The following is a 72,089-nucleotide window of genomic DNA, read 5'->3' as shown; positions in this document are numbered from 1 at the left end:
TGGGCAATTTAGCACCTGGAACCAGGTCAATGGCACAATCAAATGGGCGGTGTGGTGGTAAAACCTCAGCCTCTTTTTTGGAGAAAACGTCAGTATAATCTATCAGGCACTCCGGAATGCCTTCTAGACCCACGGATGACACAGACACAGAAACAAGACATTTCTCAGAGCAATAGGGACCCCATTTAACAATATCCCGAGATTCCCAATTAATCACAGGATTATGCAGCTGTAACCAGGGGAACCCCAACACCAGTCCCGCAGGCAGGTTGTTCATTACAAAACATGAAATACGTTCCTGGTGTAAGGAACTCACTTTAAGGAGAAACTCTTCAGTACAAAACACAATGTCATTCTTAACCAGTGGTGTTTTGTCAATAGCAACAAGGTGAATCGGAGTCTCCAACCTAACTGTCCCTAACTTACACCTGGCCACCAAGTCAGAGTCAATAAAGTTCAATGATGAACCGCAATCCACGTAGGCAGAAGTGGATGTGGAGAAACTCCCACAACAAAGTTCCACTTGAAATGACATTTTAGAAAATGCAGAAAAGGGTACCTGAGAGCCTGCCTGGGTGACCTCCACGATAATCACCCGGGCTCAGTCGCTTGTTGGTTAGTGGCCGGGAGGGGCAATACTTTTTCCAATGTCCAGACTCGCCACTGTGAACACAGCATTTTCTCATGTGCCGTTGTCTCCTTTCTTCCTCCTTAAGGTTGATGGTTCCCATCTCCTTGATTTTCAATGAAGAACTGGCTCCCCTTCCTTGGGAGAATAATGATGTCTAGGTTTGTATCACTCCTCTTGCCCGTAACCTGCGATCCATTCGGACGGCCTGTGTCATAGCTTCCTCCAGGGCATCAGGTGGGGGGTGGAGAGCCAAGGCGTCTTTCAGATACTCAGACAGGCCTCTACGGAACAACCTCGTTCCAGCAGACCTCAGCAGCCCAGCGTCTGAACTCTGAGCAAAACCACTCGGCTGAGTGCTTCTCCTGGCAAACATTCATCAGCATGTCCTCAGCCATACGCACCCGATCAGGCTCATCATAAATATGCCCCAGGGCCTCAAAAAATGCATCCACAGTCATACGCTCAGGGGCCTTGGTAGGAAGGGAGAAAGCCCAAGCTTGGGGGGCTCCCCTTAACAGAGACATAATGACCCCCACTCTCTGACTTTCATCCCCAGAAGAGTGTGGTCTTAAGGAAAAAAAAAGCTTACAGCCCTCCTTGAAAACTCTGAAGTCATTTTTATCTCCAGAAAAGGTATCTGGTAACTTCACTGGAGACTCAGGGGAAATTAATGTAACATCCCGAGCCCCCAATGAAAAAACTCCCTGCACAGTGTCGGCGATCCGCTGCTGAGACTGAGCCAGAAATCTTTGTTCTCCAAAGAGTTTCTGAGACATCTGCGTCAGATGCTTAACCTGTTCAGAAAGAGTGTGCATAGGATCCATCACACACACAGGTGAATGGGAGCAGAGAAAAAAAAAATGGTATCGGTCAGTTATAATGTCAGAGACACCGCACTGCACTTGCTCATAGAGCCAGTGCGCGTGTCCTGAGTACAGAAGCAGTGCTAAAAGATACCTGTGGAGAAGGGCAGCAGAGGTGACCATGCGTGCTTCAAGCTAATAGTGTCAGGGTCCAGTCAGCGCTGGAAAGTAAAGAGGCACGGGACCTGCGGACACTGAAAATGAGCAAGCTTGCACAGGACCTATGGTCATGTGACTGCAAGGGGGCGGGGCTTAGCGTCCTGTTTTCAGATAGGACAGGACACCATACAACAACTCAGAGTCAGGCAAAACAGAGGTCACAGCAGTACGGGCAAACGAGGTACAGGAGGGACAAACAGACGGGTAGTCAGACAAAGCCAAAGGTCATACACAAGAGGGCAACGTGGTACCAAGGGGACAAGCAGAGAGATGTCGAGTCACAAGCAGAGAGTCATACACGAGAGGTAGCGCAGTACAAGAGGGTCAGGCAGAACTCGTAACAGGGACAGAACCAGATCACAACCTAACAAGCAAGCAAGATATCAGGCACAAGGCACACGTATACAAGAGGTCACTTAACTCAGCCGAGGGCAGGAGAATAACTGACACCGGACCCAGGTCCAGTGAGCACTAAATAGCCTCCTGCTGCCAGAGAGAGGCAGCACAATTAACCCATAGTCTAACCAGGACGGGTCAAAGCGAAATCCCATCCTGGATCATGACAGTAACATTTGCCAATTTATTTACAGACGAGGAGCCAAAAGATATCAGTACTGAACTTTTCATGTACAAGCTTATCATGGAAAAGGGTGTGCAGGACACTTTCCCAAAGATTGAGATAGCTCTAAGGATATATCTAATTTTGATGTTAAACTGCAGTGGTGAGCGTTCCTTCTCAAAACTCAAATTAGTTGAAAACAGATTAAGGACATCCATGAAGCAGGAACGACTTGTAAATTTGGCTATCATGAGCATCGAGTCAGATATACTGCATGAATTGGACTTTAGTGACATCATTAGTGATTTTGCAGCACAAAAATCAAGGAAAGTGCCTGGATTGTAAAAAATGAATGATTTTACCTGAATTACTCTGCGTAAATGATTTTTGTAAATAAACTTGCCTTCGTTTATTTTGTGTTTTTGCATTACATATTGCAGCACCTTGAAAAATGGGCCACCCTCCAAAATGGGCCCCGGGCCACCCACCTCTTAAATTCGGCCCTGGTCACATCACACTGGCAACTCCCCCATGTATTTAAAACAAGCTCTGGGGGCAGATTTATCTCCAGGCACCATCCACCCCAAAGCCTGGAAGAGGGCACTTATATAAAGTGATAAAATATGATTTCTCAGCAACAACACAGCTGATATGAAGCACACAAGGAGGATTGTTTCCAGCTTTCTATAGCCTGTATACCCATACTAATAGTTTAGAGAAGTCAAATGTGATAACAGATTCCCTTTAAGGACAGGAAGCAGGAACGTCCTTCTGAGCCTTAAATACCTCACGTGCAGAACATGGCAGAAATTACCAATCCCTCTTGCAGAATAGGAATCGAGTCCTCAGTATTACCTACCCCAGGAAAACTTTGAGACAAGCCATCAGTGTTTTTAATCCCAGGACCATAAGTGATATAGTATTTACCGTATATACTCGTGTATAAGCTGAAATTTTCAGCACTTTTTTTTGTGCTGAAAATGCCCCTGTTGGCTTATACATGAGTCATTGATGGCAGGGGAGGGGAGATGGGGGAGCAGAAGACATTATACTCACCCTTCTGGTGTCATCGCTGCATATCAGTCTCTGCATCTCAGTCCAGGAACCGGCATCTCTCTTCCTGTCTTCCTTCCAGTGCTGAGCGGTCACGTGGTACCGCTCATTAAAGTAATGAATATGCACGAGTCTCCACTCCCATAGGCGAGCACTAGGTGGGTGAGTAAGACTGGGGGAGGGTGAGCCATGCGATATTCACCTGTCCCCGTTCCACTGCCATGCTGTGCTGTCTTCTGCATCCTCTGGCTGTGACGTTCAGGTCAGAGGGCGCACGCCCTCTGCCTGAACAGTCAATGCAGAGAGCCGGATGACACAGCGGCGCATGGTGGTGAAACGAGGACAGGTGAATATCGCAAGTGTCGGAGGCCTGAGCCAGTGGCAACACTGGCACCTGGCCCCCATAGGGCATCAGTGTCCCTGCCTGCTCAGGACACCGGCACCTGGCCTCCAGCGACGAGAGGTGAGTATGTAATTTTTTTCATTGCAACAGAAGCAGCAGCATTATATGGGGCATATTTTAATATGGAGCATCTTATGGGGCCATCAACCTCTATGGAGCATTATATGGGGCACATTTTAATATGGAGCATCTCATGGGGCCATCAACCTTTATGGAGTATTACATGAAACATATTTTAATATGGAGCAACTTATGGAGCCATCAACCTTTATGGAGCATTATATGGGGCATATTTTAATAAGGAGCATCTTATGGGGTCATCAACCTTTATGGAGCATTATATGGGGCGCATTTTAATATGGAGCATCTTATGGGGCCATCAACCTTTATGGAGCATTATATGAGGCATATTTTAATACGGAGCATCTTATGGGGCCATCATTAACCTTTTTTCAGCATTATATGGGGCATATTTTTGTATGGAGCATCTTATGGGGCCCATCATGAACTTTATGGAGCATCTTATGGTGCCCATCAGGAACTTTGTGGAGCATTATATGGGGCTCCTGATCCAATGTGGTATTCAGAAACATTTAACCTACTGATGTCTAAATTAATTTTACTTTTGTTGGTATCTATTTTTATTTTTGAAATTTACCAGTAGCTGCTGCATTTCCCACCCTAGGCTTATACTTGAGTCGATAAGTTTTTCCAGTTTCAGTTTTTTGTGGCAAAATTAGGAGCTTCGACTTATACTCGAGTATATACGGTAAACCTAGTAAAAATAAAGATCACCTAGCTTGCCTTGGAGTGAGACATTTCACAGACTCTAAATAAAACAATTTTTTATGATCAGTAATTACCATGACAGGGTGAGTTACCTCCTCCAGAAAATGATACCACTCTTCAAAGGCCAATTTAATGGCCAAAAGTTCTCTGCTACCTATGTCATAATTTATGTCTGCTGGGGACAATTTCTTAGAGAAAAATGAGCGAGAGTGCCATATCCGAGGAGATAGGAAGAAAAAAATGGTTAGCACTCAACTATTTGCGAAACGGTGCTAGTGAAAGGAACCCGAGGTCCCATAAGCATAAGTTCATAGAAAATCACTGCACACGTAAAAGAAAAATAATGCTTCAGGTGAGTATTTATTGCTGATAGGTGAAGCGACAATTTAAACGACGTTTCGTCCAATCATTGGCCTTTATCATATAGTCGGCTTTTCAAAAAAGCATAATGGGAAAGCCAGGTAAGTAGTGTTACCACAATAAAATATGACATAGAACCTATTGGGTCCAGTTTAGAGTCAATGCCCAGTGTATGCAATGGATTCAGGAGGAGCCGGTCTCCAGAGAGTATGGGCTTGATTCATTCGTAGCACAGTGGAGGCTCTATGTCATATTTTATTGCGGTGATACTACTTACCTGGTTTTCCCATGATGTTTTTTTGAAAAGGCGACTATATGATAAAGGCCAATGATTGGCCGAAGCGTCGTTTAAATTGTCGTTTCACCTATCAGCAATAAATACTCACCTGAAGCATTATTTTTCTTGTACGTGTACAGTGGTTTTCTCTGAACTTAGTCCCAGGAGATGACCCCAGTGATAATACAGTGCCAACCCCCACCTCAGAAGCGTCCACCTCCACAGTAAACTGCTGTGAAACACCAGACTGAATGAGTACTAGGGCTGAGGAAAAATTTTTTTTAGAGACTTAAATGCTTGATGGGCAGGGTTAAACCAGAGAAATCTGTACCCTTTTTGGTCATGTCCATGAGTAGATTGACAATGGACGAGAAGTTCTAGATAAACTTCCGATAATAATTAACAAACCCCAGAAAGTGTTGTAGGGCTTTAAGATTTTCCAAAAGGTCCCATTTCAATAGGTGAACCTTCTCAAGATCCAATCGGAGACCCAAAACAGACACCAGATAACCCAGGAATTGCACCTCCTGAACGGCGAACACACATTTCCCAGGATTTTGGCAGAAATGGTAGAGAGGTGGAGTTAAGACAGTTAGTGTTACAGATATCACTACATTTTACTATTTCCATAGATTGCCAATCTACAATGGTGTTATGCATAACTAACCACAGTAGACCCAGTGGAATAGGAGTAGGAAGACTGTCATGCACATAACAAGAAATGCATTCTTTGTGAAGGACACCAATGTGAGGGCCCCAATTAGGCGCCACCTGTGTGAAACACCCCTCACCAAGAGGTGCAGATTTAATAAAAAATATGCCAGAATACTACAAAACAAGCCATGAGTCCGGGTAAACCACGCATCTTCCATATTGCCCCACTCCTCAGTATCCAAAAGAATAGACACTCACCTTTAGTACCAACAACTACTTCTGCAAGTAAAACAAATTGAAAGGTACACATGGAGGAAATACGCCTAGGTTGTAATCCTCCACACAACCTATGGTGAGAAGTTTTCCACCAGTTTCTTTAACCCCTTCACCCCCAAGGGTGGTTTGCACGTTCATGACCGGGCCAATTTTTACAATTCTGACCACTGTACCTTTATGAGGTCTTAACTCTGGAACGCTTCCATGGATCCCGGTGATTCTGACATTGTTTTCTCGTGACATATTGTACTTCATGTTAGTGGTAAAATTTCATTCAAATAACTTGCGTTTATTTGTGAAAAAAACGGAAATTTGGTGAAAATTTTGCAATTTTCCAACTTTGAATTTTTATGCCCTTAAATCACAGAGATATGGCATCCAAAAAACTTGATAACTAACATTTCCCACATGTTTACTTTACATCAGCACAATTTTGGAACCAAAATTTTTTTTTGTTAGGAAGTTATAAGGGTTAAAATTTGACCAGCGATTTCTCATTTTTACAACACCATTTTATTTTTACGGACCACATCACATTTGAAGCCACTTTGAGGGGTCTATATGATAGAAAATACCCAAAAGTGACACCATTCTAAAAACTGCACCCCTTAAGGTGCTCAAAACCACATTCAAAAAGTTTATTAACCCTTTAGGTGCGTCACAGGAATTTTTTTGAATATTTAAAAAAATGAACATCTAACTTTTTTTCACAAAAAAAGTACTTCAGGTTCAATTTTTTTTTATTTTACCAAGGGTAACAGGAGAAATTGGACTGCAAAAATTATTGTGCAATTTGTCCTGAGTACGCTGATACCTGATATGTGGGGGGGAATGACTGTTTCGGCGCATGGCAGAGCTCAGAATGGAAGGAGCGCAGTTTGACTTTTTCAATGCAAAATTGTCTGGAATTCAGATCGGACGCCATGTCACGTTTGGAGAGTCCCTGATGTACCTAAACAGTGGAAACCCCCTACAAGTGACCCCATTTTGGAAACTAGACCCCCCAAGGAACTTATCTAGATATGTGGTGAGAACTTTGAACCCACAAGGGCTTTACAGAAGTTTATAACGTACAGCGGTACAATTAAAAAATCATATTTTTTCCACAAAAATGATCTTTTCACCCCAATTTTTAATTTCCCAAGGGTAACAGGACCCTAAAAGTTATTGTGCAATTTGTCCTGCGTACGCTGATACCCCACATGTGGGGGTAAACCACTATTTGGGCGCATGGCAGAGCTCGGAAGGGAAGCAGCACCATTTGACGTTTTTGGCTGGAATTGAGATCGGACATCATGTCGCGATTGGAAAACCCCTGATGTACCAAAACAGTGGAAACCCCCACAAATGACACCATTTTGGAAACTAGACCCCCTAAGGAACTTATCTAGATGTGTGGTGAGAACTTTGAACCCCCAAGGGCTTCACAGAAGTTTATAACATAAAGCCGTACAATTAAAAAATCATATTTTTTCCACAAAAATGATCTTTTCACCCTCAATTCTTATTTTTCCAAGGGTAAGAGGACCCTAAAAGTTATTGTGCAATTTGTCCTAAGTACGCTGATACCCAACATGTGGGGGTAAACCACTATTTGGGCGCATGGCAGAACTCGGAAGGGAAGCAGCGCCTTTTGACGTTTTTGGCTGGAATTGAGATCGGACACCATGTTGCGATTGGAAAACCCCTGATGTACCTAAACAGTGGAAACCCCCCACAAATGACACCATTTTGTAAACTAGACCCCCCAAGGAACTTATCTAGATGTGTGGTGAGCACTTTGAACCCCCCAGTGCTTCACAGAAGTTTATAACGCCCGGGCGTGAAAATAAAAAATTCGTATTTTTTCCACAAACATGATCTTTTAGTCACCATTTTTTTATTTTCCCAAGGGTACCAGGAGAAATTGGACCCCAAAAGTTGTTGTCCAATTTGTCCTGAGTATGCTGATACCCCATATGTGGGAGAAAACTACTGTATGGGCACACGTCGGGGCTCGGAAGGGAAATAGTGACGTTTTGGAATGCAGACTTTGATGGAATGGTCTGCGGGTGTCATGTTGCCTTTGGAGAGCCCCTAATGTACCTAAACAGTGGAAACCCCCCACAAATGACCCCATTTTGAAAACTAGACCCCCTAAGGAACTTATCTAGATGTGAGGTGAGCACTTTGAACTCCCAAGGGCTTCACAGAAGTTTATAATGCCCGGGCATGAAAATAAAAAAATCGCATTTTTTCCACAAAGATGATCAATTAATCCCCAATTTTTTATTTTCCCAAGGGTAACAGGAGAAATTGAACCCCAAAAGTTGTTGTCCAATTTGTCCTGAGTACGCTGACGCCCCATATGTGGGAGAAAACTACTGTATGGACATACGTCGGGGCTCGGAAGGGAAGTAGTGATGTTTTGGAATGCAGACTTTGAGGGAATGTTCTGCGGGTGTCATGTTGCATTTGGAGAGCCCCTAATGTACCTAAACAGTGGAAACCCCCCACAAGTGACCCCATTTTGGAAACAAGACCCCCTAAGGAACTTATCTAGATGTGTGGTGAGCACTTTGAACCCCCAAGGGTTTCACAGAAGTTTATAATGCCCGGGCATGAAAATAAAAAAATCGTATTTTTTCCACAAACATGATCAATTAGTCCCCAATTTTTCCATTTTCCCAAGGGTAACAGGAGAAATTGGACCCCAAAAGTTGTTGTCCAACTTGTCATGAGTACGCTGACACCCCATATGTGGGAGAAAACCACTGCATGGACACACGTCGGGGCTCGGAAGGGAAGTAGTGACGTTTTGGAATGCAGACTTTGATGGAATGGTCTGCGGTAGAGTTGAGCGATTTTTGGTTTTTTAGGGTCGCGTTTCGTTTCGTGAAACCCGACTTTTCCAAAAGTCGGGTCGAGCAAGATCGTCCGATTATAGAGAAAAGTTGGGGTCGTCCCGAAACACGAAACCCAATGTAAGTCAATGGGGAATAAAAGTCGGCAGTGAGAGGAGGACAGGAAACACACCTACAGTGCCCATTTGAATGCCAAAAGCATCAATTCTTCTTACTTAAGCTTGTCAACCTTAATTAACTTCATAATACAAGTTACGCACTGAAAAATGGGGGTTATTTGGCTAAAGTTGTGGGGGGGGGAGGGCTGGCTGCAGGTTTTCATGTGCCCTGGGCAAAAGAGCGCCCCTTTAACACATACCACAACTCATCATGCTCCGATACGGCAGATAAATAGCGGTATAGTACAATGAAAAATACCTCACATTTTACATCTCATGACGAGGCCCATCTATTTCTCCATACAGAATCATTGGTCCCATATAATGTTTGAAACAGTATATGATGAGCTCCACATAATGCTACAGTATATGTTGGTCCCCATGGATGAAGCTCCACTGTCTTATGGGCCCAAATAATGCTCCAAACATAATGGGCCCCATTTCTAATGCTCTAGTGTATAATGGGCCCTGTAAATGCTGCTCCAGTGTCTGATGTCCTCCTTTGGAATGTTCCAGTGTATGGTGGGCCCCATCTATCATTCTCCAGAGTATAGTGCTCCCCAAAAATTGCTGTCCCAACATTGAAAACAATGAAATAAGTCTCCTCGCTAGGGAATCCCTGTACTAGTCTGGACAGGTGCTGTAGCTTGCTTAACAGCTCGCCAGCCGTTCTCACGCCCAGTATGGATTGCACGTGATTGCACAAAGGTTAGAAAGGGTACCGTATCCCTGGATAACATGTATGGATAGCGTACACATTCAAAATATATGTCTCAGGAGGCAGGCTCAGACGGTGTCAGGCCCAGTATGGATTGCACGTGATTGCACAAAGGTTAGAAAGGGTACCGTATCCCTGGATAACATGTATGGATAGCGTACACATTCAAAATATATGTCTCAGGAGGCAGGCTCAGACGGTGTCAGGCACAGTATGGATTGCACGTGATTGCACAAAGGTTAGAAAGGGTACCGTATCCCCGGATAACATGTATGGATAGCGTACACATTCAAAATATATGTCTCAGGAGGCAGGCTCAGACGGTGTTAGGCCCAGTATGGATTGCACGTGATTGCACAAAGGTTAGAAAGGGTACCGTATCCCCGGATAACATGTATGGATAGCGTACACATTCAAAATATATGTCTCAGGAGGCAGGCTCAGACGGTGTTAGGCCCAGTATGGATTGCACGTGATTGCACAAAGGTTAGAAAGGGTACCGTATCCCCGGATAACATGTATGGATAGCGTACACATTCAAAATATATGTCTCAGGAGGCAGGCTCAGACGGTGTTAGGCCCAGTATGGATTGCACGTGATTGCACAAAGGTTAGAAAGGGTACCGTATCCCTGGATAACATGTATGGATAGCGTACACATTCAAAATATATGTCTCAGGAGGCAGGCTCAGACGGTGTCAGGCCCAGTATGGATAGCACATGATTGCACAAAGGTTAGAAAGGGTACCGTATCCCTGGATAACATGTATGGATAGCGTACACATTCAAAATATATGTCTCAGGAGGCAGGCTCAGACGGTGTTAGGCCCAGTATGGATTGCACGTGATTGCACAAAGGTTAGAAAGGGTACCGTATCCCTGGATAACATGTATGGATAGCGTACACATTCAAAATATATGTCTCAGGAGGCAGGCTCAGACGGTGTCAGGCCCAGTATGGATTGCACGTGTTTGCACAAAGGTTAGAAAGGGTACCGTATCCCTGGATAACATGTATGGATAGCGTACACATTCAAAATATATGTCTCAGGAGGCAGGCTCAGACGGTGTCAGGCACAGTATGGATTTGACGGCCCAGATTACACAGCGGAGGAGCAGGGAGAGGTAAAGATTGCAAATGCTGGGGCCCTGCCCAAGCAAGGGGGGCCCACTCGTGGGCGTCGGTACTGGCACTGGGCCCCTCATAGTACAGCGGTGTGTCTGACGGCGGGTGTGCACCACCACCGTCAGAGACACTTGATTGCACTATGAGGGACCCTGTGCCAGTGCCCGCGCCCAAGAGTCGGCCTACCCACCTGTCCAGGGCAACGGCACTCGCACGGTGTCGTGCGGTAGGTGGTGACCCCGGCCATGGGGGGGGAGGCAGCACAGTTAGGGAGTTTTAGAAAGTGGCATATGTTGATGTTGGACATTCAGCTGATGCAAAAGGCGAAATAGGTGAAGTACCAGGAAGAGGTGGACCAAAGCAAGCCATTTTTCTGTCACCCTATGTGTCATCAGGGGAAGGTGGGACAAAATCCTTGGAAACCCATGCGTGGTTCATTTTAATGAAGGTTAGATCATCCACATTTTGGGTTGACAGACGGTTCCTTTTTTCTGTCAGGATTGATCCAGCTGCACTGAAGACTCTTTCCGATAGCACACTTGCAGCTGGGCTAGCGAGCTCCTGTAAGGCATATTGGGCCAATTCAGGCCAGGTGTCCAGTTTAGCGGCCCAATAGTCAAAGGGGAATGACCTGTGTGGGAGAACATCGATATGGGAGGAAAAGTAGTTTGTAACCATAGTTGACAACTGCTGTCTCCTGTCACTTTCCATCGATGCAGTATTACCAGTTGTGTGAGCGGTATTTGAAAAATCAGTCCACAACATTGTCATGAAACCCCTGTCTCCAACGCCACTTCTGCTGTGTGCACCACGAACATCTCTGCCAAGCTGCCCCCGGCCCGTACGGCTCGTGTGAGAACCATCACCGCTGCTGTGTGCTGGGAATGCCTCAAGCAACCGATTTACCAGAGTTGCTTGTTTATTAGCCAATATTAGGTCAAGGTTCTCCTGTGGCATGATGTTTTGTAATTTGCCTTTATAGCGTGGATCCAGGATGCTGGCCAACCAGTAGTCGTCATCGTTCATCATTTTGGCAATGCGGGGGTCCCTTTTTAGGATCCGCAAGGCATAATCTGACATGTGGGCCAATGTTCCCGGTGTCAATGATGCACTGCGAGTGCTGGGTGGAGGAGCACTTTCTGGCAAATCCACATCCCTCCAGTCACGCACAAACCCTGTACCAGACCTTGCCACGCCAACATTTTCACTTGCCCCACGAGATGCATCCTCCTCCCCTAAGTAATCATCCCCATCATCCTCCTCCTCCTCCTCTTCTTCCTCCACCTCGTCCAGGATAGGTCCCTGAGCAGACAATGGCTGAATGTCATCAAGGATTCCCTCCTCCTCTTCCTCCTCATCAACATTGGCTGCAGACGCCTGCTCCTTAAGGTGCGTCAAAGTTTGCATGAGCAGAGGCATAAGTGGGATGCTCATGCTTAGGATGGCGTCGTCTGCGCTTACCAGCCGTGTGCATTCCTCAAAACACTGAAGGACTTTACAAAGGTCTTTCAGCTTCGACCACTTCACGCCTGTCAACTCCATGTCTGCTCTCAAAGTGCCTGGCCGTGTATCCTCCCACAAATCCATTATGGCCTGCCTCTGCTCGCACAGCCGCTCCACCATGTGCAGGGTGGAGTTCCACCTTGTTGCAATGTCGATAATGAGGCGGTGGTTGGGAAGGTGGAGCAATGGCTGCAGCTTCTGCATACGAACGGAGTGTACAGGCGACCGGCGGATGTGCGCGCACAGTCTTCGCACCTTCTGGAGCAGGGCTGTTAACTCCGGATAATTTTTGAGGAAGCACTGCACCACTATGTTCAAGGTGTGAGCCAAGCAAGGTATGTGGCTGAGTTTTGAAAGGGCTATGGCTGCCACAAAATTACGGCCGTTATCACTAACTACCTTGCCTGCCTCAAGATGTACACTGCCCAGCCATGACTCAGTTTGTCGCTTCAAGTACTCGGCCAGGACCTCGGCGGTGTGTCTGTCGCCCAAACACATCATCTGCAACACAGCCTGCTGACGCTTTCCACTAGCTGCTCGATAGGGGGACACATCGTGTGCAACAGTGGCAGCTGCAGATGGAGTGCTCGTACGACTGCGCTCTGTGGACGAGCTTTCGCTTCTGGAGGAGGAGGAGGAGAAGGAGGAGGAGGGTCGAACGCCTACAGCCAACTGTTTCCTATACCGTGGGCTAGGCAGCACTGTCCCACCACCGCTGTCCCCTGTGGACCCTGCATCCACCACATTAACCCAGTGCGCAGTGATGGACACGTAACGGCCCTGGCCATGCCGACTGGACCATGCATCAGTTGTGAGGTGCACCTTTCCGCTCACTGACTGCTTGAGTGCATGGACAATGCGGTCTTTCACATGATGGTGGAGGGCTGGGATGGCTTTGCGAGAGAAGAAGTGGTGACTGGGTAGGTCATAGCGTGGTACTGCATAGGCCATGAGTTCGCGGAAAGCTGTGCTTTCCACCAACCGAAAGGGCATCATCTCAAACGAGATTAGTTTGGCAATGTGGGCGTTCAAACCCAGTGTACGCGGATGAGAGACTGAGTACTTTCTTGACCTACTCATAGTGTCTGGGAGGGTGAGCTGGACTTGAGAGCTGCATATGGTGGAAGTAGCGGTGGACAGGGCGGACTGAGAGAGGGTTGATGATGGTGATGGAGTTGGTGTTCTTTCTGATAGCCTAGAATCAGTCTTTCGTTGATATAACAGTGGGATTCCCTGACTGCTGTGGTCTTGCAACGACACCTCAACATTTGCTGCTGTGCTAACCGGTGTGCTTACAGTGGGGGAAACAATGTAGCGTTGCTGACTACCTTCGTTGTGATCAGTTGCACATGTGGCACTTGAGGTTTGTTGTTGTGTCCACGCTTGCAAGTGCATGCTGGTTAAATGTCTAAGCATGCAACTGGTATTCAAATTTTTCAGATTTTTCCCTCGGCTAAAGGTCTTTGCGCACTTCTTACAGATAACCTTGGCCTGATCATGAGGATTTTGTTCAAAAAAGTGCCACACTGCACTCTTCCTACTTTGGCAGACATTTTGCGGCCTAGCACGCTGTGATCTTTTGACCCTCTGGACAAGCTGTCCAGCAACTCTTTTGATGTTTGGAACCTGTCTTTGGAGTGCTCCGGGCCTGCCAGATAACAGCTGTTGCGATGTCGATGTCTGCTGTGGATGCTCCTCATCTGAGCTATTGGAAGCAGCACCCTCTTCCCCCAATGGATGCCAATCTGGGTCAACAACTGGGTCATCCATCACCTCCTCTTCTATGTCATGTGCACCTTTCTCTGTGTCACCGTGTATGGTGGTATAGTGTGCGGGAAGGGGCACCTGAGTCTCATCAGGGTCAAAATCTGGCTCTGTACACTGCGAGGACAATGTAGTGCTCTGAGTGAATGTACCAGCAGAATCATCCATCAGCGGCTGTGCATCAGTGCACTCCATGTCAGATTCATCTTGGCCTGGGTAATTCACCATTTGACTTGATAATCCAGGCATGGTATGTGAAAACAGCTCCATGGAGTAATCAGTAGTATGGCCTGCGTCATCCTTCAATCTTGGTTGGGGTGAAGGACACAAGGAAAGGTGTGGTTCATGAACATGAGCCTCCAATGACGACTCAGTGCTTTTACTTTTTACAACTGAAGAAGAGGAGGCGATAGAGCTGGAGGCTGAGTCAGCAATGTAAGACAAAACTTTTTCCTGATGCTCTGCCTTTAAAAGCGGTTTGCCAACTCCTAGAAAACTAAGCGTTCGAGGCCTTATGTAGCCAGACGATGACGCAGGGTCAGCACCTCCTGCATTTGGTCCTATTTTGCTCTTGCCACTACCATCAGATCCACCACCAACACCATCATTACCAGCTGCCAACCCCCACCCAATTCCACGGCCTCTTCCACCAGCCTTCCTCATTTTTGGTAGAAATGTAGACAAAATCCAACAAACTATATAGTAATGTAAAACAAGGTACAAGGTGTCTATAGGACAGGGGAGATTTTGAATTTCTGCACACACTTGTGGACAGTGGACACTTTTGGATTGTGTGAGGCCCACTGATATCTGAGCGCTATGTGACAGGCTCGATGGCACAGCTGCCTGTGACCAAAGTGACGAGAGGATAATGGAGATTTTGAATCTCTGCGCACACTTTTGGACACTGGACACTTGTGGATTGTGTGAGGCCCACTGATATCTGAGCGCTATGTGACACGCTCGATGGCACAGCTGCCTGTGACCAAAGTGACGAGAGGATAATGGAGATTTTGATCTCTGCGCACACTTTTGGACACTGGACACTTGTGGATTGTGTGAGGCCCACTGATATCTGAGCGCTATGTGACACGCTCGATGGCACAGCTGCCTGTGACCAAAGTGACGAGAGAATAATGGAGATTTTGAATCTCTGCGCACACTTTTGGACACTGGACACTTGTGGATTGTGTGAGGCCCACTGATATCTGAGCGCTATGTGACACGCTCGATGGCACAGCTGCCTGTGACCAAAGTGACGAGAGGATAATGGAGATTTTGAATCTCTGCGCACACTTTTGGACACTGGACACTTGTGGATTGTGTGAGGCCCACTGATATCTAAGCGCTATGTGACACGCTCGATGGCACAGCTGCCTGTGACCAAAGTGACGAGAGGATAATGGAGATTTTGAATCTCTGCGCACACTTTTGGACACTGGACACTTGTGGATTGTGTGAGGCCCACTGATATCTGAGCGCTATGTGACACGCTCGATGGTACAGCTGCCTGTGACCAAAGTGACGAGAGGATAATGGAGATTTTGAATCTCTGCACACACTTTTGGACACTGGACACTTGTGGATTGTGTGAGGCCCACTGATATCTGAGCGCTATGTGACATGCTCGATGGCACAGCTGCCTGTGACCAAAGTGACGAGAGGATAATGGAGATTTTGAATCTCTGCGCACACTTTTGGACACTGGACACTTGTGGATTGTGTGAGGCCCACTGATATCTGAGCGCTATGTGACAGGCTCGATGGCACAGCTGTGACCAAAGTGACGAGAGGATAATGGAGATTTTGAATCTCTGCGCACACTTTTGGACACTGGACACTTGTGGATTGTGTGAGGCCCACTGATATCTGAGCGCTATGTGACAGGCTCGATGGCACAGCTGTGACCAAAGTGACGAGAGGATAATGGAGATTTTGAATCTCTGCGCACACTTTTGGACACTGGACACTTGTGGATTGTGTGAGGCCCACTGATATCTGAGCGCTATGTGACACGCTCGATGGCACAGCTGCCTGTGACCAAAGTGACGAGAGGATAATGGAGATTTTGAATCTCTGCGCACACTTTTGGACACTGGACACTTGTGGATTGTGTGAGGCCCACTGATATCTGAGCGCTATGTGACACGCTCGATGGCACAGCTGCCTGTGACCAAAGTGACGAGAGGATAATGGAGATTTTGAATCTCTGCGCACACTTTTGGACACTGGACACTTGTCGATTGTGTGAGGCCCACTGATATCTGAGCGCTATGTGACAGGCTCGATGGCACAGCTGTGACAAAAGTGACTAGAGGATAAGGGAGATTGGATTGCTTTTAAAAAAGCAGTTTGCGGAGCAGTGGGTAAACAGCAATGCCAGCGTGTCAGGAAGCCTTAAAAGGCAGCCCAACAACCAACACCACTGATACACCACAATATAGCCTCCCCTTGCACTGCACACACAGTGACTTGTGTGTTGTGCAGGCCAAATCGCTAGCAGCAGAAGCAGTTTTTTTGTCTTCTTCCCTGCCTAACGCTCTCCCTACAGAATCAGCAGCAACCTCTCCCTATACTAAGATCGGCAGAAGTAAGATGGCGGTCGGCGTGCACGCCCTTTAATACCCACTGTGACGCCCACCAAAGCAAGCCAATCACTTGCATGCCCTTCTGAAAGATGGTGGTGACCCGTGCCTAGGTCATCACGTTGCCCACAGTGTCCGTGGATCCTGATTGGCTGAAAAAGAGCGCAAAACAAACTTTTGAAACGCGACTTTGGCGCGTAAGTCGCTGACCTCGTGGCCGACCTCATCCTAGGGTTGGGTTTCGTTTCATGAAACCCGACTTTGCCAAAAGTCGGCGACTTTTGAATTTTTTCGACCCGTTTCGCTCAACTCTAGTCTGCGGGTGTCATGTGCATTTGGAGAGCCCCTGATGTACCTAAACTATTGAAACTCCCCACAAGTGACCCCATTTTGGACACTAGACCCCCCACGGAACTTATCTAGATGTGTGGTGAGCACTTTGAACCCCCAAGTGCTTCACAGAATTTTATAACGCTCGGACGTGAAAATAAAAAAATCATTTTTTTCCTCAAAAATGATATTTTTGCCCCCAATTTTTTATTTTCCTAAGGGTAACAGGAGAAATTGGACCCCAAAAATTGTTTTGCAATTTGTCCTGAGTAGGCTGATACCCTACATGTGGGTGTAAAACACTGTTTGTGCGCATGTCAGAGCTTGGAAGGGAAGGAGCACCATTTGACTTTTTCAACTCAGAATTGGCTGGAATTGAAATCAGACGCCATGTTGAATTTGGAGAGCCCCTGATGTGCCCAAACAGTGGAAACCCCCAATTCTAACTCCAACCCGAACCCCAACACACCCCTAACCCTAATCTCAGCCCTAACCCTAACCCTAGCCCTAACCCTAGCCCTAACCCTAGCCCTAGCCCTAACCCTGACCCTACCCTAACCCTAACCGTAATGGAAAAAGGGAAATAAATACATTTTTTTTATTGTATTGTTTTTCCCTAACTAAGGGGGTGATAACGGGGGGTTTGATTTACTATTTATGGCGGTTTTTATGTTTGGCGGCTGTCGCACGCTAAAAGGCGCTTTTTATTGTAAAAATAGTTTTTGCATCACCACATATTGAGAGCTATGTTTTTTCCGTATTTTGACCCACCGAGTCATGTGAGGTCTTATTTTTTGCGGGACGAGTTGGCATTTTTATTGGTACCATTTTTGGGCACATGACATTTTTTGATCACTTTTTATTCCGATTTTTGGGACGCAGAATGAACAAAAACCAGCGTTTCATGAATTTCTTTTGGGGGGGTGCTTTTACACCGTTCCACGTGCAGTAAAATTGATAAAGCGGTTTTATTCTTCGGGTCAGTACGGATACAGCGATACCTCATTTACGTCGTTTTTTTATGTTTTGTCGGTTTTATGCAATGAAAACTATTTTATATAAAAAATAATTATTTTTGCATCGCTTTATTCTGCGAGCTATAACTTTTTTATTTTTTCGCTGATGATGCTGTGTAGCAGCTCGTTTTTTGCGGGACAAGATGACGTTTTCAGCAGTACCATGGATAGTTATATGCGTCTTTTTGATCGCGCGTTATTACACTTTTTGTTTGGCGGTATGATAATAAATCATTATTTTTTGCTTCGTTTTTTATTTTTATTTTTTAAGGGGTTCGCTAAAGGGGTTAACTAATGGGACACTTTTATAGGGCGGGTCGTTATGGACGCGGCGATACCTAATATGTGTACTTTATTTTTATTTTTTTTTACTTTATTAAATAGTCCCAGGTGGGACATCACTGTTCTGTGACAGATCGCTGATCTGTCACATCAGAGATCACTGTGACAGATCAGCGATCTGTCACAGGCAGTGCACAAGGCTTCCTCATGCCTGCGCTTTGCAGGCACTGAGGAAGTCAGCTTCCTGCAGGCCCTCGAAGGCCCCCGTCGCCATCTTGGATTCGGGGGCCTGCAGGAAAGGAGCCCCCGGCAGCAGCGCTGCACATTGCGCTGCCGTGGGGGGCTCAGGGAAGCACGGAGGGAGCCCCCTCCCTGCCGATGCTTCCCTTTAACCCCCGGTACACCGCGATCATGTTTGATTGCGGTGTGCAAGGGGTTAACGTGTCGGGGGCGGTCCGTGACCGCCCCTGACACATTGTGCCGGGTGTCAGCTGTGATAATCAACTGACACCCGGCCGCGATCAGCGGCACTCACCACGTGGGCGCCGCTGATTGCGGTAGACGTACTATCCCGTCCATGGGCATAGGGGCCCGGGTCCCATGGACGGGATAGTACGTCTGATGTCAGGAAGGGGTTAATTTAAGTGCGGAGGGACAGACCCCAATGAATTGACCTGTCTAACCACAAAATAAACAAACCCCCATTATGCATCGGACCGCAGGAAGTTCGACCCGAACTGAGGTCCTCCCCAACTGCATAGGGTTATCAGGGCAAACAAGGGAGCTCTCCCCCTAGGGATTGCAGTTGGGGGAGGGGGTCATCATAGGTCTATCTTTGAGGCATCTGTCAAGCTGGATGACTAAGGCCCTAGCAGCCTCCAAGGACTCAGGAGTTTCATACAGGACCAGCGTGACCTTTAGCCATTCTGACGGGTCTTGACAAACCTGGCTTCTGAGGGCCAGATCATTCCAGCTGGTGTCAGCAGTGGCTCATCTCTGGAACTTAGAACAAACCTTCTCTGCTGGCCAATCCCCCTGCTGAAGCTTGCATAGCCTAGACTCAGCGAGTGAGACCCGGTCAGTGTCATCATAGATGAGGCCTCTAAAAATTAATCTACCTACCGCAGAGACTGGGAGTTAGCTGGTAAAGAGAAGGCCAAGGATTAAGGATCCCCCTGAAGTAGGGAGACAACAATCCCCACCAGTTGTTCCCCAGAGGAATGAGGACGTAGCCTGAAGTACAGTTTACAGGCGTCTCTGAAAACCATTAATTTATCCCGCCTCTCAATGAACTGATCTGAGAGGGACACTTTGGGTTCAGGCTGGGTCTGGATGGCAGTTGAGTCCCCCAGATGCACAGTTTGCTGCTGATGCTGTACAACTATAGACTACAGATCTTTCCCCTCCAAAGACAGAGTCTGCATTTCTTTAGCTAGTACAGCAACTGGATCCATGTTAGGATCAGAAAATATGGGCGAGCAATAATGTCAGGCTGTGATTGTAGGAATGCCATGGGAAAAAGGGATCCTACACTGTCACTAATTTAGGGAATCCCTAGTTTATCCTAACCCCCAGGTTACTCCTGAAGGTGGAGATGCCCGGTTCTTGTATCTCTTTGTGCTGCTACGAAATCCTACAAAGCTCCCACCATTCCCCCAGGGAGGAAAGGGGCAGGAGTAAAAGGAGTAACACAGGCTGAGACAGACAGGGGAAAACAAAGGCACATTTAAACAACAGGTACTCCGGGTAAAAAGGTTTATATAATGGAAGGGTGTGATTCCAATATGCAGCACAGCCAATAGATCACAAGGAACTCTAAACCATTTCCAAGCCACAAGAAACCAGTTAATTTATGAATGAGCATGAGGATTTTAAGAGGACTTGTGTTCAGCTAATCAAAGTGGTCTTTTAATCTCAGATGTAACACAGGTGCCAGAAGAATTTGGCACGTTCATGACAACTGTGCCCAATATGCTTAAGTCCTGGCTCTGCTTAATCATCAATGATCTGAAAGGCTAATACACCAACAGTGCAGTCTTATCTGACAGCTTGACCTCTTCCCTTCAGACTTTTGGCTTTGATGACAAACAGTAGGAAATAGTGAAAAATCTGGGAATTCAAATTGAAAATGATGTCCAAGTCTTTGACAATAGGACTCAATCCAACACTCAATACATAGACACATTTCACAACTCCACTAGACTGCCCCCAGATTACCAAACTCCTAAGCCATAACTCCTATCACCTCTCCATTTGTAACTCAAACCTTAATTTTGGAACCTTGACATATCTTTAGGAGGCATCACCCCATCCACCCTGTGCACAAATATCCTGTTGGAACATCTCTTAAATTGTGTGTTCTTGTCACAGTCATTCATTTGTAAACCTGCCTGAAGAAGGAGCCAATAACAGTATCACGCTTTGAATACTTTTGCCTTTTTGGGTAATTACATAGATTTTTTCTGGCTAACACAATACCACAATATCATTTTTACTGTGCATCACGACAAGCAAAAGAAACTAATTTTCTACTACCACTACCACCTGTGACATCTACATGACATTCTGCTGGCAGTAGCACTGTCAAGTGACCAACTATAACAGAAGATGCTCAACCACCTGCCCAACTACCCAACCACTAGAGAGAAGATGCTGGAAGGGTTTCATAGGAAGAACTGGGGACAGTGGAGGACCACGACATACTGGGAGTTTTAGTACCACAGTAGAATGTCACCACATGTTTTTTATTATAAGACTGGCCATTTGATTTGTCTAGTTTGAGGTCAGCTAATTTAAGGTATGGTCTGGAATCTGATAATTTGGGGGTCTTATCTGGCTGGCATCTGATAACTTCGGAAAAAGGCTGTCAAATGTCTGTGTCAAATCATTGGTGGCCATTAGATCAAGCATGTGCATACCATAGAGGCAATCTTTGTGCTCTCTAGAAAAATAGTTTCCAGCCCAATTTGCCTTTTTTAAATGGTTTAAATTAGTAATGAGAATATTTGGAGAGATCCCTTCTCCAATGGTTCTACGAGAAATGGGGATACCAATGAACTGACCAACCATAGAAAGAGATGGGTGTACACAGGCAAAACTGTGTGTGCCCCTGTGCCTGGTGATCATTTGTTTCTTGGTTTGGTAGTATAAATGAGCACCACAATGGGTGCTGGTTAATATTACTACTACTATTGTTAATACTAATACTACTCTTTGTTATGAGCTCCCTTTCTTCTTTGTATATCATGGCTGTGAATTTTAAAATACAAGCTTTGTAAACTACATAAAATCAAAACTGATCTGGAATTTTGTAGAGCAGAGTTTTTGACTAGTGTGCTATACACAAGTAAAAAAAAATAGATGCAGTCAATTGTCCCAAATGTATTTTTTATATATGCAGTTTGGGACTTTTTGCAAATTTTTTGGTAAATTGTGAGTTTTTTGTTCTGCTTTTACTCCAAAATTGATCAATAAGTTGGGTGGGCTGGTATCTCTGTATCTTTGCCTGTAGTAGATCTAAGCCTACATTTGTCTCAATTGTGCTGCAAGTAAAACCTATCTCTCATATGTCTCTTTTGACAAAATGTAGCCAACCAGTTTAATTTAGTCATCAGAATTAGCTTTTCCACTCAAAGGAAATAGAAATAATACATCTCCATCTTTGATATCTTGGATATCGGTCAGACGCCTCTCTCACTGCCAAACCAGATCTCACACTTTGCACTGACGAGGGGCAGTATCCCGAAACACAGTCTCTGCAAATTGAGATTCTGGCTTGGCTTTTATCCAAAGTCATGTAACAAGGCTCATTAAAGGGTCGACATTGACCTTTAGGATTGCTACTTCCAATAGGTGGCACTAGAGTTCTAGTCCTCTTCCTCTCTGATGAGACAATTTGCATAATTATCATATTTCCCAGAGGAGCATTGCGGCTTTAAGTCTCCTCATTTCGACATGCTTAGCATGTCATTCTTCGCAAGGAGAAATGATACTTGTTGGATATCGGTCAGATACCTCTCTCACAGCCAAACCAGATCTCACACTTTGCACTGACGAGGGGCAGTACCCCGAAACACAGTGTCTGCAAATTGAGATTCTGGCTTGGCTTTTATCCTAAGTCATGTAACAAGGCTCGTTAAAGGGTTGACATTGACTTTTAGCATTGCTACTTCCAATAGGTGGCACTAGAGTTCTAGTCCTCTTCCTCTCTAAAGAGACGTTTGCATAATTAGCATCTTTGATATATTCTGTTCAACTATGTAAGTTCTGTATTTCCATAAGTAGACACCAAATAGCTAAAGAAACCTGGGATGTGTAGTGTGGTGTACTTATTACAAAATAGTAAGAATAATGCATGATGAAAAACAAAGGAAGTTCCAGCACCAACAGTGCTGGCAGAATACTGATGAAAAGGAATCTTCTGCTGAAACTTAGTGAATTACAAGATTAGTTGGTCCACCAAAAACAGTGAGTAGGGCAGCAAGAACATGTTTTTCTACACGTTTTCTGTAAAACAACGGGTACGCTTTAAACGTATATATTTGCAGAGATATATTTGGCCTATTTAGATTTTGTAAACAAAATGGTGTTAAAGGCTATTACGTGCGCTTTAAAACAAAAATGTAATTCAAATAAACTACATCAATTACTAAAGGTTTTCCAAATAAATCAACTTCTTACATTCCTGTTAAGGGAAATTTTCCATTAAATGTTGGATTTCCTCATAAATACATTAAACCTATTATAATTTATATTCCTTCAAGAGTAATGCAGTGTCGACAGGTTTATCTCATTAGGGTTGATGTAAATGTACATCACATCATTTGCCTAGCAGAGCTGCTTCAAGTACAATGGATGGCTAGTCTGTTTAATTAATGTAACCAGGGTTGATTTATATTAACTTGAACTCTGTGTGTATTAAGGAATTTAATGTCTTCTTGTCCTGAAGGAGTATGATGATAGTCCATATTGGAGACACAAAGTAGCATTAGCTTCAAGAGATTTGATTATAGTTCCTTAAAGGAAATGTATTATATTTTTTTTACTAATTAAATCAGATACTGATATGTAATTACATTGTAATATTTTTATTCTATGATGCCATCTTGCCTGAACTTCTCTTAACAACATTCAGAGATATGCTTAACAGCAGCCACAAGAACCACAAGTAATACCGATTGTAATTTGAGCTTTATAGGAGAGTAGAGTTGAGCGACTTTTGGTTTTTTAGGGTCGCGTTTCGTTTCGTGAAACCCGACTTTTCCAAAAGTCGGGTCGAGCAAGATCGTCCGATTATAGGGAAAAGTCGGGGTCGTCCCGAAACACGAAACCCAATGTAAGTCAATGGGGAATAAAAGTCGGCAGTGAGAGGAGGACAGGAAACACACCTACAGTGCCCATTTGAATGCCAAAAGCATCAATTCTTCTTTCTTAAGCTTGTCAACCTTAATTAACTTCATAATACAAGTTACGCACTGAAAAATGGGGGTTATTTGGCTACAAACTGTGGGGGGGGAGGGCTGGCTCCAGGTTTTCATGTGCCCTGGGTGAAAGAGCGCCCCTTTAACACATACCACAACTCATCATGCTCCGATACGGCAGAGAAATAGCGGTATAGTCCAATGAAAAATACCTCACTTTTTACATCTCATGACGAGGCCCATCTATTCCTCCATACAGAATCATTGGTCCCATATAATGTTTGAAACAGTATATGATGAGCTCCACATAATGCTACAGTATATGTTGGTCCCCATGGATGAAGCTCCACTGTCTTATGGGTCCAAATAATGCTCCAAACATAATGGGCCCCATTTCTAATGCTCTAGTGTATAATGGGCCCTGTAAATGCTGCTCCAGTGTCTGATGTCCACCTTTGGAATGTTCCAGTGTATGGTGGGCCCAATCTATCATTCTCCAGAGTATAGTGCTCCCCAAAAATTGCTGTCCCAACATTGAAAACAATCAAATAAGTCTCCTCGCTAGGGAATCCCTGTACTTGTCTGGACAGGTGCTGTAGCTTGCTTAACAGCTCGCCAGCCGTTCTCACGCCCAGTATGGATTACACGTGATTGCACAAAGGTTAGAAAGGGTACCGTATCCCCGGATAACATGTATGGATAGCGTACACATTCAAAATATATGTCTCAGGAGGCAGGCTCAGATGGTGTTAGGCCCAGTATGGATTGCACGTGATTGCACAAAGGTTAGAAAGGGTACCGTATCCCTGGATAACATGTATGGATAGCGTACACATTCAAAATATATGTCTATGCAGCATGAGGCAGGCTCAGACGGTGTTAGGCCCAGTATGGATTGCACGTGATTGCACAAAGGTTAGAAAGGGTACCGTATCCCTGGATAACATGTATGGATAGCGTACACATTCAAAATATATGTCTCAGGAGGCAGGCTCAGACGGTGTTAGGCCCAGTATGGATTGCACGTGATTGCACAAAGGTTAGAAAGGGTACCGTATCCCCGGATAACATGTATGGATAGCTTACACATTCAAAATATATGTCTATACAGCATGAGGCAGGCTCAGACGGTGTTAGGCCCAGTATGGATTGCACGTGATTGCACAAAGGTTAGAAAGGGTACCGTATAACTGGATAACATGTATGGATAGCGTACACATTCAAAATATATGTCTCAGGAGGCAGGCTCAGACGGTGTTAGGCCCAGTATGGATTGCACGTGATTGCACAAAGGTGAGAAAGGGTACCGTATCCCTGGATAACATGTATGGATAGCGTACACATTCAAAATATATGTCTATACAGCATGAGGCAGGCTCAGACGGTGCTAGGCCCAGTATGGATTGCACGTGATTGCACAAAGGTTAGAAAGGGTACCGTATCCCTGGATAACATGTATGGATAGCGTACACATTCAAAATATATGTCTATACAGCATGAGGCAGGCTCAGACGTTGTTAGGCCCAGTATGGATTGCACGTGATTGCACAAAGGTTAGAAAGGGTACCGTATCCCTGGATAACATGTATGGATAGCGTACACATTCAAAATATATGTCTCAGGAGGCAGGCTCAGACGGTGTTAGGCCCAGTATGGATTGCACGTGATTGCACAAAGGTTAGAAAGGGTACCGTATCCCCGGATAACATGTATGGATAGCGTACACATTCAAAATATATGTCTATACAGCATGAGGCAGGCTCAGACGGTGTTAGGCCCACTATGGATTGCACGTGATTGCACAAAGGTTAGAAAGGGTACCGTATCCCTGGATAACATGTATGGATAGCGTACACATTCAAAATATATGTCTCAGGAGGCAGGCTCAGACGGTGTTAGGCCCAGTATGGATTGCACGTGATTGCACAAAGGTTAGAAAGGGTACCGTATCCCTGGATAACATGTATGGATAGCGTACACATTCAAAATATAAGCCTATACAGCATGAGGCAGGCTCAGACGGTGTTAGGCCCAGTATGGATTGCACGTGATTGCACAAAGGTTAGAAAGGGTACCGTATCCCTGGATAACATGTATGGATAGCGTACACATTCAAAATATATGTCTATACAGCATGAGGCAGGCTCAGACGGTGTTAGGCCCAGTATGGATTGCACGTGATTGCACAAAGGTTAGAAAGGGTACCGTATCCCTGGATAACATGTATGGATAGCGTACACATTCAAAATATATGTCTCAGGAGGCAGGCTCAGACGGTGTTAGGCCCAGTATGGATTGCACGTGATTGCACAAAGGTTAGAAAGGGTACCGTATCCCCGGATAACATGTATGGATAGCGTACACATTCAAAATATATGTCTATACAGCATGAGGCAGGCTCAGACGGTGTTAGGCCCAGTATGGATTGCACGTGATTGCACAAAGGTTAGAAAGGGTACCGTATCCCTGGATAACATGTATGGATAGCGTACACATTCAAAATATATGTCTCAGGAGGCAGGCTCAGACGGTGTTAGGCCCAGTATGGATTGCACGTGATTGCACAAAGGTTAGAAAGGGTACCGTATCCCTGGATAACATGTATGGATAGCGTACACATTCAAAATATATGTCTCAGGAGGCAGGCTCAGACGGTGTTAGGCCCAGTATGGATTGCACGTGATTGCACAAAGGTTAGAAAGGGTACCGTATCCCTGGATAACATATATGGATAGCGTACACATTCAAAATATATGTCTCAGGAGGCAGGCTCAGACGGTGTTAGGCCCAGTATGGATTGCACGTGATTGCACAAAGGTTAGAAAGGGTACCGTATCCCCGGATAACATGTATGGATAGCGTACACATTCAAAATATATGTCTCAGGAGGCAGGCTCAGACGGTGTTAGGCCCAGTATGGATTGCACGTGATTGCACAAAGGTTAGAAAGGGTACCGTATCCTCGGATAACATGTATGGATAGCGTACACATTCAAAATATATGTCTCAGGAGGCAGGCTCAGACGGTGTTAGGCCCAGTATGGATTGCACGTGATTGCACAAAGGTTAGAAAGGGTACCGTATCCCTGGATAACATGTATGGATAGCGTACACATTCAAAATATATGTCTATACAGCATGAGGCAGGCTCAGACGGTGTTAGGCCCAGTATGGATTGCACGTGATTGCACAAAGGTTAGAAAGGGTACCGTATCCCCGGATAACATGTATGGATAGCGTACACATTCAAAATATATGTCTCAGGAGGCAGGCTCAGACGGTGTTAGGCCCAGTATGGATTGCACGTGATTGCACAAAGGTTAGAAAGGGTACCGTATCCCCGGATAACATGTATGGATAGCGTACACATTCAAAATATATGTCTATACAGCATGAGGCAGGCTCAGACGGTGTTAGGCCCAGTATGGATTGCACGTGATTGCACAAAGGTTAGAAAGGGTACCGTATCCCTGGATAACATGTATGGATAGCGTACACATTCAAAATATATGTCTCAGGAGGCAGGCTCAGACGGTGTTAGGCCCAGTATGGATTGCACGTGATTGCACAAAGGTTAGAAAGGGTACCGTATCCCTGGATAACATGTATGGATAGCGTACACATTCAAAATATATGTCTCAGGAGGCAGGCTCAGACGGTGTTAGGCCCAGTATGGATTGCACGTGATTGCACAAAGGTTAGAAAGGGTACCGTATCCCTGGATAACATATATGGATAGCGTACACATTCAAAATATATGTCTCAGGAGGCAGGCTCAGACGGTGTTAGGCCCAGTATGGATTTCACGTGATTGCACAAAGGTTAGAAAGGGTACCGTATCCCCGGATAACATGTATGGATAGCGTACACATTCAAAATATATGTCTCAGGAGGCAGGCTCAGACGGTGTTAGGCCCAGTATGGATTGCACGTGATTGCACAAAGGTTAGAAAGGGTACCGTATCCCCGGATAACATGTATGGATAGCGTACACATTCAAAATATATGTCTCAGGAGGCAGGCTCAGACGGTGTTAGGCCCAGTATGGATTGCACGTGATTGCACAAAGGTTAGAAAGGGTACCGTATCCCTGGATAACATGTATGGATAGCGTACACATTCAAAATATATGTCTATACAGCATGAGGCAGGCTCAGACGGTGTTAGGCCCAGTATGGATTGCATGTGATTGCACAAAGGTTAGAAAGGGTACCGTATCCCCGGATAACATGTATGGATAGCGTACACATTCAAAATATATGTCTATACAGCATGAGGCAGGCTCAGACGGTGTTAGGCCCAGTATGGATTGCACGTGATTGCACAAAGGTTAGAAAGGGTACCGTATCCCTGGATAACATGTATGGATAGCGTACACATTCAAAATATATGTCTCAGGAGGCAGGCTCAGACGGTATTAGGCACAGTATGGATTTGACGGCCCAGATTACACAGCGGAGGAGCAGGGAGAGGTAAAGATTGCAAATGCTGGGGCCCTGCCCAAGCAAGGGGGGCCCACTCGTGGGCGTCGGTACTGGCACTGGGCCCCTCATAGTACAGCGGTGTGTCTGACGGCGGGTGTGCACCACCACCGTCAGAGACACTTGATTGCACTATGAGGGACCCTGTGCCAGTGCCCGCGCCCAAGAGTCAGCCTACCCACCTGTCCAGGGCAACGGCACTCGCACGGTGTCGTGCGGTAGGTGGTGACCCCGGCCATGGGGGGGGAGGCAGCACAGTTAGGGAGTTTTAGAAAGTGGCATATGTTGATGTTGGACATTCAGCTGATGCAAAAGGCGAAATAGGTGAAGTACCAGGAAGAGGTGGACCAAAGCAAGCCATTTTTCTGTCACCCTATGTGTCATCAGGGGAAGGTGGGACAAAATCCTTGGAAACCCATGCATGGTTCATTTTAATGAAGGTTAGATCATCCACATTTTGGGTTGACAGACGGGTCCTTTTTTCTGTCAGGATTGATCCAGCTGCACTGAAGACTCTTTCCGATAGCACACTTGCAGCTAGACAAGCGAGCTCCTGTAAGGCATATTGGGCCAATTCAGGCCAGGTGTCCAGTTTAGCGGCCCAATAGTCAAAGGGGAATGACCTGTGTGGGAGAACATCGATAAGGGAGGAAAAGTAGTTTGTAACCATAGTTGACAACTGCTGTCTCCTGTCACTTTCCATCGATGCAGTATTACCAGTTGTGTGAGCGGTATTTGAAAAATCAGTCCACAACATTGTCATGAAACTCCTGTCTCCAACGCCACTTCTGCTGTGTGCACCACGAACACCTCTGCCAAGCTGCCCCCGGCCCGTAACGGCTCGTGTGAGAACCATCACCGCTGCTGTGTGCTGGGAATGCCTCAAGCAACCGATTTACCAGAGTTGCTTGTTTATTAGCCAATATTAGGTAAAGGTTCTCCTGTGGCATGATGTTTTGTAATTTGCCTTTATAGCGTGGATCCAGGATGCTGGCCAACCAGTAGTCGTCATCGTTCATCATTTTGGCAATGCGGGGGTCCCTTTTTAGGATCCGCAAGGCATAATCTGACATGTGGGCCAATGTTCCCGGTGTCAATGATGCACTGCGAGTGCTGGGTGGAGGAGCACTTTCTGGCAAATCCACATCCCTCCAGTCACGCACAAACCCTGTACCAGACCTTGCCACGCCAACATTTTCACTTGCCCCACGAGATGCATCCTCCTCCCCTAAGTAATCATCCCCATCATCTTCCTCCTCCTCCTCTTCTTCCTCCACCTCGTCCAGGAGAGGTCCCTGAGCAGACAATGGCTGAATGTCATCAAGGATTCCCTCCTCCTCTTCCTCCTCATCAACATTGGCTGCAGACGCCTGCTCCTTAAGGTGCGTCAAAGTTTGCATGAGCAGAGGCATAAGTGGGATGCTCATGCTTAGGATGGCGTCGTCTGCGCTTACCAGCCGTGTGCATTCCTCAAAACACTGAAGGACTTTACAAAGGTCTTTCAGCTTCGACCACTGCACACCTGTCAACTCCATGTCTGCTCTCAAAGTGCCTGGCCGTGTATCCTCCCACAAATGCATTATGGCCTGCCTCTGCTCGCACAGCCGCTCCACCATGTGCAGGGTGGAGTTCCACCTTGTTGCAATGTCGATAATGAGGCGGTGGTTGGGAAGGTGGAGCAATCGCTGCAGCTTCTGCATACGAACGGAGTGTACAGGCGACCGGCGGATGTGCACGCACAGTCTTCACACCTTCTGGAGCAGGGCTGTTAACTCCGGATAATTTTTGAGGAAGCACTGCACCACCAGGTTCAAGGTGTGAGCCAAGCAAGGTATGTGGCTGAGTTTTGAAAGGGCTATGGCTGCCACAAAATTACGGCCGTTATCACTAACTACCTTGCCTGCCTCAAGATGTACACTGCCCAGCCATGACTCAGTTTGTCGCTTCAAGTACTCGGCCAGCACCTCGGCGGTGTGTCTGTCGCCCAAACACATCATCTGCAACACAGCCTGCTGACGCTTTCCACTAGCTGCTCGATAGGGGGACACATCGTGTGCAACAGTGGCAGCTGCAGATGGAGTGCTCGTACGACTGCGCTCTGTGGACTAGCTTTCGCTTCTGGAGGAGGAGGAGGGTCGAACGCCTACAGCCAACTGTTTCCTATACCGTGGGCTAGGCAGCACTGTTCCACCACCGCTGTCCCCTGTGGACCCTGCATCCACCACATTAACCCAGTGCGCAGTGATGGACACGTAACGGCCCTGGCCATGCCGACTGGACCATGCATCAGTTGTGAGGTGCACCTTTCCGCTCACTGACTGCTTGAGTGCATGGACAATGCGGTCTTTCACATGATGGTGGAGGGCTGGGATGGCTTTGCGAGAGAAGAAGTGGCGACTGGGTAGGTCATAGCGTGGTACTGCATAGGCCATGAGTTCGCGGAAAGCTGTGCTTTCCACCAACCGAAAGGGCATCATCTCAAACGAGATTAGTTTGGCAATGTGGGCGTTCAAACCCAGTGTACGCGGATGAGAGACTGAGTACTTTCTTGACCTACTCATAGTGTCTGGGAGGGTGAGCTGGACGTGAGAGCTGCATATGGTGGAAGTAGCGGTGGACAGGGTGGACTGAGAGAGGGTTGATGATGGTGATGGAGTTGGTGTTCTTTCTGATGGCCTAGAATCAGTCTTTCGTTGATATAACAGTGGGATTCCCTAACTGCTGTGGTCTTGCAACGACACCTCAACATTTGCTGCTGTGCTAACCGGTGTGCTTACAGTGGGGGAAACAATGTAGCGTTGCTGACTACCTTCGTTGTGATCAGTTGCACATGTGGCACTTGAGGTTTGGTGTTGTGTCCACGCTTGCAAGTGCATGCTGGTTAAATGTCTAAGCATGCAACTGGTATTCAAATTTTTCAGATTTTTCCCTCGGCTAAAGGTCTTTGCGCACTTCTTACAGATAACCTTGGCCTGATCATGAGGATTTTGTTCAAAACAGTGCCACACTGCACTCTTCCTACTTTGGCAGACATTTTGCGGCCTAGCACGCTGTGATCTATTGACCCTCTGGACAAGCTGTCCAGCAACTCTTTTGATGTTTGGAACCTGTCTTTGGAGTGCTCCGGGCCTGCCAGATAACAGCTGTTGCGATGTCGATGTCTGCTGTGGATGCTCCTCATCTGAGCTATTGGAAGCAGCACCCTCTTCCCCCAATGGATGCCAATCTGGGTCAACAACTGGGTCATCCATCACCTCCTCTTCTATGTCATGTGCACCTTCCTCTGTGTCACCGTGTATGGTGGTATAGTTTGCGGGAAGGGGCACCTGAGTCTCATCAGGGTCAGAATCTGGCTCTGTACACTGCGAGGACAATGTAGTGCTCTGAGTGAATGTACCAGCAGAATCATCCATCAGCGGCTGTGCATCAGTGCACTCCATGTCAGATTCATCTTGGCCTGGGTAATTCGCCATTTGACTTGATAATCCAGGCATGGTATGTGAAAACAGCTCCATGGAGTAATCAGTAGTATGGCCTGTGTCATCCTTCAATCTTGGTTGGGGTGAAGGACACAAGGAAAGGTGTGGTTCATGAACATGAGCCTCCAATGATGACTCAGTGCTTTTACTTTTTGCAACTGAAGAAGAGGAGGCGATAGAGCTGGAGGCTGAGTCAGCAATGTAAGACAAAACTTTTTCCTGATGCTCTGGCTTTAAAAGCGGTTTGCCAACTCCTAGAAAACTAAGCGTTCGAGGCCTTATGTAGCCAGACGATGACGCAGGGTCAGCACCTCCTGCATTCGGTCCTATTTTGCTCTTGACACTACCATCAGATCCACCACCAACACCATCATTACCAGCTGCCAACCCCCGCCCAATTCCACCAGCCTTCCTCATTTTTGGTAGAAATGTAGACAAAATCCAACAAACTATATAGTAATGTAAAACAAGGTACAAGGTGTCTATAGGACAGGGGAGATTTTGAATTTCTGCACACACTTTTGGACACTGGACACTTTTGGATTGTGTGAGGCCCACTGATATCTGAGCGCTATGTGACAGGCTCGATGGCACTGCTGTGACAAAAGTGACTAGAGGATAAGGGAGATTTTGAATATCTGCACACACTTTTGGACAGTGGACACTTTTGGATTGTGTGAGGCCCACTGATATCTGAGCGCTATGTGACAGGCTCGATGGCACTGCTGTGACAAAAGTGACTAGAGGATAAGGGAGATTTTGAATATCTGCACACACTTTTGGACACTGGACACTTTTGGATTGTGTGAGGCCCATGATATCTGAGCGCTATGTGACAGGCTCGATGGCACTGCTGTGACAAAAGTGACTAGAGGATAAGGGAGATTTTGAATATCTGCACAGACTTTTGGACACTGGACACTTTTGGATTGTGTGAGGCCCACTGATATCTGAGCGCTATGTGACAGGCTCGATGGCACTGCTGTGACAAAAGTGACTAGAGGATAAGGGAGATTTTGAATATCTGCACACACTTTTGGACACTGGACACTTTTGGATTGTGTGAGGCCCACTGATATCTAAGCGCTATGTGACAGGCTCGATGGCACTGCTGTGACAAAAGTGACTAGAGGATAAGGGAGATTTTGAATATCTGCACACACTTTTGGACACTGGACACTTTTGGATTGTGTGAGGCCCACTGATATCTGAGCGCTATGTGACAGGCTCGATGGCACTGCTGTGACAAAAGTGACTAGAGGATAAGGGAGATTTTGAATATCTGCACACACTTTTGGACACTGGACACTTTTGGATCGTGTGAGGCCCACTGATATCTGAGCGCTATGTGACAGGCTCGATGGCACTGCTGTGACAAAAGTGACTAGAGGATAAGGGAGATTTTGAATTTCTGCACACACTTGTGGACAGTGGACACTTTTGGATTGTGTGAGGCCCACTGATATCTGAGCGCTATGTGACAGGCTCGATGGCACAGCTGTGACAAAAGTGACTAGAGGATAAGGGAGATTTTGAATTTCTGCACACACTTGTGGACAGTGGACACTTTTGGATTGTGTGAGGCCCACTGATATCTGAGCGCTATGTGACAGGCTCGATGGCACTGCTGTGACAAAAGTGACTAGAGGATAAGGGAGATTTTGAATATCTGCACACACTTTTGGACACTGGACACTTTTGGATTGTGTGAGGCCCACTGATATCTGAGCGCTATGTGACAGGCTCGATGGCACTGCTGTGACAAAAGTAACTAGAGGATAAGGGAGATTTTGAATTTCTGCACACAATTGTGGACAGTGGACACTTTTGGATTGTGTGAGGCCCACTGATATCTGAGCGCTATGTGACAGGCTCGATGGCACAGCTGTGACCAAAGTGACGAGAGGATAAGGGAGATTTTGAATTTCTGCACACACTTGTGGACAGTGGACACTTTTGGATTGTGTGAGGCCCACTGATATCTGAGCGCTATGTGACAGGCTCGATGGCACTGCTGTGACAAAAGTGACTAGAGGATAAGGGAGATTTTGAATATCTGCACACACTTTTGGGCAGCGGACACTTTTGGATTGTGTGAGGCCCACTGATATCTGAGCGCTATGTGACAGGCTCGATGGCACTGCTGTGACAAAAGTGACTAGAGGATAAGGGAGATTTTGAATATCTGCACACACTTTTGGACACTGGACACTTTTGGATTGTGTGAGGCCCACTGATATCTAAGCGCTATGTGACAGGCTCGATGGCACTGCTGTGACAAAAGTGACTAGAGGATAAGGGAGATTTTGAATATCTGCACACACTTTTGGACACTGGACACTTTTGGATTGTGTGAGGCCCACTGATATCTGAGCGCTATGTGACAGGCTCGATGGCACTGCTGTGACAAAAGTGACTAGAGGATAAGGGAGATTTTGAATATCTGCACACACTTTTGGACACTGGACACTTTTGGATCGTGTGAGGCCCACTGATATCTGAGCGCTATGTGACAGGCTCGATGGCACTGCTGTGACAAAAGTGACTAGAGGATAAGGGAGATTTTGAATTTCTGCACACACTTGTGGACAGTGGACACTTTTGGATTGTGTGAGGCCCACTGATATCTGAGCGCTATGTGACAGGCTCGATGGCACAGCTGTGACAAAAGTGACTAGAGGATAAGGGAGATTTTGAATTTCTGCACACACTTGTGGACAGTGGACACTTTTGGATTGTGTGAGGCCCACTGATATCTGAGCGCTATGTGACAGGCTCGATGGCACTGCTGTGACAAAAGTGACTAGAGGATAAGGGAGATTTTGAATATCTGCACACACTTTTGGACACTGGACACTTTTGGATTGTGTGAGGCCCACTGATATCTGAGCGCTATGTGACAGGCTCGATGTCACTGCTGTGACAAAAGTAACTAGAGGATAAGGGAGATTTTGAATTTCTGCACACAATTGTGGACAGTGGACACTTTTGGATTGTGTGAGGCCCACTGATATCTGAGCGCTATGTGACAGGCTCGATGGCACAGCTGTGACCAAAGTGACGAGAGGATAAGGGAGATTTTGAATTTCTGCACACACTTGTGGACAGTGGACACTTTTGGATTGTGTGAGGCCCACTGATATCTGAGCGCTATGTGACAGGCTCGATGGCACTGCTGTGACAAAAGTGACTAGAGGATAAGGGAGATTTTGAATATCTGCACACACTTTTGGGCAGCGGACACTTTTGGATTGTGTGAGGCCCACTGATATCTGAGCGCTATGTGACAGGCTCGATGGCACTGCTGTGACAAATGTGACTAGTGGATAACGGAGATATTGAATATCTGCACACACTTTTGGACACTGGACACTTTTGGATTGTGTGAGGCCCACTGATATCTGAGCGCTATGTGACAGGCTCGATGGCACTGCTGTGACAAAAGTGACTAGAGGATAAGGGAGATTTTGAATATCTGCACACACTTTTGGACACTGGACACTTTTGGATTGTGTGAGGCCCACTGATATCTGAGCGCTATGTGACAGGCTCGATGGCACTGCTGTGACAAAAGTGACTAGAGGATAAGGGAGATTTTGAATTTCTGCACACACTTTTGGACACTGGACACTTTTGGATTGTGTGAGGCCCACTGATATCTGAGCGCTATGTGACAGGCTCGATGGCACTGCTGTGACAAAAGTGACTAGAGGATAAGGGAGATTTTGAATTTCTGCACACACTTTTGGACACTGGACACTTTTGGATTGTGTGAGGCCCACTGATATCTGAGCGCTATGTGACAGGCTCGATGGCACTGCTGTGACAAAAGTGACTAGAGGATAAGGGAGATTTTGAATATCTGCACACACTTTTGGACACTGGACACTTTTGGATTGTGTGAGGCCCACTGATATCTGAGCGCTATGTGACAGGCTCGATGGCACTGCTGTGACAAAAGTGACTAGAGGATAAGGGAGATTTTGAATATCTGCACACACTTTTGGACGCTGGACACTTTTGGATTTTGTGAGGCCCACTGATATCTGAGCGCTATGTGACAGGCTCGATGGCACTGCTGTGACAAAAGTGACTAGAGGATAAGGGAGATTTTGAATTTCTGCACACACTTGTGGACAGTGGACACTTTTGGATTGTGTGAGGCCCACTGATATCTGAGCGCTATGTGACAGGCTCGATGGCACAGCTGTGACCAAAGTGACGAGAGGATAAGGGAGATTTTGAATTTCTGCACACACTTGTGGACAGTGGACACTTTTGGATTGTGTGAGGCCCACTGATATCTGAGCGCTATGTGACAGGCTCGATGGCACTGCTGTGACAAAAGTGATTAGAGGATAAGGGAGATTTTGAATATCTGCACACACTTTTGGACACTGGACACTTTTGGATTGTGTGAGGACCACTGATATCTGAGTGCTATGTGACAGGCTCGATGGCACTGCTGTGACAAAAGTGACTAGAGGATAAGGGAGATTTTGAATATCTGCACACACTTTTGGACACTGGACACTTTTGGATTGTGTGAGGCCCACTGATATCTGAGCGCTATGTGACAGGCTCGATGGCACTGCTGTGACAAAAGTGACTAGAGGATAAGGGAGATTTTGAATATCTGCACACACTTTTGGACACTGGACACTTTTGGATTGTGTGACGCCCACTGATATCTGAGCGCTATGTGACAGGCTCGATGGCACTGCTGTGACAAAAGTGACTAGAGGATAAGGGAGATTTTGAATATCTGCACACACTTTTGGACACTGGACACTTTTGGATTGTGTGAGGCCCACTGATATCTGAGCGCTATGTGACAGGCTCGATGGCACTGCTGTGACAAAAGTGACTAGAGGATAAGGGAGATTTTGAATATCTGCACACACTTTTGGACACTGGACACTTTTGGATTGTGTGAGGCCCACTGATATCTGAGCGCTATGTGACAGGCTCGATGGCACTGCTGTGACAAAAGTGACTAGAGGATAAGGGAGATTTTGAATATCTGCACACACTTGTGGACACTGGACACTTTTGGATTGTGTGAGGCCCACTGATATCTGAGCGCTATGTGACAGGCTCGATGGCACAGCTGTGACAAAAGTGACTAGAGGATAAGGGAGATTTTGAATATCTGCACACACTTTTGGACACTGGACACTTTTGGATTGTGTGAGGCCTACTGATATCTGAGCGCTATGTGACAGGCTCGATGGCACTGCTGTGACAAAAGTGACTAGAGGATAAGGGAGATTTTGAATTTTTGCACATACTTGTGGACAGTGGACACTTTTGGATTGTGTGAGGCCCACTGATATCTGAGCGCTATGTGACAGGCTCGATGGCACAGCTGTGACAAAAGTGACTAGAGGATAAGGGAGATTTTGAATTTCTGCACACACTTGTGGACAGTGGACACTTTTGGATTGTGTGAGGCCCACTGATATCTGAGCGCTATGTGACAGGCTCGATGGCACAGCTGTGACAAAAGTGACTAGAGGATAAGGGAGATTTTGAATCTCTGCACACACTTTTGGACACTGGACACTTTTGGATTGTGTGAGGCCCAATGAATATCTGAGCGCTATGTGACAGGCTCGATGGCACAGCTGTGACAAAAGTGACTAGAGGATAAGGGAGATTGGATTGCTTTTAAAAAAGCAGTTTGCGGAGCAGTGGGTAAACAGCAATGCCAGCCTGTCAGGAAGCCTTAGAAGGCAGCCCAACAACCAACACCACTGATACACCACTATATAGCCTCCCCTTGCACTGCACACACAGTGACTGGTGTGTTGTGCAGGCCAAATTGCTAGCAGCAGAAGCAGTTTTTTTTTCTTCTCAGCAGGACAAAAAAAAAAAATTGGGATTGCTTTTAAAAAAGCAGTTTGCGGAGCAGTGGGTAAACAGCAATGCCAGCCTGTCAGGAAGCCTTAAAAGGCAGCCCAACAACCAACACCACTGATACACCACTATATAGCCTCCCCTTGCACTGCACACACAGTGACTGGTGTGTTGTGCAGGCCAAATCGCTAGCAGCAGAAGCAGTTTTTTTGTCTTCTTCCCTGCCTAACGCTCTCCCTACAGAATCAGCAGCAACCTCTCCCTATACTAAGATCGGCAGAAGTAAGATGGCGGTCGGTGTGCACGCCCTTTTATACCCCCTGTGACGCCCACCAAAGCAAGCCAATCACTTGCATGCCCTTCTGAAAGATGGTGGTGACCCGTGCCTATGTCATCACGTTGCCCACAGTGTCCGTGGATCCTGATTGGCTGAAAAAGAGCGCAAAACAAACTTTTGAAACGCGACTTTGGCGCGTAAGTCGCCGACCTCGTGGCCGACCTCATCCTAGGGTCGGGTTTCGTTTCATGAAACCCGACTTTGCCAAAAATCGGCGACTTTTGAATTTTTTCGACCCGTTTCGCTCAACTCTATAGGAGAGTTTTCTTGGCATGATTTATGATCAGAGATCAAAGACCTGTGATGCTGAGTCACTTCTTTCCAAGTCATGAAAGGAGGAATTCAAGAAGTCTGAGGTCAAATGCCAGGAGGGTATGTCAAAGACAAAGGGATAAGACAAGTAATAATAATCAGAGGCAAAGTCTGGAGTCAGGTAACTAAAATCAGACTGCGTCAAAGGCAAACTAGTAGTCAAAAGGCAACTCCAAGGTCCAGCAACAAAGATTAGAGTTTCAGAACACAGAGCACATAGCTAACACACCATTGAGGAAGGCTACAACTGGCAATGATCTGACCATTTCCAGCCAGCTAAATAGCCAGGTAATCACCCTGAAGGGGTGACATCTGAAGGAAACCCCACTGGCCCACCTAGATTGTACAGCTGGGCTGTCTTTCAAAATATTGACAGCCCAGAATGCTCCTGTTTCAGATTGCACGACTGGACTGTCACTCACATTTATTGACAGCCCGGCATGCTCTTGATCCTATAGGGCCACTGAGCTGTAGCTTAAAGGTCCTTAGAACACCGTGAGTCATGGAATTGTGACAAGATCATTGTGCGGAAGGTGAGCTGTGTCCATCACCTAATGGGAATGGTTGACCCTGTGTTATCTATATATAAATTATATCTCCCACTTTTGTTCTGTCTGTGATGTTAATGAGATAACTGCTGAATATTAATCTCTATAGAACAGGGAGGGTCAGACACAGGTTAAATGCTGGTTTTAGATGGGATGATAGTTGGGTAAAAAGCATTCGTAGGGACTCTCATTCCGTATTACTAGGTCATTTAAACAATAATAATAATAATTTTTATTTATATAGCGCCAACATATTCCGCAGCACTTTACAATTAAGCGGGGACATGTACAGACAATAAATTCAATACAAGTTAAGACAATTTAAACAGTGACATTAGGAGTGAGGTCCCTGCTCGCAAGCTTACAATCTACAAGGAAATGGGGGGACACAGTAGGTGAAAAGTGCTTGTTATTTCAGGTCTGGCAATTATAATAAATAGGGATTTTCATATAAAGCTTCATGATTGGGTCATCAGCCCATGTGTTTAAGTGCAATAGTCAAGTATCAGGTGCAGTTATCGTGTGCATGGAGGGTGTGGAGACAGATGAATAGTAGGGTGCAGATTCAGAATAATAGTTGGAAAGAGGGAACAGGGCAAAGTCGGTTTACTCAGTAGTTGATGTGGTAGGCTTGTTTGAAGAGGTGGGTTTTCAAAGCGCGCTTGAATAGGTCGGGGCTAGGTATCAGTCTGATCGTCTGGGGAAGTGCATTCCAGAGAGCTGGTGCAGCACGAGAGAAGTCTTGGAGATGGAGGTGCGAAGTTCGGATTACTGGGGATGTTAGTCTTAGGTCATTTGTAGAATGGAGGGCACGTGTAGGGCGATAGACAGAAATGAGAGAGGTGATATAATGCAGTGCAGAACTGTGGAGAGCTTTGTGGGTGAGAGAGATGAGTTTATATTGGACCCTGTAGCGAATAGGTAGCCAGTGTAAAGACTGGCACAAGATGGAGACATCGGTGAAGCGGCTGGACAGAAATATGACCCTGGCTGCCGCATTCAAGATGGATTGGAGAGGAGAAAGTTTGGTAAGAGGGAGACCGATCAGAAGAGAGTTGCAGTAGTCCAGACGAGAATGAATAAGAGCAACAGTAAGAGTCTTAGCAGTTTCAAAGGTGAGAAAAGGTCGGATTCTGGAGATGTCTTTAAGATGCAGGTGACAAGAGTGAGTGAGTGATCGGATATAGGGAGTAAAGAAAAGTTTGGTGTCGAATATGACCCCAAGACAGCGGGCATGCTGCTTGGGAGTTATGGTTGAACCCTCCAGGGTTATTTCGATGTTAGGTAGAGTGAGGTTAGTAGAGAGGAGAAACACAAGAAGTTCAGTTTTGTAGAGATTTAGTTTCAGATAGAGGGAGGACATGATGTTAGAGACAGCAGACAGACAATCCTTGGTATTTTGAATTAGGGTAGGGGTGATGTCAGGGGAAGAAGTGTATAATTGGGTGTCATCAGCATAGATGATACTGGAACCCAAATCTGCTGATTGTTTGTCCAAAAGGGGCAGTGTATAGAGAGAAGAGGAGGGGGCCTAGGACTGAGCCCTGCAGGACCCCGATAGTAAGGGGATGAGGAGAGGAAGAGGAGCCGGCAAAAGATACAGTTAAAGAGCTGTCAGAGAGGTAGAAGGAGAACCAGGAAAGGGCTGTGTCCTTGAGGCCTATAGAGCGGAGCATAGTGAGGAGGAGCTGGTGATCCACAGTGTCAAATGCAGCAGAGAGATCCAGGAGAATCAGCAGGGAGCAATGACCTTTCGATTTAGCTATTATCAGATCATTAGAGACTTTAGTGAAGGCAGTTTCAGTGGAGTGTAAATAGCGGAAACCAGATTGTAAGGGGTCGAGAAGAGAGTTATCCGAGAGATAGCAGATTAGACAGGAGTGGAGTGGACCAAGTGTTCCAGGAGTTTAGAGATGAAGGAAAGGTTAGAGACAGGTCTGTAATTAGCAGTGTAGTTCTGGTCCAGGGATGGCTTTTTAAGTAAAAGGGTTATGATGGCATGTTTAAATGAGGATGGAAATATACCTGAAGAAAGAGAGAGGTTAAATATTTTAGTCAGGTGAGTGGTGACCACTGGTGAGAGAGACTGCAGGTTGTAGGCCGAGCAGAAGCGAGGCGCTTGGAACTTCTTCTTCTGAATCAGGCTCAAAGATGTCTAGTGAGCTTGAGGTGCGGCAGGGAAGGGGATCCAGGCACTGAGGAGATTGAGCTGAGATATCCTGATGGATGTGGTTGATTTTTTTCTAGGAAATAAGTGGCCAGATCCTCACCGCTGAGGTTGGTGATGGGGGCCTGTACTTTAGGTTTCAGGAGGGAGTTTAAGGTTTCAAAAAGTCATTTTGGATTGTTTGGCCAGATGAAGGGCAGAGTTATAGGTTTTGAGCATGAACTTATAGTGGATGAAGTCTTCTGCTAAGAGAGATTTTCTCCACTGCTGCTCTGCACACCTTGAGCAGTGCTGAAGAAAGCGTATTTGCATTGTGTGCCAGGGCTGCCATTGTCTATGTCGGGTCTTTCTGCGTGTAGAAGGTGCTGCTTCATCTAGGACATTCTTCAGTGTATTATTGAATTGTGACAATGCTAAGTCTGGACAGGAGAGGGAGGAGATGGGGGCTAAAGATGTGTGGAGATTGTCCATAAGCTGCTGGGTATTAATGGTACGTGTATTCTGATAAGTGTGGTAAGTGGGGGTGTCCCTGGTGAGGAGACAATTCTTGACAGAGAAGGAAAGAAAGTTGTGGTCCAAGAGCGGGAGAGGGAAGTTTGTAAAGTCGTGCAGCGAGCCGGGACGGGAGAAAACCAGGTCCAGGTCTAGAGTATTCCCGTCCTCATGTGTATGAGAATTAGTAAACTGTGAGAGGCCGAATGAAGAAGTTAGAGAAAGAAGATGAGAGGCAGATTGGGAGAGGGGATCATTGATGGGGATGTTAAAGTCTCCCATGATGAGGGTGGGAATGTAACAGGATAGAAAGTGAGTAAGCCAGGTGGCGAAGTGGTCTAGAAACTGGGGGGGAGGAGCCTGGAGGGCGATAAACAACCGCCACTCATAAGGAGAAGGGCTTAAAGAGTCTGACGGCGTGGACTTCAAAGGAAGGAAATGTAAGCGAGGGAACCGGGGGGATGACCTGGAAAGCACATTGTGATGAAAGGAGCAAACCAACATCTCCACCCTGTCTGTTCTCAGGTCTGGCGGTATGTGAAAATTTCAGCCCACCAAACGAGAGAGCGGCAGCAGCGGTGGTGTCTGAATGCTGGATCCAGGTTTCTGTAATAGCCAGAAGGTTAAGGGAATTAGAAATGAAAAAATCATGAATGTAAGTTAGTTTGTTACACACAGACCGTGCATTCCAGAGAGCACATTGGAAACAAGCTCATTCAAGGCTTAAAAAGGAGGTTCCTTGGTTGCAATGAGTTTTATCCAGCTTAAAAAGAATTGCTCATGACAGCACATTAGTACATGTAAACAATTGAGGTCATCAAGTCTTTTGTTTCGAATTTGCCAGATTCAGCAATTTTCTCGCAGCAATTAGATTTGCAGTAAATTAGTTTTCCCATGAATCGCAATACTGTAAAGCCTCTAACTGCCCAGAAAATATACCTAAACTACTTGTTCTAGTCTTGGTGCAGACACAGATGGGGAAGCGGAGAATGGTCTCATGGTTAAATGTATGGTGTGAAGGCATCTGCTTAGCAAAAGTTTTGCCAAGCAGGGAACACAGCTTATCCTAGTAATATACCAATTTTAACTCCCTTTTGGAAGCCTGAAATAATTCCCTAATTTAACTTTTATATTAACACGATATCCAAGCTCATCACCAGTCCATATTACTGATCCTTTTAATACCCACCACTGTGCCTCTTGCGAAGTAAAATGCATCCTTTGTACTCTTTAGATGGAAAAATTGTGCCCTAGAAAATTGTAATGCCCTATGCAAATGCCCTAGAAAACAGTGCCCACATTTTGCCCCTAGAATGTAATAATGACTCCAGTGTGCCCAATTGACAGTCATAATACCTGGTGTGCCCTATAGCATTAATGCTTGTTAAGTGCCCACTTACCATTTATTAATGTCCCAAGTCCCCCATATATAATTCCCTCTAAACAGCATGATGCTCACCACAGCTCCCACATATACGGCATATGGGGCCCACAGCTCCCTATACACAGCAGGATGGGTACAACAGCAGCCTTCTCCCTCTATATACCAGCATTAAGCACTCCCCACACACTGTATGACAGCCCCCAGTAGCCCTACCACTGTATACTAGCCCCAATACTCTATCTACTGTATGATGGCCCCTAGTAGTCCCGTCGCTCTGTAAGATAGCCCCCAGTAGTGCCCTCACATTGTAAGATGGCCCCCAGTAGTCCCTCAACACTGTGTATGTGGCCTTCAGTAATCTCCACACACTGTATACATGGCTCCCAGTAATCTCCTCACACTGTATGCTTGGTCCCCAGTAGTCCCTTCACACTGTATGAGTGGCCCCCAGTAGTCCACCATGCTGTATGCATGGCCCCCAGTGGACCACCCACACTTTATGGATGGCCTCCAATAGTCCCACAAACTGTATGCATGACCCCAGATAGCCCTCCACACTGTATGTAGGGCCCACAGTAGCCCAACCACATTGCACGTATTGCCCCCAGTAGCCCACCCACAGTGCAAGCATGGCCTCCAGTAGCCACTCACAATATGCATGGCCCCCAGTATTCCAGTAGCTCCCACACTGTATGTAGGGCATCTAGTGGTCTTCCCCACACTGCATTCATGGCCTCCAGTAGACCCCTCACTTTGTATGCATGGTCCCACAGTAGCCCTTCCACATTGCATGCATGGCCTCCAGTAGCGCCCCACACTGTATGCACAGCCCCTAGTAGCTCCCACATTGTATGCATTGCCCCACATTACACTTCCCACATTGTATGCATAACCCCACAGTAGCCCTCCAACATGGTATGCATTGCCCCCAGTGGTTCCCCCCCATTGTATACATGGCCCCACAGTAGCCCTCCTGCATTTTATGCATGGCCTCGAGTATCCCTCTTTATTGTATGCATGGCCCACAGTAACTCACCCCATATTGTATGCATGGGCCCACAGTAGCCCTCCCACACTGTATGAATGGCACTTCGTATTCCAGTAGCCCCTTCACACTGTGTGCATGGCCAATAGTAGCCTCCTCACACTGCATGCAGGGTACCCAGTAGCCCTCCATATTGTATGCATGGCCCCAGTTGCCCCCATATCATATGTATGTTCTCCAGTATTCCAGTAGACCTCCACGCTGTATGCATGACCCCCAGTTGTGCCCCCCAAATGTATGCAGAGCCTCAGAAGTCCATCCACAAATACTATTCAGGAGGAGTCCGCAGGCAGACACAACCAAGGCATGGGTGAAGCAGCGAGGTAATGTCATCACGCTGGGCACGCAGAGTTCCGGCATGATAATCTCATCATCTTGACCCCTCATCTATGCATCTCCCTACTTGTCTTTAGACCACAGGCTTACGCAAGCTGATACAGTTTAGAGTAGCTGTAGCTCAGGGTGGACCACTGTGAGCGTGGAAAACGGGGTGACCGCACCATCTGCTTCACTGTAGCTACACTACATATGGAGGGTAATCCTATTATGGAGATCCTTAGTGCTAGTATGGTTTCATGTTCTTTATCTTTTTATTTACAATTAGTTTATACAGCCTATTTATACCGTTTTTAGGCCCACAAGTTGGGCAACTCTGGATATGTCATGATGATACCTTAATTGGGTTTATGTGTATCTACAATACATCTGTTTTTCTTTTCCACCACATATATATATATATATATACGAGCGTATTATATTATATATAATATACTTTATTTATTTATTTTTTTCCTTACTAAAATTGATTTGGAGGTTTATATAGTGGTTATATCATTGTGGTGGATGTACTGTATGGTACTAGTTTATGTAGTTCTTACCCAAATACATTAGCGTATATCGGAGCTAATGAGTCCCTAAAATAGACTGATGATCGAAGGAGTGCAGCAAGAAGTAAATTACCCTCTAAAATGTGTGCAGCTGGAGGTTTAGCATTCACTTAAATAGGTCAATCGCCCGATTTGGACAAACATCTGTCTGAGATGGTTTAGTGAATCATGCACTGAGCAGGAGTTTGACACAATGACCCTTGAGGTCCCTTCCAACTCTAATATTCTATGATTCTATGATTTGCATAACTATTTCCTAAAACATATTGATCATCTAATTTACACAAGAATGCAGAACAATGGTGCCAGAGTGGGTCCCTATGCATGCGCGCTTCCTGCCACCAGTGGTAACGTTACTTCGAGATTCTACACATGCGACAAAGATGACATGTGATTAGCCACTGAATGAGACCTATCCACTTTCACACATGCGCGAGGGCTGATACTTGATTGGCTGATGGCTACAATGTGAGGTGGCACATGCCTACCATTGCACTAGGGTTGAGGCTGATACTTGACTGGCCGATGCAGCCACTGTTTTAGGAGACATGCACTGGTTCATCACACATGTGCCAGGGCCTTTATTTGATTGGCTGTCAGTGGCGCTTATTCTTCACGTATGCATTGGGGTCTTTATTAGATTGGCCGAGGCGGCCATTTTGTCGGCGCCTGAAATAGATGGGCATAGGGACAGGGGATAGTCTCCATGTAAGCAGTTCCCCCAATATATACCAATGCTTTGTCCCTATACTATACAGAAAAGTTTAATCTGGTCTCTCTACTTCAATAGTCTCCATGTGAGACCAGAAGCTCCGATCATCTGATTGCTCATGCTACACACAGCAGCAAAAATTTGCTCATGTAAAAATGCTCATCTGCTATGAACACCAACTGCAAACCATCGGTGGTCATATGACATGGGCGTCGATGGGTGGGGTTGATGACATGCTTCCAGCGTGTGCATGTTAAATGCCGCTGTGGGAAATTGACAATGGTATTTAACATGTTAACAGCTGCAGGTGGATCTTTAGTAGTTCGTTAAGACTTGTTTCAAAGATCAAACTTACGTTGTTTTCTTTTTCCTCCCTTTTCCTGTCTCTCTTCCCCACTATACCCTTCAATCTCTATCCTTCATACCTATCTAATCCAGGCATCATGGTGCAACTGAGGCAATGGTGGACGTCTTCCCAACAGGCTTCTGCCAACTCCCCCTTCATACTCATGAATACTTGTGATAAGGTATTTACCTTTGCCACATTCAATGCACGTGGCCTTAATTCACCAGTCACTAGGCGACATACACTGGCCCTTCTCAGGAAACAAAAAGCAGATGTTCTGCTAGTGCAAGAAACCCACTTTAAACCAAACAAAATCCCCAATTTTCAGCGAGCTCACTATGACACATGGTTCCATGTTACCACCACTCAGATGGGCTCGAGGGGTGTCTCGGTAGTGATAGCGAGGGGGCTGCCCTTTCAGATGCAAAAAATCTTGTCTGTCCCTGTGGGGAGATATCTACTGGTCAAGGGCCTATTGGTGGGGAATTTAGTTACGATCTGCAGTCTGTACACCCCTAACAAGAAACTCCTGAAATGGTTGTTAGCGACACTGAAAAAAATAGACGATTTTAGAGAAGGTCTCCTTATTATAGGAGGTGACCTAAATGTTGCACTCGAACCATTAATAGACGCAATGAAAAAGAAAAGCGCAATTTCCCTCAGAGATCTTAGGCTAGTTTCACACTTGCTTTTTTTTGCAGCGCGTTTTTCCCGCAAAAAAACGCATTGAAAAAACGCATACATAAGCATACAACTGCTGCGTTTTTTTCAAGCATTTTTATGAGCATGCATGAAAAAAACGCAGCGTTTTTATGCGTTTGTATGCGTTTTTAGCGCGTTTTTACCGCGTTTGCGTTTTTTTCCAACATTTTTAGGTGGCCCCTCACACTACCCAAACCATGACTTTACTAACCCTAACCCTGACCCTAACCCTAACCCTAACCCTGACCCTAACCCTAACCCTAACCCTGACCCTAACCCTTAACCAAATCATACTTAACCCTAACCCAAACCCTAAACCCTAACTAACCCTAACCCTAACCCTAACCCTGACCCTAACCCTAACCCTAACCCTGACCCTAACCCTAACCCTAACCCTAACCCTAACCCTGACCCTAACCCTAACCCTAACCCTGACCCTAACCCTTAACAAAACCATACTTAACCCTAACCCTGACCCTAATCCTAACCCTAACCCTAACCCTAATCCTGACCCTAACCCTGACCCTAACCCTAACCCTAACCCTAACCCTGACCCTAACCCTTAACAAAACCATACGTAACCCTAATCCTGACCCTAACCCTGACCCTAATCCTTAACAAAACCATACTTAACCCTAATCCTGACCCTAACCCTGACCCTAACCCTAACCCTAACCCTGACCCTAACCCTAACCCTAACCCTAACCCTGACCCTAACCCTTAACAAAACCATACTTAACCCTAATCCTGACCCTAACCCTGACCCTAATCCTTAACAAAACCATACTTAACCCTAATCCTGACCCTAACCCTGACCCTAACCCTAACCCTAACCCTAACCCTAACCCTAACCCTGACCCTAACCCTTAACAAAACCATACTTAACCCTAATCCTGACCCTAACCATGACCCTAATCCTTAACAAAACCATACTTAACCCTAACCCTGACCCTAACCCTAACCCTAACCCTGACCCTGACCATAACCCTAACCCTAAACCCCCTTAACTAACCCTAACTCTAACCCAAACCCCTAAATTCCATGGTTTAAAAAAAAAAACGCATATGCAAAAAAACGCATACATGAGCATGCCAGTGCGCACATATGCGCATCCATAGGCTATAATGGCCATTTTTAGCGCAAAACGTGCGCATATGTGCGCATGCGCTTTTTTGCAGGGCCAAAAAATGCAACATGCTGCGTCTGGAAAATCCCAACGCACACCCCAAAAAAACGCAGCGCATGAAAATCGCATACATGCGCTGACCAGTGCGCAGGTATGCGCACCCATGTTAAATATAGGGGAAAAAACGCATGCGCAGGTGTGCGTTTTTTTCCAGCGCTAAAAAACGCAAATGTGAAACCAGCCTTAGTAGATTAAAACAACGGATCCACTCTTCACAAATAATAGACATTTGGAAGTACCTACATCCAAATGACCGAGACTTTACTTTTTACTCACACCCTGTTAAATATTAATAATCCGTTAATTTCTTATTAGACCCAGTTCTGTAGAATGCTTTAGCTTACATGACATAGGCTATTTTTAAGCTTGGCTCATGGTAGAAAGACAGCTCCATATATGTAGAGACCACGTGCTTTAGGAGACGTATATAATTCATGGCTAACTGTAGAGGTCGCTCTTCTTCCCTCACCATCATGAGAGATAGACGCAAGATGACATGACATAACAGCTGGTATATTACTTGACGGCGATGTGAGAAGCCGAACTGAGACACAGCAGCCATTTGCTATTCAGGATCTCGGAGAGAAGAAGAATACATGTTGCTTTTGCCATTTGGGATCTCAGAGCATGATCTAATGGACAATTTCTCTTTCACCTATTTTTATTCACCTGTTTTTCTGTAATAACCTTTCTTTGATGGAAGAAACCAAATAAACCACTATATTTTTATCTGGTAACTAGTCCTGAGTATTTTACAGGATATGCATTATTTTACATTGGAGAGCCAGCCAGATCTGAATTTTTGTACTTTTTTGCGGATTTCCCTCAACTTGCACACACGGGGGATTGGACTTTGCTAACGTCAAATCATATGTGCAAGTTATCGGGAATTCCACTACTTACAAGAATCACATAGAACCTAGAAGTAAGAAGTACCAGATAGATTGAGAAGTACTACAAGTGCCAAAAGTACCAGACCTAAGCCAGACGTGTGAAGACAGGAACCCAGCGTTGTCCATCAAAGGAGCTGAGACATTTCAAGGTAAGATAAAATGGATGTCATTAATTGTCTTGCTAAGCAGAGTAAATTGAAATTTAAGTCTGTAGACAATTCTAATTCAGAAGTTTTATGGTTAAGTTTATATGCCGAGTGTGAACTCGAGAATCAGAGGTTAGATTCTAAGTTTTTCAATAGAGAAAGAGAGAGATTAAAAAATATTCTACAGATGGTAGATATATTTCATAGATCTGTGTCAGAGAAATCTAAAAATGATTGTGTAAAGGATAGTGATATTCCCGAGATTCACTGTAATGTGGAGAAACAGTTACAAGTAGTAGCAGCTATTGAAGGTGACCTTGCAGACGTGGAACAAGATGGAGAAGTAGGAGGAGACTTCAGAACTGACGTAGAGGACGTACAAGGGAAAGACGTACCACTAAAAATAGAAGACTCACAGGCCCAAATCCGAAGTAGCGTGAGGAAGGATTTGATAAAGATATGCCAAATAATTCCTGCTTATGACAACAAAATAGATGTTTATAGAAACTCTGAGATCTTTGAAAGTTGTTCTGGAAAATTTGATTTATCTAACGAGGAGAAGAATCAGTTGTTCAAAATGTGGATCCCTGTAAATTTTGCTAGGAGATTGTCTTTAAAGTTATCTGGTGAAACACATGAGAATTTAACTGATAAAGACAGATTAAAAATTCTCATTTTTTGTTCATCAAATGAAAATCATCCAGATATTGATATTCTTCAAAAATTAAGGATTGGTCGGAAGGAATGTATTTTTACGTTCATGTCCATATATGAACGTTTGTACAAAATGCTGAGTGAGAATGTCAAAACACCGTCCCTCATAAGGAGTTTTGTAAGCAAATTTTGGTTTCTAAATCCTGCATCTCGTGTTATTGCGTCACAAAAAGATTCTTTGTTTGAATGTGCTCAATCCCTTGAGTTTGCCAGAAAACACGAGAATCGTGAGAGGAAAGTAAATTGTGCTAATTTTGTAAAGACAGGCAGAGTAAAATCTTATCAGAAGCCTGTATTAGCAAAGCCTTCTAAAATGAGATTTCCCCAAAATCAAATCTACGAAGAAAGAAAAAGAAAATCACATGTTTGTTATAAACCATATGGAATGATGCAAAAGAACACCGAAAAGACACAAATTGAATTAAGAAAAATGATGAGTTCTGATTTTCTTTCTGTAACAAAGATGGCCGAATTTAACAGACAGAAACAGGTGGTGAGTGACATCATGGCCTGTAAACTGAATACTCTGCTCCAAGAATCTATCAGCTTTAAAATGGCAAGAACCTTTCAGGATATTTTTTGCAGAGAAATAAGTATGGGTGTAGGAATTGGCTAGAAAAAGTAATATATATTGTGTAACAGTGTTATACAATTAGTGAGTTATAGAGTATAATCCTGTAGTTTTATGGTTTGTGGATATATACATAGTCATACAGTATATATATAGAGTGTTTGTAGAAGTAGAAATAGTAGAACTGTATTTTTTAATGAAAATTAAAATCTACATCAGTAATAATATTTAGAATTATATGATATTAACCTTATTTTTTTATGTTTCCTTAGAATTTTCATTTCAAAGCAGGACTTAATCGAGAAAAATTCTCTTCCAAGGATTTATGCCTTTATTTACACAGGAAGTTGCAATAATTGCATGATTTTATATATCTAACCCTTAAAAGGAAATAACCAATTGCTTTTTAAAATGTTCTGGGTGTGTGCTTTTTTACTGCATGGTTTGAATGACAACCACAGCAGGGGAATTTGAACCTTGTTCTAATAATACAAGTATACCAGACCAGTATACTATGTCCCTGTTCCTTAGGAAAAGAATTTTAAAGGGAGTCTCAACTTTTGCAAAGCAATGGAATTTTTTTTTCCAGGCCTAAATGTCAAGTATAGCTATATATATATATTTATGTCATGTGTATTTGGGGAATATTCAAAGAAATATTAAGAGACTAAATTGAAATAGTTTACAATGCATTGATAATTAGGATAATTTGGGTTAAAATACGTGTATTAAACTTAATATGTGACACAGTCTGAGTGACAGTGACTGAGTGTATGAGCAGCTGCTGAGCGAGTAATGTGATACGTTTGTGAGACCTCAGGATCCTGAATGCATGAGAGAAAAAAAAAAAAAAAAAAAAAAACCCCAAAGCTTTTATCTTTAGGAAATTATTAGAATATTAAGATACATAATGAAATATTATCTATACAAACATATATTTCTATATTTCTATAGTAATTATTATTTCTTGATTTAGTTAATTGTGGATAAGTGCAATCGCACAACAAAATAGAAAATAGTTTAGGAAGAAAATCTATTCTTTCCTTATCAGCTTTAGCTCTTTTAAACAGGCACCAGCACAGAGCCTGGTATTCACCAGCTGCATCTGGGAATAGTGGACCTTCCTTCTCTGTCCAAGTGTGTTAATCTTAAACTACATTTAAATTAATTTTTCCAAAGGATAATTTTATGATATTCAAATTAATTTTGATGGTTACACATCTTCAGACAAATAATGGTATAAGCAAGTATAAATTCACATAATTTATACATTAATTATTTTTAATTTTGGTTTTGATAAATGAATTATTTCATGAAACAATATTTTTTGGTATTAAGGGGGAAATATGTTTTTTATCCTGACTACATAATCACATTTGATTAATACTTCTTCTTCACACATTTTAATAGGAAAAAATATTAATAAGGTACAATGGTATAAGTATTGGGTATAATAACAAGTATTATAAAGAGTCATTTCTTTACACTAAGAGGAATTACATGCAAAGTTGCATAATCTGAAGACATAACTACACTGCATCAACATAAAGGCCTTATTCTTATTTTTATTTTTATTCTTATTTTTCATTATTTTTAATTCTTTCACCAATATTTAGTAAAGTAATATCTACTGAGAATATTGCTTCATTAAATATAGCAATTATATGGTTCTATTACTAAGGAAAATGTTTCACTTCTGAGTTATATGCAACAATTCTTTTATTCATTCATTCGCTCACTCATATATTCTTATTTTGGTTCATGGCTATACATTCCTACATATTATTAGTATAATAAATATATTCCTTATTAATAAAGATGAAAACACTGGTTACATAAAACACAGTGACACCTATGGGTTGAAAAAGGTAATTACACCTATGACATAAAAATGTTCTATCACATGAAAAAAATGGATAATAATGTATTATCACTTATTATTGGTTTATTATTTCAAATATTGAAATCCATATACAGTACAAATTCTGATAATAATTATATGGATATTACTGATTGCTATGGTACGCTGTGATATTATGGGATAGGGAAATTACCAGATTTGGTATAGAATAGGGAATGAAGACTTCAAGCAAGATACTGAAATTATGTTAATAAAGACTTTTCACATTTCTAAACTTCATTGATTTTTATCAGTTGCAAGAAGAAGTATGCCGCAATCCAGAAATCCCAGAAGGTAACAAAGCTATGATTACTGAGTAATAGACTGTGTTAATTACAAATGCAGTATCCACCACTGACAGTCACAAGTGCAGTATCCACCACTGACAGTCACAAGTGCACTATCCACCACCGACAGTCACAATTAAAGTGTCTAACCTGACAACCAGAGGACGATGATCCTATGATGCTGAGATGAACGGTGTTATCACGTTCTTATCAAGTTCCAGAGGTTTTCAATCACCTGAAAAGCTTCGATGAAAGCTGGTGAACAATGAAGGTAATTATCAGGAAGCTACAACCCTGACATATGTCCTGTGCATTAGGACAAGGACTGGTTATGGTGCTATGTTTAGCAAGGAAGAGTCATTTTAACCCTTGCTTTGCTGACCAAAGACATCACACCTGTTCAAAGACCAGTACCGATGGAGGATTCCAGAATATCTAAGGCGAGCCAATGTAAGCCCAGGTTTTTAAAGATAACACTGCACAGATATTAAAGCTGCATAGACTTTGTTTTCGTATTAACATTTGAAATTATGGACTTTGATTTGATACACAACACATCTATATGCTATAAGAAAACTGTATTTTTAAAAGAACCAAGAAGAAGACAGAAGACATCAAAATGAAGACCAGATGACATCAGATGATGATGACTGGACCTGAGATGCTTCAATTTAGACTTAGGGAAGTATAATTATACATATTTTATATGAATATTGTTCACGACTTACCATAACATGAATTCACATCAATTATGTCATTGAGTACTTATAACGGTAATCTAATATTATTATTATTATTATTATTATTATTATTATTATTATTATTATTATTATTATTGATATTAAATTATTTTGTCAAAGAAGAAGAAAAGAAGAAAAAAGATCGTTATATTTGAGGGTTCCAATTAATGTCTGTCTCCCTCAAAAGGGGGAATTGTTAAATATTAATAATCCGTTAATTTCTTATTAGACCCAGTTCTGTAGAATGCTTTAGCTTACATGACATAGGCTATTTTTAAGCTTGGCTCATGGTAGAAAGACAGCTCCATATATGTAGAGACCACGTGCTTTAGGAGACGTATATAATTCATGGCTAACTGTAGAGGTCGCTCTTCTTCCCTCACCATCATGAGAGACAGACGCAAGATGACATGACATAACAGCTGGTATATTACTTGACGGCGATGTGAGAAGCCGAACTGAGACACAGCAGCCATTTGCTATTCAGGATCTCGGAGAGAAGAAGAATACATGTTGCTTTTGCCATTTGGGATCTCAGAGCATGATCTAATGGACAATTTCTCTTTCACCTATTTTTATTCACCTGTTTTTCTGTAATAACCTTTCTTTGATGGAAGAAACCAAATAAACCACTATATTTTTATCTGGTAACTAGTCCTGAGTATTTTACAGGATATGCATTATTTTACACACCCTCATGGGTCCTACCATAGACTAGACTATATCTTTATACCTAAGAACTACCTTCCTAATGCAAAAAGGTCCAATATATTACCTAATGTTTTCTCAGATCACTCAATTGTAACTTTAGAAATGACATTGATCAAACCCTTTGCTCCCTGTAGATCTTGGCAACTTAACAAATCGGTTCTGAACACTCCCTCAATGCGTGACCGTATAACCAAGACACTTAACCATTACTTTGACCAAAGCGACAATGGGGAGGTGTCAGCCCCGATCCTATGGGAAGCCCATAAATCAGTTATCAGAGGAGAACTGATCTCAATCTCCTCCTACCTACACAAACAAAAACAACAACAGATAAACACTTTATATACTGAAATAGCCGATCTTGAGGCTCAACATAAAAAAACAAACTGAATCTCAAACACTAGCCCAATTATCTCAGAAAAAACGCCTCAAAGATATCCTTAACTTACAGTCTGCAAAATGGTATTCCTCCTGGCGGACCAAAATGTTTGTACATGGAGACAAGGCATCTAAACTCATGCTCTCAAAAATACAACAGCGTCAAGCTCACACATGTATTCACTCGATTAAAAATCCGAGAGGTACGTGCACCTTTGACTATGACCAGATCAAATCGGAATTTTTAAACTATTATAAGCAACTTTATAATTTGCACCCACCTGAGTCATCCCAGGAGTTGACCAGGAGGAGACAATCCATAGTGTCCTTCCTGACCTGTCTGGTATTACCAAAACTCTCGGATTCACAGCAGCAGCGGTTAGTCGAACCTTTTCGGTTGGACAAGCTCCGGTCCACCTTGTCGAGATGCCTGTCAGGCAAGGCGCCGGGCCCTGATGGCCTTTCCTCCTTTTATTACAAATCCTTCCCCTCGATCCTCCTCCCACAACTGTTAAATGTGTGCAATTCTATGCTAGGAGATAGCTTTTTCCCTACTCAGGCTCTGGAAGCCAGAATCTCATTAATACACATGGAAGGTAAAGATGCTGAATTATGCAGCAGCTATCGACCGATTTCCTTGCTAAACATTGACCTAAAGATGTTCGCTAGTATTATTGTATGAAGAATCGCAAAATTCTTGCCAGAATTAATCTTGTTAAACCAAACAGGCTTTGTGGGGGGGGGGAGGGAAGGGATAACACATACAAAATACTTCATCTCATGCATTTTGCAAAACAAAAAAATCTTCCCTTGGTGCTTCTTGAGACTGACGCTGAAAATGCGTTTGACAGGGTGAACTGGGCTTATCTGGGAGAGGCATTGACCTGCTTTGGCTTCCCCTTACCATTAGTTTCGGCCATTATGAAAATGTATAGAGACCCTACTGCACGTATTAGAGTCAATGGTTCCCTGACAGACGCATTCACCATCCAAAACGGAACAAGACAAGGATGTCCTTTCTCCGATCCTTTGGAACCGCTGTTGTGTGCAATCCAGCAATGTAAAGAGATTGAGGGCATCGAAATTGGTAATAATCACCATAAGTCTGCGGCTATTGCTGGCGACTTGTTGGTTTTGATGACGAATCCGCTACGAGGGTTTCCTGCATTACTGGGAATTCTTGAGGAATATGGCAACCTCACAAACTTTAAGGTGAATGTGTCAAAATCGGAAGCTCTAGACCTAAACGTGCCCGCCCACACGCTGGATAAGTTGAAGGAGCGCTACCCTTTTGCCTGGCCTAGTAGATATATTACTTACCTAGGTATAAAATTAGCTAGATCTGATAAAGAACTTTTCCAGCTTAACTATTATCCCTTACTGGACAGGGTGCAATCCATTATTAAATCGTGGAGAGAATCCCCTAAAAAGCTTGATCCTTCCCAAATTCACATACCTATTCTCAACTCTACCCATCCATGTACCAAACTATTTCCTCGCTAGAGTGAACTCTTTATTTTTCAAATACATCTGGAGGGGCGCAAGACCCCGCATTAACTCGCGCACACTATCATTGCCAAAACATAGAGGGGGAATGGGAGCACCCGACATCAAAAGCTATTACCTTGCAGCGGTGCTTTCTCGATCAGTGGACCTGATTAGGAATTCTAGTGACAAACATTGGGTCAACATAGAAAACATTCTATCTCCTACACCCCTTAACCCCTTAGATCTCTACTGTTGACATATACTATGGGATGGAATCCCTTCCCCCCAACAACCCCCTCTCTCTGGCTTTACTCAGGGTTTGGTCGAGCTTCCACATCCTCCTGGTACCCCCCTCGTCCCCACTATTGAAATTATCCGATGCCTTGTCTCCATCTCTGGACGCATTTAGGGAGGGTGGTGATCTAGCCCAGAAATTGAGACAAATCTCCATTGATCAGATAATGGCGGATGGGGCACTCCTTCCGCTGACTGAATTGAGTGATCTCTTGGCCCCCTCGAGCTTCACTTTTCTCCACTATAATTCTTTGAGAAAGCTATTGAAACGTATACAATATTGCCCGAATAATCCATGCAAGCTTACACCATATGAAGTTCTCTGCTCCAGAGTATCAAGACCAACCAAGGTCCTCTCTACAATTTACCAGACACTCTTATCTAAAGACCTATCCCTGAAAAGAGCATACATTGCCCTCTGGGAAAAAGACCTAGGATACAAATTCACACAATCACAAATAGACCATCTCTATACGCATTCGCACAGCCCAACGAACTGCGTGAAAACCCAAGAAAACGCTTTTAAAATAGTTACACGATGGTACATTACACCGGCACAGACTTGTACCTGGTGGTCGGGAGCTCGGGCTAGGTGTTTGCGTTGCGAGGAAGAGGGGGGTGACTACCTTCACAGATGGTGGACTTGCCTCTGATCCTTTTGGGCACTAGCAGAGAAATTCATCAGAGATATCGCAGAGTCCTCAGTGTCGGTGACACCCGAGACGGCTCTGCTGAACCTCCTTATATACTTCAAACAAAAGAAGGCTCCCACCTTAGTCCACAATATTTTAGCTGCGGCCAAACTCTTAATCCCGACTTACTGAGGTACAACCCAGATACCCACTTCTCATCAACTGCTGACAAAAATTTACCAACTATATCGTATGGTTGTAATTGTTGCCTCGGTGAACCATTCACAGTTATCTTTTGAAGAGAACTGGCGCGCCTGGATTAAGTATAGATCTACCCTCAAGCCTCTACAAGTATGAATATTTGATTAACTCGAAACTTGGTCTGTGATGTTTCGGAACACTTTCCCTCTCTCTCCTCTACTTTCCCTCCCCCCCGCCTCTTTCTTTCCTTCTCTCTTTCCCCCATTTTATTTTATGGCTCTCTTCCCCCCTCATCTCTATTGTTAGTTCTACTCTTTCATAAATGAAAATATTTTGCATTTGCTAAATGTTTTACACCATTACAATCCATGTTACCTTAAATTGGTTATTTCTATGTGGTGTTATCATCTTTTGTTTAATCAATAAAAAGATCATTGAAAAGAAAGAAAAGTAAGAATGAATATTTCTGAAAGTTCTGCTCATATGCAATATTGAAAAAGTTGACGTTATGGAAATTTTCTTTCCATTTTTTCCTTATTGGTAATGCAATTTCACTGTTGAGGAATGCAGTTAACATGTTTTGTGTAAAGTCATGAAATGCTACATCTCTATGCCTGGGTACCCGGAAATACTTTTAACTCTTGTTAATAGACCCAATCATAAGTTATATATAGTGCCAATTCCTGGTGTGCAAGACTAATTATTTTTCAACTATGGTGTTACTTGGTCACCCAGTTGTGTTCCTATGTAGGTCCAGAAATTATAACCAAGATTTGTCCCTGATGGTCCAGTTTTTGTGATGACACTAGACTTTCCTTGCTATTCTAACAGCATTTATAGAACGATTGTTGGCATACAATCGGTTCTTTTTCTTTTTTTTCTATGTAACATTATCTCCAGATAATTCAGATTATACAAGGGTTTGCAGAAGGTTTCTGCTTTGTTTATTCAATCTGGATGTTATAATCTGGTTGATGATCTATTACAAACACGAAAAACGAATGTTCTTATTACTGAAATATTGCCAGTGAGACACTGCTGGAAGCCGAACCAACGCAGAGAAAATCTTTTGCAGGAAATTACGGAATAACATCACATCTTCACAACAGGCACACAGTTTATGCAGCCAGAGAAGACTCCTTCTTCATGGGAGTACGAAACTATTTTCTTAATTCAAAACTTCTGCAGTCTCTTTGACTGTGATGTGTAATATCTCGCCTTGCTTAGACCTGTCATCTGCTTGAAATATCTACACTAGATATCACAGATGCAGCCTTACAAACACCAAATCAGATTAAAAATGCACTAGCAGGGTGCTGGCGACCCCCATGATAAAGGGCTGCGAGCTTATGTATCTTAGCCAAAATATCGACCAATGCCTCATGTAATGTATTTGATCTTATACATTGATTTAAATCTTTATGCAGGACCAGGCCCTTTTAGTTTTGGTTGGGTATACTGGGGTGTCTGTTCTTGTGGGGTGCAGTTTTATAATGCTGAGCAGCCCACCTGATCTAATAGTATAGGCATCACTGATAGGGTGTAAGCCGGACACTGTGCATCACACCTATCTGTGTGACTGGTGTCCTATGCAAGCCTCATCTGTGTGCATTTTAAACACTAGACAGCCACCCCCTCCAAAAATTGGTGGATTTTGTGTTTTTTTTCCATCAGTATTTTACACCTGTACCTGTACTTCCCGTTGCTTTTATCAAGGGCACCTGCTGCATCCGGCAGTGTATTTGTAATCTGATTTGGTGTTGGTAAGACTGTATCTTTTTCTGTGATACTTTTTACATTTTGTCCTATGTTAGCTGTTTTTAATATATACACTAGTAGAGTTGAGCGAAACGGGTCGAAAAATTTCAAAAGTCGCCGACTTTTGGCAAAGTCGGGTTTCATGAAACGAAACCCGACCCTAGGATGAGGTCGGCCACGAGGTCGGCGACTTAAGCGCCAAAGTCGCATTTCAAAAGTTTGTTTTGCGCTCTTTTTCAGCCAATCAGGATCCACTGACACTGTGGGCAACGTGATGACATAGGCAGGGGTCACCACCATCTTTGAGAAGGGCATGCAAGTGATTGGCTTGCTTTGGTGGGCGTCGACCGCCATGTTACTCATGCTGATCTCAGAATAGGGAGAGCTGCTGCTGCTGATTCTGTAGGGAGAGAGTTAGGCAGGGAAGGAGACACCAAAAACTGCTTCTGCTGCTAGCGATTTTGCCTGTACAACACACCAGTCACTGTGTGTGCAGTGCAAGTGGAGGCTATATTTTGCAGGATCAGCGGTGTTGGTTGTTAGGCTTCTAAGGCTTCCTGATGGCTGCATTGCTGTTTACCCACTGCTCTGCAAACTGCTTTTTTAAAAGCAATCCCAATTTTTTTTTTTGTCCTGGTGAGGTATTGATTGTGCATTTTTTCACACCATACAGCGGTGCACACTCCTCACACAGTACCGTGTAACGGCTGTTATCACAGCCACAGTGAAGCTATCTGTGTGTCACTCTGTAAGAATAAGTCGAGGACATGTTCCCTTCTTACAGACCTGCACCTTCTAGTTTTGTCTAGTTTTCAAACAGTTAAATATATTTGCTGTTTGATCACATTCAAAACTACAGAGAGACAGCGTGTGTCAGTCCGTATACTTAAAAAACACGGAGCTTGACAATTTTACGTACACCGGACAGCCGTGTACGTGCACGCTCCTCTCTCAGTATCATGTAACGGCTGTTATCACGGCCACAGTGAAGCTATCTGTGTGTCACTCTGTAAGAATAAGTCGAGGACATGTTCCATTCTTACAGACCTGCACCTTCTAGTTTTGTCTAGTTTTCAAACAGTTAAATATATTTGCTGTTTGATCACATTCAAAACTATAGAGAGACAGCGTGTGTCAGTCCGTATACTTAAAAAACACGGAGCTTGACAATTTTACGTACATCGGACAGCCGTGTACGTGCACGCTCCTCTCTCAGTACCGTGTAACGGCTGTTATCACTGCCACAGTGAAGCTATCTGTGTGTCGCTCTGTAAGGATAAGTGGAGGACTTGTTCCGTTCTTACAGACCTACACTCTAGGGAGATTCCTATTCTGCCCAATTCTATATACACCTTGTAGTTTGTCATACACTAGTCAATTTCTGCCTGTGACATAGCGGTGTGATATTCAGTGGGCCTCACACAATCCAAAAGTGTCCAGTGTCCACAAGTGTGTGCAGAAATTCAAAATCTCCGTTATCCTCTAGTGACATTTTTCACACCTGCGACATCGAGCCTGTCACATAGCGCTGTGATATTCAGTGAACCTCACACAATCCAAAAGTGTCCAGTGTCCACAAGTGTGTGCAGAAATTCAAAATCTCCGTTATCCTCTAGTGACATTTTTCACACCTGCGACATCCAGCCTGTCACATAGCGCTGTGATATTCAGTGGGCCTCACACAATCCAAAAGTGTCCAGTGTCCACAAGTGTGTGCAGAAATTCAAAATCTCCATTATCCTCTAGTGACATTTTTCACACCTGCGACATCGAGCCTGTCACATAGCGCTGTGATATTCAGTGGGCCTCACACAATCCAAAAGTGTCCAGTGTCCACAAGTGTGTGCTGCAGAAATTCAAAATCTCCCCTGTCCTATAGACACCTTGTACCTTGTTTTACATTACTATATAGTTTGTTGGATTTTGTCTACATTTCTACCAAAAATGATGAAGGCTGGTGGAAGAGGCCGTGGAATTGGGCGGGGATTGGCAGCTGGTAATGATGGTGTTGGTGGTGGATCTGATGGTAGTGGCAAAAGCAAAATAGGACCGAATGCAGGAGGTGTTGAGCCTGCATCATCGTCTAGCTCCACAAGGCCTCGAAGGCTTAGTTTTCTAGGAGTTGGCAAACCGCTTTTAAAGCCAGAGCTTCGGGAAAAAGTTTTGTCTTACATTGCTGACTCAGCCTCCAGCTCTATCGCCTCCTCTTCTGAAGTTGTAAAAAATAAAAGCACTGAGTCGTCATTGGAGGCTCATGTTCATGAACCACACCTTTCCATGTGTCGTTCACCCCAACCAAGATTGAAGGATGACGCAGGCCATACTACTGATTACTCCATGGAGCTGTTTTCACATACCATGCCTGGATTATCAAGTGAAATGGTGAATTACCCAGGCCAAGATGAATCTGACATGGAGTGCACTGATGCACAGCCACTGATAGATGATTCTGCTGGTACATTCACTCAGAGCACTACATTGTCCTCGCAGTGTACAGAGCCAGATTCTGAACCTGATGAGACTCAGGTGCCCCTTCCCGCCCACTATACCACCGCCCTGTCCACCGCTACTTCCACCATATGCAGCTCTCAAGTCCAGCTCACCCTCCCAGACACTATGAGTAGGTCAAGAAAGTACTCAGTCTCTCATCCGCGTACACTGATGTTGACGAGGAGGAAGAGGTAGAGGGAATCACTGATGACATTCAGCCATTGTCTGCTCAGGGACCTCTCCTGGACGAGGTGGAGGAAGAAGAGGAGGAGGAGGATGATGATGGGGATGATTACTTAGGGGAGGAGGATGCATCTTGTGGGGCAAGTGAAAATGTTGGCGTGGCAAGGTCTGGTACAGGGTTTGTGCGTGACTGGAGAGATGTGTATTTGCCAGAAAGTGCTCCTCCACCCAGCACTCGCAGTGCATCATTGACACCGGGAACATTGGCCCACATGTCAGATTATGCCTTGCAGATCCTAAAAAGGGACCCACGCATTGCCAAAATGATGAACGTTGATGACTACTGGTTGGCCAGCATCCTGGATCCATGCTATAAAGGCAAATTACAAAACATCATGCCACAGGAGAACCATGACCTAATATTGGCTACTAAATAAGCAACTCTGGTTAACCGGTTGGTTGAGGCATTCCCAGCACACAGCAGCGGTGATGGTTCTCACACGAGCCGTACGGGCCGGGAGCAGCTTGGCAGAGGTGTTCGTGGTGCACACAGCAGAAGTGGCGTTGGAGACAGGGGTTTCATGACAATGTTGTGGACTGATTTTTCACGGACCGCTCACCCAACTGGTAATACTGCATCGATGGAAAGTGACAGGAGACAGCAGTTGTCAACTATGGTTAACAACTACTTTTCCTCCCATATCGATGTTCTCCCGCACAGGTCATTCCCCTTTGACTATTGGGCCGCTAAACTTGACACCTTGCCTAAATTGGCACAATATGCCTTACAGGAGCTCGCTTGCCCAGCTGCAAGTGTGCTATCGGAAAGAGTCTTCAGTGCAGCTGGATCAATCCTGACAGAAAAAAGGACCCGTCTGTCAACCCAAAATGTGAATGATCTAACCTTCATTAAAATGAACCATGCATGGGTTTCCAAGGATTTTGTCCCACCTTCCCTTGATGGCACATAGGTTGCCAGAAAAATGGCTTGCTTTGGTCCTCCTCCTATTCCGTGAACTTGACCTATTTCACCTTTTGCAGCAGCTGAATGACCCACATCTACATATGCCACTTTGTAAACCTCCCTAAGTGGGCGCCCTCCCCATGGCCGGGGTCACCACCTAGCGCACAAAACCGTGCGAGTGCCGTTGCCCTGGACAGGTGGATAGGCCGACTCTTGGACGCGGGCACTGGCATAGGGTCCCTCATAGTGCAATCAAGTGTCTCTGACAGTGGTGGTGCACACCCGTCGTCAGATACACCGCCGTACTATGAGGGGCCCAGTGCCAGTACCGACGGCCACGAGTGTGCCCCCCTTGCTTGGGCAGGGCCCCAGCATTTGTAATGTTTACCTCTCCCTGCTCCTCCGCTGTGTAGTCTGTGCTGTCAAATCCTTCACTGGGACAGCCACTACAAATTGATTGAACTGAAAGATGATGGTTAAGATGTAGCTATGCCCTGTCCTGCTGGCCGGGCTCTAGCTCCAGATGATCAGTGGCTTCCATTTCTTATGGACGTCGACTCACAATTACATGCAGTGGTGGTTTATCATCAGCTTTCACAGTTTTCCTACTCACAAACGTGTGACATTCCGGCGCACATTTCAAAATGTGCCCTCTCATACCAATCAAATAGAATCGCCTACGGCCTGTGGCTTCTGTCTTTTGCACTCCAAAGTTACGTGACAGATCATGATAGCCAGTGAGCACCATGTTTACATCGCTCCCTGTGATAAAAATTGGATTGAGATGAGTAACAGTGATGGAATCAACGGAAGTTCGATACAGCAAGACTTTATTCACAAAAAAATGTTTTCACTGTCTCAACACACAAATTAATTGAGGGTCAGCATCGCCTATGAGAATTGTGACGGAAGTTTTTCCCGTGAATAATAATTCCTAGATTTCTGCAATCAATAGCCTTTATGTCATTAATTGTATGCATCTCATTTCCTATTGTGGAGAGGCTGGACTGTATTACTGAGACAGAAATATATATGAAGATTTAAAAATAACACCAAAAGTATATAGTTGTGTACGCCTCAAATGCATTTCCTTTTTTCCACTTTTTAGATTGCTGTGTAATCCATACTGAGAACACGGAGATTTTACATGTTTAAACTATGCTATATATACCTGCTATCCAGTGATAAAGTACCCTTTCTCAACTTTGTACAATCTGGTCAAATCCATACTGGGCCTGAGAACATCTGAGTCTGCCTCCTGATCTATAGACATATATTTTTAATGTGTAAACTAGGCTACATATATACGTGTTATCCGGTGAAACTGTAACCTTTATCAACTTTCTACAATGTTGTTGAATCCATACTGGGCCTGAGAACGGCTGCCAAGCTGTTAAGCAAGCTACAGCACCTGTGGTTTGGACATGTAATTTTTTCAGGAATGACGGTTAGGCCTAACTCCGGAATTGCGGTTGACCTGAACTTACTGGGAAATCATCGTTCGTGGGGAATAATCTGAATCCCAGATCCCCATCACTAACTGAGTTCAGCAGGTTATCTGCACCTGTAACCGACAAAAGCTGGTCCTATCAGTGTAGCGTGCATGCAGCCCCGGACATGTACTGGAATGCTAGACCTGTCATTGCTCGATCTCACGTGCCACAGCCTCGCGTATCCCTCTAGTAAGCTTGACGCGTACCGCGGGGCCATGCCGGAGTCTGGGTCGTTAACGGAATAAAGCTGAGAAATTGTTAGCACAACTACAAATGGAAATACCACACCACACACAGAATCGACAAAGCTTGCAATCTGTCCATCTTTTCTGTAGCTTGTATGGTAGTGGTTTCCCGGGTGCAGTCCAATTAAGCCACAGGCTCCACTCCTGGTGGTGCCCTTTTGGACATTCCTTTAAGGTTCAGCTTTGCAGTCATACTGCCCCCGGAAACCAAAAACTTTGCCTTCAGGGACGCTGTTTGGAGGTTCGTGGGAATAACGCTGCCCGATCAGCAGTCGGCATATGGGTCGCCCTCCCAGGGCTGTGGGGTACTCGTGTTATGCGGGGCTTAGGTCAAAGGAGGCTGACAAACCCGGGCCCCTGCGGAGTCCCTCAAACTAGGGAAAACCCTGTCTGACCCTCAACCCAGGGTTTTTGCTAAAGGTGCAAATGCCTGAGCCTCCAGCCTCTCCTTATCTCTCCTGCTCAGCCCTAAGCTGAACCCTCCACCCTCCACCCAGTGAGTTGTCAAACCACCAAAACCCACACAGTAATGACAGACAGGGAGAACTCAAACCACACCGCGCCGCAAACACACAGGACAATACTGTAATGTGAACAGGGCAAAACAAAGCACAAATATAGGAAGGCGAAAAGGTAACAACGGATCATACGACACCAGATATGAATTTCTCTCTCCAACACCTCCACTCCAGACCGGAACCACTTGGCACAAAACACAAGCTATAATCGGCGACGCCCACAGGCCAGCACGACTATTTAAAGACCGTGGGCGTGACCAAACATCCCACCTGATTTCCAGCTAGATTAACCCCAGATAACCTGAGTAAAATCAAGCCGGCGCCACTGAGGCTATAGTGGACGGAGATGGAACTACCGCTGCCTGCTGGACGCTGTGGTGTGAACAGCGTCCGACATGACAGTACCCCGTCTTCTACGAGGGACCCCAGGGCCCTCAAGACTCATAGGACCCGGCTTGTCCGGATGACGGCGGTGAAAGGAACTGACCAGCCGATCCGCATGTATGTCCGAGGCTGGTACCCAAGACCTCTCCTCCGGACCATACCCCCGCCAGTGCACCAAATACTGAAGAGTACGGCGCAGTACTCGAGAGTCCACCACCTTGGAGACTTCAAACTCTAAATCGCCATCCACCATGACTGGAGGTGGCATCGGCGTCGTGTCCACAGAGCCTACCACCTTTTTCAATAAAGACCTGTGAAACACGTTGTGTATCTTGTATACCGCAGGAAGCTCCAACCGATAAGCAACCGGGTTTATGATGGCAGCAATCTTAAAAGGGCCAATAAACCTTGGACCCAATTTTAATGATGGAATTTTGAGTTTTATGTTTTTAGTAGCTAACCACACCCAATCACCCACACACAGGTCCGGACCTGGCACGCGTCTAGAGTCAGCCACACGTTTGTATCTTGCACTCATGCTCAGCAATCGCTGTTTCACACTCCTCCAGACCGATGATAGTTGGACTCCTAACCGGTCCTTCTCTGGGACGCCCCCAGAGCCCCCGTGACGCAAGGTACAAAATTGAGGATGGTGCCCATAAACACAAAAGAACGGAGACTCTCCCGATGATTCTTGGCAGTGATTTAATGCGAACTCGGCCAAGGGAAGGAACGTCGACCACTCCTCTTGGTTGTCAGACACAAAACATCGCAAATACTGCTCCAGATTTTGGTTCATGCGCTCAGTTTGACCATTTGACTGCGGATGAAACGCCGACGAATGAGACAACTTGATCCCCAATCGTGAGCAAAAAGCTTTCCAAAACTTCGCCACAAACTGGGTACCCCTATCAGACACTATGTCCGACGGAACTCCGTGCAGTCTGACCACCTCCTGCACAAAGACCTGAGCCAACGTCTTCGCGTTGGGCAAGGAAGGCAACGACACAAAATGCGCCATCTTCGAAAATCGATCAACCACCACCAGGATGACCGTGTTCCCCGCCGAGGCAGGCAAGTCTGTGATAAAGTCCATGGAGATTTCTGTCCATGGCCTACTAGGTATCCCCAGAGGCTGTAGAGTGCCAGCAGGACGGGTTCTGGGCGACTTGGCCCTGGCGCACGTGATGCAAGCTGTCACGTACGAAACCACATCCTGCCGGATTTTTGGCCACCAGAAGCGGCGCGATACCAGTTCCAAGGTGCCCCTAACCCCTGGATGACCGGCCAGGACCGAGTCGTGGTGTTCCCCCAACACTTTAAGACGAAGATGAAGGGGTACGAACGACTTATTAGCGGGAAGTCCTGGTGGTACCTCCTCCTGGGCCTCGGCAATCTCCGCCTCTACCTCAGTCGTGAGAGCCGAAACCACTACACCTTCCTGGAGGATGGGTACCGGCTCTTCCCGAGGTTCTCCCCCCGGAAAACACCTGGACAAGGCATCCGCCTTGGTGTTTTTCGCCCCAGGACGGTAAGTCACCAGAAAGTTAAAACGTGTAAAAAACAATGCCCAGCGAGCCTGCCTGGGAGACAGACGCTTGGCCGACTCCAGATAGAGCAGGTTTTTATGGTCGGTGATGACTGTGACCTGGTGGGCCGCCCCCTCCAAGAAGTGTCGCCATTCCTCAAAAGCCAATTTGATGGCCAACAACTCCCTGTTGCCGATGTCGTAATTCCGTTCGGCCGGCGACAGCTTCTTGGAGAAGTAGGCCCATGGACGCAAATTGCTCAAGGACGAGCCCTGTGACAGTACTGCCCCCACTCCCACCTCAGACGCATCGACCTCCACCGTAAAAGGTTTAGATACGTCCGGTTGCACCAGAATGGGGGCTGAAGCAAAACGGTTCTTCAGAAGCTCAAATGCACGCACCGCATCCTCAGACCAGATAGCGAGATTGGTACCTTTTTTCGTCATGTCCGTGAGCGGTTTGGCTATAGTAGAGAAATTCTTAATAAACTTCCTATAATAGTTGGCAAACCCAAGGAACCGCTGGAGCGCTTTTAGATTACCAGGCCGTTCCCATCGCAGCACCGCTTGCACCTTCGCGGCATCCATTTTAAACCCTGCGGCGGACACAATATATCCCAAAAAAGGCAACTCTTGAACAAAAAACACGCATTTTTCAAGCTTAGCATAGAGCTTATTCTCACGGAGCAGCTGTAACACCTGCCTGACATGCTCTAAATGAGTGTCCTGGTCGCTCGAATAAATAAGGATATCATCCAGGTACACAATCACAAATTTCCCCAGCACATGAGCAAATACATCATTTATGAAATGTTGGAACACAGCAGGCGCGGTTGTCAACCCAAATGGCATAACTAGGCTTTCAAAATGACCCTCAGGGGTATTAAAAGCCGTCTTCCACTCATCCCCCTGACGGACCCTTATGAGGTTATATGCCCCCCTGAGGTCAAGTTTGGAAAACCACTTCGCACCAGCCACCTGGTTGAACAAATCAGGGATCAGAGGCATCGGGTAGGGATCACGGACCGTAATCAGGTTTACCTCCCGGAAATCCAGACACGGGCGTAACCCCCCATCTATTTTCTTAATGAAGAAAAACCCCGCTGCTACAGGTGAGGATGAAGGCCGAAAGTGCCCTTTACTTAAACTCTCCGCAATGTAGTCCTTAAGAGCTTGTCTCTCCGGACCAGAAATACTAAACATCCTCGCCTTTGGCAATTTAGCCCCGGGTTTTAACCTAATTTGACAGTCATAGGCTCGATGTGGAGGTAGTTCTGAGCAACCCCTCTCAGAGAATACGTCCGCAAAATCCAGCAATGCCTACGGAAGGCTGGACTTCACGGCGGACACACATGTGGCCAAGCAATTTTCCTGGCAGAAACTGCTCCACTGGACTATGTCCTGGGTTCTCCAGTCAATCACCGGGTTGTGCTTAGACAACCATGGGAAACCCAGGACTATTTGTGCTGGGAGATTATTGAGTACCTTACATGTAACCCACTCAGAATGTAGGACCCCAATGTGGAGTTTAACCTCAGCTACAAACTCAGTAATCTCCCCCTGTGGGAGGGGAGCGGCATTAATGGTAACCACGCGAATAGGATGAGGGAGTTTTTCGATCTTGAAACCTGCCATGCGTGCAAACTCCTCATCCATGAGATTGGTGGCTGAACCGCTATCCACAAACACTGATATTGGTAGCTCTCTGCCCGCAATAATAACCCTGGCAGGGAGCATACATTGAGATACCATCATGGAGGATATGCATACGCTCAGTTGGGCCTCCTCCATACCCTCTGAGCTTACCAGTTTTCCGCCGGTGCGACTTTCTTTGGTAGCACAGGACAAGCATTTACATAATGATCTCTTTTACCACAGTAAAAACATGCTCCATGCTTCCTAAACCCAGGAACGCGACACTGCACATGTGATACCCCAGCGACTTGCATAGGTTCCGTGGGCTCATCTGCAGCCCTGCTTTCCCCCAGAGGCAGCGTCTCCTGCGCCCCTTGACGCAAACGGCGATCAATACGAATAAACAAACTCATGGCAGATTCTAACGATGCAGGAGTCTCATACATCAGGAGGGCCTGTTTAACTCTTTCTGAGACCCCATGAATAAACTGACTCCGCAGCGCTGGGTCGTTCCACTGTGTGTCTACTGCCCAACGGCGAAATTCTGAACAATAGTCTTCCGCTATACGTTCCCCCTGACGGAGGGCGCGGATTTTAGATTCTGCTAAAGCCAAACTGTCGGGGTCATCATAAATGAGCCCGAGTGCTGAAAAAACATTCTCAACCGAATGAAACGTAGCAGAGTCGGCTGGTAAGGAAAACGCCCATGCTTGGGGGTCCCCACTCAGTAATGATAACACCAGACCCACCCGCTGAGCCTCATTACCTGAGGAGACCGGGCGCATGCGAAAGTATAACTTGCAGGCCTCCCGAAAGATGACAAATTTGCTGCGTTCCCCAGAAAATCGTTCAGGCAGCGGAATCTTAGGCTCTGCACCTGCACCAGCAGAAGCCGCTTGTACATTAGCTACAACCAGGCCCTGCTGCTGAACTGCCCCCTTCAACTCGGTGACCTGTACGGACAGCGCCGCCAACTGGCGGTTTATGGAAGTCATGGAATCCATGGAAAAATGTTAGGCCGATTATAATGTTATGCGGGGCTTAGGTCAAAGGAGGCTGACAAACCCGGGCCCCTGCGGAGTCCCTCAAACTAGGGAAAACCCTGTCTGACCCTCAACCCAGGGTTTTTGCTAAAGGTGCAAATGCCTGAGCCTCCAGCCTCTCCTTATCTCTCCTGCTCAGCCCTAAGCTGAACCCTCCACCCTCCACCCAGTGAGTTGTCAAACCACCAAAACCCACACAGTAATGACAGACAGGGAGAACTCAAACCACACCGCGCCGCAAACACACAGGACAATACTGTAATGTGAACAGGGCAAAACAAAGCACAAATATAGGAAGGCGAAAAGGTAACAACGGATCATACGACACCAGATATGAATTTCTCTCTCCAACACCTCCACTCCAGACCGGAACCACTTGGCACAAAACACAAGCTATAATCGGCGACGCCCACAGGCCAGCACGACTATTTAAAGACCGTGGGCGTGACCAAACATCCCACCTGATTTCCAGCTAGATTAACCCCAGATAACCTGAGTAAAATCAAGCCGGCGCCACTGAGGCTATAGTGGACGGAGATGGAACTACCGCTGCCTGCCGGACGCTGTGGTGTGAACAGCATCCGACATGACAACTCGGTACCGGGCCGGTGTCAGTGGGATGTATCACAGCAGCGGTGACCTGGATGGTGGCCCTGGGCGCCCATGTAAATGGCGTAGTATAATGGTAAAGAGTTTATATAGATAGTTTGACGCCACCTGTGCTGTTCGGCAACATAGATGTTAGGCCGACGCTGCATGCAGATCCTCTGGGACTGATGGTGTTGTGCAGCAAAGATGGTGAAGCTCCCCACAGGTGGAGCTGGAGTCCCAGGGAAGTGTAGATGTAGTGATGGGGGAAAGACACAGGCGGTGTAGGTGCTGGTACCCAGATGTAGCAGTGCTGGAATAACTGTAGGACACCAGAGCGTGCAGTTACAAAGCTTTACTCACAGTCTGCAGGTTACACAGATGCCTGCCTCCGTGCTGTGTCCTCCGGGTCAGGACCTCTGCCATCCTCTGGGACCAGAATGGAAAGCTCCCTTCCAACACTCCGCCAACATGTACCTTCCTGAATGTCTCCTTTCTAGCGCTTGTGGGGGAAGCACTCACAGGACCTTGGTTCACTGAAACGCCTCCTGTCTAACAGATGTTCCTCAGACTTTACTTGTATGGCAGACAGCTGTAGCCTTTTCCTTCTGCCTCGCACACATCGATGCTGGGGCCTCCGAGCCTTAGTTGGGTACAGAGCATTTATAGCTGCTACTTCCCCCGGTTTCTGCTGCAGGAACGTCAGTGTCCCTACAAACTCGGAGACCGGAATCCGGACCATGCGCTCCAGCTAGGAGTGAGCCTTAACTCTGCTCATCCTCCAGCTCCCCTTCTCACGTCCACACACTTCCCCTTCCCTGCACAGAGTGCCCAAACTTACCTCCTCCCGACCACAGAGAGCAGCTCCTCAGCAGTCAGGTTCAGAGGTCTCCCTGCTGGCCTGGAGTGGGAAATGTGTTGTGTGTTGGTTTCACTGCTAGAGAGATCCTTCGTTGCTCCCAAGCTTGACAACACACTCCCTAGGAGGAAGGCAATGCCACAGTGGCAACCGTACTCTTGGGGACGCCACAAGTGCACTGAGGCCCAGCCACTGCTGGATGATGCTGCTGTTACATTGACCCAGACCACTACATTCCCCTCGCACTCTACACAGCCAGAATCTGACCCAAAGGAAACTCAGGTTCCCCTTCCCGCATACTATACCACCTTACATGGTGATAAAGAGGAAGGTGCAGATGAAAGTGCAGGTTCCTTGAGCAGGTGGGGGGGCATACTCATGGGCGATGGCACTGGCACAGGGCACCGCATAGTACGCAAAAGTGTCTCTGCCGGTGGGAGGGCCTAAACAGCCAAGTGCAGTGAGATGGAAGATGGGGACGACAAGGAGTTCAGAGTAGTGCAGGGATTCCCTAGCAAGGAGACTTATGTAATTGTTTTCAATGTTGGGACAGCAATTTTTGGGGAGCACTATACTCTGGTGAATCATATATGGGGCCCACCATACACTGGAGCATTCCAAAGGTGGACATCAGACACTGGAGCAGCATTTACAGGGCCCATTATACACTAGAGCAGTAGAAATGGGGCCCATTATATATGGAGCATTATTTGGGCCCATAAGACAGTGGAGCTTCATCCATTGGGACCAACATATACTGTAGCATTATGTGGAGCTCATCATATACGGTTTGAAACATTATATGGGAATAATGATTCCGCATGGAGAAATATATGGGCCTCATTACTCTGTATAGCGCACTAAGCGCTGGCCATAATACCGTATGGAGTTATTTACTGTCCGTTTTGGGAGGTATTGGAGATTCTAAAATGGATATCAGTCATGAGATGTAAGAAGTGAAGTATTTTTCATTGTACTATACCGCTATTTCTCTGCCGTATTGGAGCATCATGAGTTGTGGTATGTGTTAAAGGGGCGCTCTTTGGCCCTGGGCCCACGAAAACCTGGAGCCAGCCCTCCCCCCCACAACTGTAGCCAAATAACCCCCATTTTTCAGTGCGTAACTAGTATTATGAAGTTAATTAAGGTTGACAAGCTTTAGTAACAAGAATTTATGCTTTTGGCATTCAAACGGGCACTGTTGGTGTGTTTCCTGTCCTCGTCTCACTGCCGACTTTAATTCTCCATTGACTTACATTGGGTTTCGTGTTTCGGGACGACCCCGACTTTTCCCTATAGTCGGCCGATTTTGCTTGACCCGACTTTTGGAAAAGTCGGGTTTCATGAAACGAAACTCGACCCTAAAAAACCAAAAGTCGCTCAACACTATACACTAGGTCATCGTGTTAAAGGTTCAATTTAGAGATGAGTGAGCACTAAAATGCTTGTATGCTCGTTAATCGACCCGGGCAATTTCTAATCCTTGGATGCTCATTTCAAGTAACGAGTATAATGGGAGTCATTGCAAAATCCGTGCATTTATCCTACAGACCCTACAAAGAGGTCAGGGGGGCAGTGAAAATGTTGAAATGGAAGGAAAAAGTGCTGAATGGAAGGAGTACAACCTGGGGAAGACCCCTGGAAGCATCTCTGACTCCTAGATCGCTGCTCAAAACAATCAATGGTGTCACACTTTTACTCCACTTTAAGCACTGACAATAAAACATTCAAAATCAACAA

This window comes from Dendrobates tinctorius, unplaced genomic scaffold, assembly GCF_039654945.1.
Source record: "Dendrobates tinctorius isolate UK_male_01 unplaced genomic scaffold, ASM3965494v1 ptg000022l, whole genome shotgun sequence".
Taxonomy (NCBI): Eukaryota; Metazoa; Chordata; class Amphibia; order Anura; family Dendrobatidae; genus Dendrobates; species Dendrobates tinctorius.
The sequence above is the reverse complement of the archived record's forward strand: the minus strand, read 5'-3'. Positions refer to the sequence as shown.